Source organism: Alosa pseudoharengus, unplaced genomic scaffold (assembly GCF_046254945.1).
Source record: "Alosa pseudoharengus isolate Yale_2024_CS ecotype anadromous, Long Island Sound unplaced genomic scaffold, YU_APseudo_1.1 YU_APseudo_1.1_scf_3, whole genome shotgun sequence".
NCBI lineage: Eukaryota > Metazoa > Chordata > Actinopteri > Clupeiformes > Clupeidae > Alosa > Alosa pseudoharengus.
In genome coordinates, this window is record NW_027468718.1 from 11,024,433 (window position 1) to 11,096,521 (window position 72,089).

Sequence of the window (72,089 nt, forward strand, 5' to 3'; positions counted from 1 at the left end):
TGATCAACTACAATGTCTAAAGAACCAGAACTTCAGTGTAGTTTTTTGCTGGGTCCCAGGCCATGTTGGTCTGAGGGGAAATGAGAAAGCGGACAGTGCTGCTAAGCAAGTCCTCAATGAAGAAGTCACAGATGTCAAATCCGTGCCCCAGACCTTAAACCTATACTGAACTCTTACATCACAGATAAGTGGCAATCTGAATGGGATTAATGTACCAACATCAAGCAAGGAATGGGAATTTTGGCACGTTTTCATGATCCACTGGGTCGTTATGGGCCACACAAAATACGGTGTTGCTAAAATTACTCCTATTGTGGCCATTAGAGACATGCGTTCATGAGTATTCAGCTACATTTAATGAGTTAAGTAAAATACATTCACACACAAAAAAAAAACATCACTAATGTTGTGGACATTACTTTATTCTGAGATACATCAATAGGCTCAGAAAAACAATCCTAAACAGACATAAGGTCTTTATAGAGCAAATCCATATAGATTATTTGTCAAATAAACCAGTAAAACAGAATTAGGGGATGGAATATATAACATTCACACTCATAGCTCATATTTTTAAAATAAATCAGTGAAAAAGTATCCTGACAAACAAGCAGCATTTGAATTCCTTAGTCATATTTCATCATTTCAATTCTTCTAGGTTACCTGATAGCCCAGTTTGAGAGGTGCAAGACACGTGACATTATTAAGTGTGCTTGCAAAGCAGCACACTTATTGTTCTTCTTAAGTTTTCTTATTATTATTATTATTATTCCCGTCTCCCTTAAATTTTTTCTCCCTGTGCCTAGGCCCTTTGAGACAGAGACACCGTTCCAACTTTAAAACGTCCGGGCAGTACCGGTGTAACTTGCTCGAGAAGATGACGTCAAGTGGGCGTGTCGTTCGTCCGCCATATTGGATTGAATAGAAAGCGAAACTAAATTTTCACAGGTCACAAATTTGGTCCGAACGCCACGAAACTTGACGTACATCATCATTGGACCAAGCCTCACAAAAGTTACTAGAAGGATTTTTGATTTTCGAAAGCGTTTGCCCGTCACAGCCAAACGAAATCGGCGGCGAAGCTCCGAAACAGGAAGTCGTCCATATCACAGGAACACTGTCACATATCGATACCAAATTTTGTATATGAACTGGGGACTCCAGTGTGAGGGTGCATAAGCTAAAAAAAAAAAAGAAATATTCCAAAAGTTTCCATCATTTGGCAAACCACCCACAGGTATTTGGTAACTCTCCCCATTCACCTTTACACCACTCACCTTCTATCACAACACCTTCCAAGTATGCTCAACTAATGCCTCTGGGTATCCACAATGTCTCTAGGCAACCTTGCCCAATCATGAAATCCTTGCTCTGCCATGGGATAGTATGGACTTACGAACTGAAATAGCAAGGAGAACGGTAGCTATATATAGCTTACATAATAGAGTTGTTTTCACATTGACGGTATTCAAATTAAATTTTTCATTATTGTTACATATCATGATGGGAGAGTATTATTAAAAATGTTACAAGTATGCAAATGCATATGTTTACGGGCATTTAGGTTTTACTGTGTTGTTTTGTTGTAAAGACATGCAAGGCATTCTGGGCCATGTAGATGCTAATAGACAAACAGTGGTCGGCAGCGTTAACTTGATTTCCATACGTATTAATATGAATAGGTGTTTCTGTAAACCTAGGGACAATAAACAGCTATCTCTGTTACAAAAACGAGCTGGTAATCGCTCATTGAAGAGGGAACTATGATAAAAAGAATTTTTTCCTCAAAGCATGGATTTGACGACAGTACAAGCAGGAAATACCTTGAAAAGACTCTCCGTTTATTTGATGTTGCCATAGCAACGCAGCCTTCAGAGCAAAGATTCTAGAAGAGCTTCAGGGAGACACGTTTTGAGTTCGTGGCCATTGGCCAAGTACCTAAAATATCGGTTTCCATGTGTATGTGCTGGATGGCGTGCTTCATTTATGAAAGTAAGTGTTTTATAGAGTTACAGACATAATGAGTCATGTTGTAGTGGTCAACATAAATGTGCCCCTTCTGTTATTAGAATGCTAAGCGGAGATTTAAAATCATTCATTTCTTGTGTGGCTAGAAGCTAGCTAGCTATGTCAGGGAGGAGATGTTGCTGTAACGTTAACGTTATGAGATTTATGTTGCTTGATATGCTTGTACTCGTAACTTCGTCACTCGTAACTTTAGGACTCCTATTTTTTTTTACTAAGAGTAATTCAGGAAGCATTTTAGCCCTAAGTAGCGCCTGAGTCTGTGACGGCTTAAACGAGGACTCCTAATAAGACCGATTCACAAACAATGTTTTGTGGTGACATTTCACGTCGCGATGTTTTGAAATGCGTCTAACAATCACGAGGGAACAATTTTGCATTGTAGGCATAATAACTAAGGGATGCAGTAACACCACCAACAACAACCAAAACTAGCCTACTCATTGTTTACATGTACATTAAATGTAACGTTTCATTGTGAATCAAATTAAAATATTCTCTTCTTTGTAAACGTTGGCATAGGCATATGGTGACAGATTAATTGAATAATGCTGCTGTATGAATCAAGGTAAGCACGAATGAAGTGGCCACTTCTTAATGGGACTCACTGTATGGAAGTAGGCTAAGTAAAATAGAGATGTTTAAAATAAGATAAAGTTAGGATATGCCCGCTTGACAACGGCAGAGATAACTGTGGCCTTTGGCCATAGCAACCATCCATTTAGAACGACTGGCCTTCATAGCAACCAAGGATCTTAGCTGTGATTCATGTAGCTACAGTATGCATGCAATGTGATGCAAAGTATAGAAAGGTGATGAAATATACAGAGACAGGTCAAGAAATATAGTGCAATGTAGACAGTAGTATACAGTTGATTTACAGAAGGTGGTTTAGAGTAATATGAATTAAATATAAATATGTGCAGTGTATTAGCAGTTATCTCATACAATAAGTAGAATAATGCATGTAGATGTAGCAGTAACAGTATAATAGTAGAAATAATAATATAGATATAGGCAGTGTATTAACATAATATAATAAAACAGAATAATTATGGATATTCAATTTGACAAATATATAACAGAAATGTACATAACATACTATGTGCAGTGTGGAAACAGTGTCATTGTAGTGCAGAAACAACAACTTAAGAGTAGTAAGAATAAGTCTATGTGCAGGATGAATAGTATGAAGATCAGTAGAATAACTATGTATAAATGTAATTACAGTAGGCCTATGTACATTTGTAAATAAATAGAAAACTATGGGTGAGAGGGATAAATTCATTTTATTTAATCGTAAAAGTAAATTGCATTCAATTAAATTGCAATTAAAAATCTTTCCAGTAGGCTTTAATGTCACGCAAAAAGTACAACCAAAGCTGAGCTTGATCAACTACAATGTCTAAAGAACCAGAACTTCAGTGTAGTTTTTTGCTGGGTCCCAGGCCATGTTGGTCTGAGGGGAAATGAGAAAGCGGACAGTGCTGCTAAGCAAGTCCTCAATGAAGAAGTCACAGATGTCAAATCCGTGCCCCAGACCTTAAACCTATACTGAACTCTTACATCACAGATAAGTGGCAATCTGAATGGGATTAATGTACCAACATCAAGCAAGGAATGGGAATTTTGGCACGTTTTCATGATCCACTGGGTCGTTATGGGCCACACAAAATACGGTGTTGCTAAAATTACTCCTATTGTGGCCATTAGAGACATGCGTTCATGAGTATTCAGCTACATTTAATGAGTTAAGTAAAATACATTCACACACAAAAAAAAAACATCACTAATGTTGTGGACATTACTTTATTCTGAGATACATCAATAGGCTCAGAAAAACAATCCTAAACAGACATAAGGTCTTTATAGAGCAAATCCATATAGATTATTTGTCAAATAAACCAGTAAAACAGAATTAGGGGATGGAATATATAACATTCACACTCATAGCTCATATTTTTAAAATAAATCAGTGAAAAAGTATCCTGACAAACAAGCAGCATTTGAATTCCTTAGTCATATTTCATCATTTCAATTCTTCTAGGTTACCTGATAGCCCAGTTTGAGAGGTGCAAGACACGTGACATTATTAAGTGTGCTTGCAAAGCAGCACACTTATTGTTCTTCTTAAGTTTTCTTATTATTATTATTATTATTCCCGTCTCCCTTAAATTTTTTCTCCCTGTGCCTAGGCCCTTTGAGACAGAGACACCGTTCCAACTTTAAAACGTCCGGGCAGTACCGGTGTAACTTGCTCGAGAAGATGACGTCAAGTGGGCGTGTCGTTCGTCCGCCATATTGGATTGAATAGAAAGCGAAACTAAATTTTCACAGGTCACAAATTTGGTCCGAACGCCACGAAACTTGACGTACATCATCATTGGACCAAGCCTCACAAAAGTTACTAGAAGGATTTTTGATTTTCGAAAGCGTTTGCCCGTCACAGCCAAACGAAATCGGCGGCGAAGCTCCGAAACAGGAAGTCGTCCATATCACAGGAACACTGTCACATATCGATACCAAATTTTGTATATGAACTGGGGACTCCAGTGTGAGGGTGCATAAGCTAAAAAAAAAAAAGAAATATTCCAAAAGTTTACATCATTTGGCAAACCACCCACAGGTATTTGGTAACTCTCCCCATTCACCTTTACACCATTCACCTTCTATCACAACGCCTTCCGAGTATGCTCAACCAATGCCTCTGGGTATCCACAATGTCTCCGGGCAACCTTGCCCAACCATGAAATCCTTGCTCTGCCATGGGATAGTATGGACTTACGAACTGAAATAGCAAGGAGAACGGTAGCTATATATAGCTTACATAATAGAGTTGTTTTCACATTGACGGTATTCAAATTAAATTTTTCATTATTGTTACATATCATGATGGGAGAGTATTATTAAAAATGTTACAAGTATGCAAATGCATATGTTTACGGGCATTTAGGTTTTACTGTGTTGTTTTGTTGTAAAGACATGCAAGGCATTCTGGGCCATGTAATAGACAAACAGTGGTCGGCAGCGTTAACTTGATTTCCATACGTATTAATATGAATAGGTGTTTCTGTAAACCTAGGGACAATAAACAGCTATCTCTGTTACAAAAACGAGCTGGTAATCGCTCATTGAAGAGGGAACTATGATAAAAAGAATTTTTTCCTCAAAGCATGGATTTGACGACAGTACAAGCAGGAAATACCTTGAAAAGACTCTCCGTTTATTTGATGTTGCCATAGCAACGCAGCCTTCAGAGCAAAGATTCTAGAAGAGCTTCAGGGAGACACGTTTTGAGTTCGTGGCCAAGTACCTAAAATATCGGTTTCCATGTGTATGTGCTGGATGGCGTGCTTCCTTTATGAAAGTAAGTGTTTTATAGAGTTACAGACATAATGAGTCATGTTGTAGTGGTCAACATAAATGTGCCCCTTCTGTTATTAGAATGCTAAGCGGAGATTTAAAATCATTCATTTCTTGTGTGGCTAGAAGCTAGCTAGCTATGTCAGGGAGGAGATGTTGCTGTAACGTTAACGTTATGAGATTTATGTTGCTTGATATGCTTGTACTCGTAACTTCGTCACTCGTAACTTTAGGACTCCTATTTTTTTTTACTAAGAGTAATTCAGGAAGCATTTTAGCCCTAAGTAGCGCCTGAGTCTGTGACAGCTTAAGCGAGGACTCCTAATAAGACCGATTCACAAACAATGTTTTGTGGTGGCATTTCACGTCGCGATGTTTTGAAATGCGTCTAACAATCACGAGGGAACAATTTTGCATTGTAGGCATAATAACTAAGGGATGCAGTAACACCACCAACAACAACCAAAACTAGCCTACTCATTGTTTACATGTACATTAAATGTAACGTTTCATTGTGAATCAAATTAAAAGATTCTCCTCTTTGCAAACGTTGGCATAGGCATATGGTGACAGATTAATTTAATAATGCTGCTGTATGAATCACGGTAAGCACGAATGAAGTGGCCACTTCTTAATGGGACTCACTGTATGGAAGTAGGCTAAGTAAAATAGAGATGTTTAAAATAAGATAAAGTTAGGATATGCCCGCTTGACAACGGCAGAGATAACTGTGGCCTTTGGCCATAGCAACCATCCATTTAGAACGACTGGCCTTCATAGCAACCAAGGATCTTAGCTGTGATTCATGTAGCTACAGTATGCATGCAATGTGATGCAAAGTATAGAAAGGTGATGAAATATACAGAGACAGGTCAAGAAATATAGTGCAATGTAGACAGTAGTATACAGTTGATTTACAGAAGGTGGTTTAGAGTAATATGAATTAAATATAAATATGTGCAGTGTATTAGCAGTTATCTCATGCAATAAGTAGAATAATGCATGTAGATGTAGCAGTAACAGTATAATAGTAGAAATAATAATATAGATATAGGCAGTGTATTAACAGAATATAATAAAACAGAATAATTATGGATATTCAATTTGACAAATATATAACAGAAATGTACATAACATACAGCTATGTGCAGTGTGGAAACAGTGTCATTGTAGTGCAGAAACAACAACTTAAGAGTAGTAAGAATAAGTCTATGTGCAGGATGAATAGTATGAAGATCAGTAGAATAACTATGTATAAATGTAATTACAGTAGGCCTATGTACATTTGTAAATAAATAGAAAACTATGGGTGAGAGGGATAAATTAATTTTATTTAATCGTAAAAGTAAATTGCATTCAATTAAATTGCAATTAAAAATCTTTCCAGTAGGCTTTAATGTCACGCAAAAAGTACAACCAAAGCTGAGCTTGATCAACTACAACGTCTAAAAAACCAGAACTTCAGTGTAGTTTTTTGCTGGGTCCCAGGCCATGTTGGTCTGAGGGGAAATGAGAAAGCGGACAGTGCTGCTAAGCAAGTCCTCAATGAAGAAGTCACAGATGTCAAATCCGTGCCCCAGACCTTAAACCTATACTGAACTCTTACATCACAGATAAGTGGCAATCTGAATGGGATTAATGTACCAACATCAAGCAAGGAATGGGAATTTTGGCACGTTTTCATGATCCACTGGGTCGTTATGGGCCACACAAAATACGGTGTTGCTAAAATTACTCCTATTGTGGCTATTAGAGACATGCGTTCATGAGTATTCAGCTACATTCAATGAGTTAAGTAAAATACATTCACACACAAAAAAAAAACATCACTAATGTTGTGGACATTACTTTATTCTGAGATACATCAATAGGCTCTCAAAACAATCCCAAACAGACATAAGGTCTTTATAGAGCAAATCCATATAGATTATTTGTCAAATAAACCAGTAAAACAGAATTAGGGGATGGAATATATAACATTCACACTCATAGCTCATATTTCTAAAATAAATCAGTGAAAAAGTATCCTGACAAACAAGCAGCATTTTAATGCCTTAGTCATATTTCATAATTTCAAAATTTTCTCTAGGTTACCTGATAGCCCAGTTTGAGAGGTGCAAGACGCGTGACATTATTTATTTTTGCAGCCAATCACTGCTGTTGTTTTATTTTATTGATTTGATTTTAGTCATAGAAGCTAAATTCGAAGGCAGGCCACAGGTAAAAGCCAACGAACCGCATTCAAGGCAATAGTTGAATAGAGCTTTTGAGGTATTGCCACTGCTCCAACACTGAAAGGCACTGTTAGAATGCTTGGATCAAGCCAGGTTCAGCATAGCTATGTCACTGTCTGCTCACGTTGGTGACCGGACCAGGGCAAGCACACTTTCGCAGTTCCCGCCGGAAATGCAGTCTAGTTTATTTTTGTAGCCAATCACTGCTGTTGTTTTATTTTATTGATTTGATCTTAGTCATAGAAGCTAAATTCAAAGGCAGGCCACAGGTAAAATCCAACGAGCCGCATTCACCCCGCAAGTCAATAGTTGAATAGCCCTCTCCTAGAGCTTTTGCGGTATTGTCACTGCTCCAACACTGAAAAGCACTGTTAGAATGCTTGGATCAAGCCAGGTTCAGCATAGCGTATGCCACTGTCTGCTCATGTTGATGACCGGACCAGGGCAAGCACACTTTTGCAGTTCCCGCCGGAAATGCAGTCTAGTTATTATTATTCCCGTCTCCCTAATGTTTTTCCAGCTCCTGTGCCTAGGCCCTTTGAGACAGAGACACCGTTCCAACTTTAAAACGTCCGGGCAGTACCGGTGTAACTTGCTCGAGAAGATGACGTCAAGTGGGCGTGTCATTCGTCCGCCATATTGGATTGAATAGAAAGCGAAACTAAATTTTCACAGGTCACAAATTTGGTCCGAACGCCACGAAACTTGACATACATCATCATTGGACCAAGCCTCACAAAAGTTACTAGAAGGATTTTTGATTTTCGAAAGCGTTTGCCCGTCACAGCCAAACGAAATCGGCGGCGAAGCTCCGAAACAGGAAGTCGTCCATATCTCAGGAACACTGTCACATATCGATACCAAATTTTGTATATGAACTGGGGACTCCAGTGTGAGGGTGCATAAGCTAAAAAAAAAAAAAAAATATTCCAAAAGTTTCCATCATTTGGCAAACCACCCACAGGTATTTGGTAACTCTCCCCATTCACCTTTCCACCATTCACCTTCTATCACAACGCCTTCCGAGTATGCTCAATCAATGCCTCTGGGTATCCACAATGTCACCAGGCAACCTTGCCCAATCATGAAATCCTTGCTCTGCCATGGGATAGTATGGACTTACGAACTGAAATAGCAAGGAGAACGGTAGCTATATATAGCTTACATAATAGAGTTGTTTTCACATTGACGGTATTCAAATTACATTTTTCATTATTGTTACATATCATGATGGGAGAGTATTATTAAAAATGTTACAAGTATGCAAATGCATATGTTTACGGGCATTTAGGTTTTACTGTGTTGTTTTGTTGTAAAGACATGCAAGGCATTCTGGGCCATGTAATAGACAAACAGTGGTCGGCAGCGTTAACTTGATTTCCATACGTATTAATATGAATAGGTGTTTCTGTAAACCTAGGGACAATAAACAGCTATCTCTGTTACAAAAACGAGCTGGTAATCGCTCATTGAAGAGGGAACTATGATAAAAAGAATTTTTTCCTCAAAGCATGGATTTGACGACAGTACAAGCAGAAAATACCTTGAAAAGACTCTCCGTTTATTTGATGTTGCCATAGCAACGCAGCCTTCAGAGCAAAGATTCTAGAAGAGCTTCAGGGAGACACGTTTTGAGTTCGTGGCCAAGTACCTAAAATATCGGTTTCCATGTGTATGTGCTGGATGGCGTGCTTCATTTATGAAAGTAAGAGTTACAGACATAATGAGTCATGTTGTAGTGGTCAACATAAATGTGCCCCTTCTGTTATTAGAATGCTAAGCGGAGATTTAAAATCATTCATTTCTTGTGTGGCTAGAAGCTAGCTAGCTATGTCAGGGAGGAGATGTTGCTGTAACGTTAACGTTATGAGATTTATGTTGCTTGATATGCTTGTACTCGTAACTTCGTCACTCGTAACTTTAGGACTCCTATTTTTTTTTACTAAGAGTAATTCAGGAAGCATTTTAGCCCTAAGTAGCGCCTGAGTCTGTGACAGCTTAAGCGAGGACTCCTAATAAGACCGATTCACAAACAATGTTTTGTGGTGGCATTTCACGTCGCGATGTTTTGAAATGCGTCTAACAATCACGAGGGAACAATTTTGCATTGTAGGCATAATAACTAAGGGATGCAGTAACACCACCAACAACAACCAAAACTAGCCTACTCATTGTTTACATGTACATTAAATGTAACGTTTCATTGTGAATCAAATTAAAAGATTCTCCTCTTTGCAAACGTTGGCATAGGCATATGGTGACAGATTAATTTAATAATGCTGCTGTATGAATCACGGTAAGCACGAATGAAGTGGCCACTTCTTAATGGGACTCACTGTATGGAAGTAGGCTAAGTAAAATAGAGATGTTTAAAATAAGATAAAGTTAGGATATGCCCGCTTGACAACGGCAGAGATAACTGTGGCCTTTGGCCATAGCAACCATCCATTTAGAACGACTGGCCTTCATAGCAACCAAGGATCTTAGCTGTGATTCATGTAGCTACAGTATGCATGCAATGTGATGCAAAGTATAGAAAGGTGATGAAATATACAGAGACAGGTCAAGAAATATAGTGCAATGTAGACAGTAGTATACAGTTGATTTACAGAAGGTGGTTTAGAGTAATATGAATTAAATATAAATATGTGCAGTGTATTAGCAGTTATCTCATACAATAAGTAGAATAATGCATGTAGATGTAGCAGTAACAGTATAATAGTAGAAATAATAATATAGATTTAGGCAGTGTATTAACAGAATATAATAAAACAGAATAATTATGGATATTCAATTTGACAAATATATAACAGAAATGTACATAACATACAGCTATGTGCAGTGTGGAAACAGTGTCATTGTAGTGGAGAAACAACAACTTAAGAGTAGTAAGAATAAGTCTATGTGCAGGATGAATAGTATGAAGATCAGTAGAATAACTATGTATAAATGTAATTACAGTAGGCCTATGTACATTTGTAAATAAATAGAAAACTATGGGTGAGAGGGATAAATTAATTTTATTTAATCGTAAAAGTAAATTGCATTCAATTAAATTGCAATTAAAAATCTTTCCAGTAGGCTTTAATGTCACGCAAAAAGTACAACCAAAGCTGAGCTTGATCAACTACAACGTCTAAAGAACCAGAACTTCAGTGTAGTTTTTTGCTGGGTCCCAGGCCATGTTGGTCTGAGGGGAAATGAGAAAGCGGACAGTGCTGCTAAGCAAGTCCTCAATGAAGAAGTCACAGAAAGTCAAATCCCTGCCCCAGACCTTAAACCTATACTGAAGCAAGGAATGTGAATTTTGGCACATGTATTTTCATGATCCACTGGGTCGTTATGGGCCACACAAAATACGGTGTTGCTAAAATTACTCCTATTGTGGCTATTAGAGACATGCGTTCATGAGTATCCAGCTATATTCAATGAGTTAAGTAAAATACATTCACACACAAAAATAAAAAAACCCATCACTAATGTTGTGGACATTCCTTTATTCTGAGATACATCAATAGGCTCTCAAAACAATCCCAAACAGACATAAGGTCTTTATAGAGCAAATCCATATAGATTATTTGTCAAATAAACCAGTAAAACAGAATTAGGGGATGGAATATATAACATTCACACTCATAGCTCATATTTCTAAAATAAATCAGTGAAAAAGTATCCTGACAAACAAGCAGCATTTTAATGCCTTAGTCATATTTCATAATTTCAAAATTTTCTCTAGGTTACCTGATAGCCCAGTTTGAGAGGTGCAAGACGCGTGACATTATTTATTTTTGCAGCCAATCACTGCTGTTGTTTTATTTTATTGATTTGATTTTAGTCATAGAAGCTAAATTCGAAGGCAGGCCACAGGTAAAAGCCAACGAACCGCATTCACCCCGCAAGGCAATAGTTGAATAGAGCTTTTGAGGTATTGCCACTGCTCCAACACTGAAAGGCACTGTTAGAATGCTTGGATCAAGCCAGGTTCAGCATAGCGTATGTCACTGTCTGCTCACGTTGGTGAACGGACCAGGGCAAGCACACTTTCGCAGTTCCCGCCGGAAATGCAGTCTAGTTTTAATTTGTTTTTCTAATGACTGTATTTCTTGTCTGTATTGTTTATTTTTGTTACTAGAGTAGCTTATAATTTCTCCTCTTATGTAGACCTTGAAAGCTTCCCATCTAACACTAGCTGTAGTTTCATCCCTATTTAATTCAAAATACATGTGTATAGAATTTTCCATAAATTTGACAAAGTCTGGATCCTTCAACAAAAATGATTGTAGTCTCCATCTTTTTGGACAATACCCAATCTTTCCCAAAAGGACTTCCATAGACACTGCTGCATGATCACTAATTACAATGCTATTATACCAGCATTTTTTAACCTGAGGTTGTAACTCTATAGATATTAAAAAATAATCAATTTGTAAGTGAGTTTTATATGAGCTAGAGTAACATGAATATTCACGGTTGTTAGGATTACTAACCCTCCAGATGTCATATAATCTAAGGTCTTGTATATAATTATGTAATATATTTCTGGTTCTTGAATGGGTGCTGTCAGTTTGAGTAGATCTATCTAAAACTGGGTCTAGGGTACAGTTAAAATCTCTTCCTATGATGTATAGGCCCTCCAGAGTAGACACAGTTAAGAATAGATTTTCAAAAAAGGACGGGTCATCATCATTGGGAACATATATATTAATAAGGTTTAGTTTTTGTGACATGATACTGACTTGTACTATAATGTATCTCCCATTTGGATCTCTGATGAGTTTTGTTGTCTGGAATGGTATCGATTTGTGTATAAGAGTAATAACCCCTCTAGCCTGACTACTGAGTGAAGCATGAAATACCTGACCAGGCCATCTTTTGGTTAACCTTTGCATATCTGTTGCAGTCAGATGTGATTTTTGTATGAAAACAATCTTAGATTTTAGGTCTTTTATCCTGTTTAATACCTGTTTTAATTTACTTATTTTCCTCAATCCCCTTAGCCTGGGTTTTCCCATGCTGCCTTGCGCGCACGATTTAATTCGCGCTGCAAGGCAGCCTGGACACCATGGAGCAAATTTTCGCCTGAGATAGGGGACCAATCACAGAGCGGGGAGGGTGCAGCAAGACGATGACGACACACCGAAGCCGTTATGAGCTACGTACAGATGCATTTGATAGACATTCGTAGCGCCCAATAAACGGCTCTGGGCATTCGTAAACCATGTTTCAAATACGAGAAAATGAATGCCTAGTTTCCAGACCCCGTCTCATTTGAGATGAGGGTATGACGTTAGCCAGGCTACAATCCCCTAACATTCCAACTTGTTATGTTAGCTATTAAACTATTTTCCTGTTTAGTCTTTTCCATTTAAATATGTCTCCGACTGGGACACTAGTAATGGAAATAAAATAAAATAAGAAAAAAGGGAAACCCTATTAGAAAGATGCAAGTTTACACACACACTCAAACACTCACACACACCAAACACTGAACCCAGAATAAACAACCCCTCACTGAACATTGGCATTTCCATTGTGAAATGCCTACCCCTCCCACAGATTCAAAGTGGATTTTAAGAACGCTGATCTACAATTTGAAGATCAACTATCAGCGTGAACACACAGCCCTCCAACCATATATCCAAAAACCGTTACGTTTGCATAATGAACCCTTATAAAAAATGTCACTTATTTTAAAGACTTGCTTTCAACATGTAGTCTTATACTAAAAAGTTGAAATGAAATGAAATTAATTGTAGCCTTTGAACAACACAATAGCCTACAATATAGGCTAATAAGAGAAAAGGGAAAAAAAAGAAAAAATAATCTGCACTTTCAGTGTAGCCTTCTCACAGCCCTACATGCATTTGTCAGAAAGAAATTCTAAAACATCACCTGCTTTGATTTAGCTACATCTAAATGTCCACCTGTTTCCATCAGACTCGCCTGAAATGTCACTCACTCATTGGATCCTCTCCTGTTGCTGCTGCTGCTTGTGTTGGGATGGTTTTATAGAATTCTTCGGCTTCCTGTGGTGTCAAAAACACACGCACCTTCCCGTTGTAGAAGATCTTAAGTCTGCAGGGATTGTGCAAAAATCCACGGAAGGCTTTGATGTCGACAAACAACTGTATAATCGGGTGAAACCCCGGTAGGATGCATATCGTCTCCGCGGAGAGGTCTTGAGCAAATGAAATCTTGGCCCCATCGTGCTTGACTTCTTGTTTTCTTGTCATCCGGTATACAAGTTCCTTATCTTGGAAACTTTGGAAGCGAACCAGCACTGCTCTGTTTTGGTTTGGCTTCCTTGAGGCCAATGTGCGATGAACCTGCTCCAGTACGAATGTCTTTTCAGGTGGCAATTCCAACCATTTTGGCAGCATGTCCGTCATAAAGTTGAGGAGTGTTTGGTCTCCCTCTGCTCCTTCTTTTAAACCAAATATGCGCAGATTCTTTCTCCTTCCCCGGTTCTCTAGGTCATCAGTTTTTGCCTCAAGGAAAGTGATTCGCTTGGTAGCTGCTTCCAAAGCTGTCTCGACTTTTTCTAGCGCCCTCTCTGTCCGGTCAATGCGAGTTTTGGCTTCTTCGACACGTGCTGTATTAGTCAAAACGTCTTGTTTCATCTCTGTCACTTTCCCTTCCAGAGCAGTCAAAGCATTTGACATTCCGGCCAGTTTTGTGTCAATATTATCCAACTTTGTCCCAAAGTCCGACCGTAATTATTTTAGCTCACTTAGCACCTCCATACTAGCATCTGTTTCTGGCCCACTGGATGAACTTGGTTGAGAAATTTTACTTTGTCTGCGTCCACCGCCAAAAATATCACACTGCTTAACTGCCGTCGACTTTGACATACCTCACTGTGTCTTTATGAAGGGTTGTTGAAAGCTTGTAAGGGTATTTTTTAAAGAAATATAATTCACGGTTTCGGAGCTTCTCCTCTAAGATGCCATCTTGGTCACGTGACCTCCGGAACCTCTCCCCAGTTGTATTCCTACTTATATTCTGAGAGGGACTTGTAAACATTCATAGTCTGATTCATAAAACATCATCTGATCTACTTCTGATATATGGAATGATAAAAATGGATATCCAAATACCTTTAATGTAAACTTTTGACTAACATTTAAGCCTATGACCATTACGCCTATTAAGTCTATAACCATTCACAAATAGTTGTGACTGTACTCACACAACATAAATATGTTATAACCCTAACTTTATAAAGCTGTTTTCATTGCCATGGTCAAGAGGTCAAAACCTGAAACATCAAGTTGTAAAGGCTTATAAGGTAGTATCATAATACTTCATGAGTAAAGTCATTGATTTGTATAAATAGTTAATACATGGCTCTTCAGAGTGCTGCAGTAAGTTCCATTCACATGAATGGGCCTTCTCAATGTTCCGAGGTCTGTAAGGGATAATGTATTGTCCGCCGGTAATTATAGAAAATAAGTCCCGCCTGGGCTAACAGGACCCCGACGCACCAGCGACATGGATGGAGGGATGGATGATGGATAATGGAGGGCATTATGTGGGAACACACCAACACTCAGCATCACATGATATCTACAGTAGCTACATGGAAGGCCTGATGGATGGATGGATGGATGGATAGATGGCATTCCCAGTTCAGTGGGAACATCTACTCCACATCTCTATGATCCCCCTCTCACAAAGAAGCCACAGGGACACACCAACAACACAGACACAGACAATAAGAGAAAGATGGAGGAAGGGATTGACACACAGCATAGTTTGGTAGATTTGGTAGATTCCTGTGTCATTGCACTCCCCTTTGTAATCACACTCTCTACTAGAGATAATTTCATGTAAGTTACAGAAATAACTACAACTGCTGTCCACATTTATACAACAGTGTTGATTAAATTGTGTATGTGTCTGTCTACTGCATATATTTATAACTTCAGTTTAATAATTAACACAAAATGGTGTGATTATGCATGACATACAGACACATTGAGTGAACACTCATTAAATTGAAATATTTTTTGAGCGCAAACTAAATCTGAATATGTCCATGTATTCAGGCAGCCTATTTGTTTCATCAGGTAGGATAGTCATTTCTGCAGACCACACATTGAATGCCCTGTCTGCCTGCCTTCTTTTGAACCTGAATTTCCGGATCAAAGTATGTGTAGGGAATCTGTGTGTGTACTCCACTGATCTGGGGTCAGTCCCTGTGTCTGCAGCAGGTTCTGTTCACACCCACAACTCGAACTTTGAACTGAACTCCAGTTGGTGGCTGCAGATACCTGGGAACTGGTCTGGCAACTACGGCCGGCCAATCAGAATCCTTTTTTACCACAGTCCCTCCCTCTGGCTGACTCATGTAGGGGCAGGAAGTGAAGTTAAGTGACAGGTTGATTTTTTTCCCTCCACTAGACACCCTCATATGGGATACTTTTTCTAGAACCTTCTTCAACACAGTTTTTTAGAAGTAATGAGGGAAACAGTTTGTGAGGCTGAAAGTCACCTGGATAAAGTGTGAAAGAGAACTATCTGAGTCTTGGAGTGACATGTCTGCTAATGATGTACAGTAAGTCGCTTTGGATGAAAGTCCAAGTATAACCACATTGCCTACTTCCTATTGCATAGTTATACAGAACTTAAGAATAAGATCAGAAGAGATAAATAATTAATTCAAACCTTGTGTGTGCAATTAAAAAACTAACAAATACACAAACAAAAACTCTGGTTAGTGGCAGCAGAGATAGAATAACTCGTCAGGCAACTAAGGCTAACCAATCATAATCCTTCTTTCCCATATTCCCTCCCTCTGACTCACTGGCACAGGAGCAGGAAGTGAAGTTGTGCAACAAGTTGATTCTCTGTCATTCACTAGACGCTCTCCTGTGGGATACCTTTACTAGAACCCTCTCTTCACTCCTGGACAACTATTTAAGTTCAAACTGAAGGTGAGTCTGAAAGTCGTTTGGATGAAAGTGTGTTCAAAACAGAGAAGAATCTGAGTTTGTGACACGTCTGCTCTGACTGCTGAAAGTGAAAGTGAAGCTGGTGAACCAGACTGAGGACAACAAACAGGAGACTTTACTGCAGAGACAAAATGGCTTCTAAACTGGAGGAGGATCTCACCTGCCATGTGTGCTGTGACATCTACAAGAATCCTGTCATTTTAACATGTGCACACAGCATCTGTAAAGCCTGTCTGCAGCAGTTCTGGGAGAGTAAAGGATCCAGAGAATGTCCCTACTGCAGGAGAAAGTGCTCAAAAACGATTTACCCTCCTAACATGGCGTTAAGGAACCTGTGTGAGACCTTCTTACAGGAGGGAAGTCAGAGAGCTTCAGCAGGGTCTGAGGTGCTCTGTAGTCAGCACAGTGAGAAACTCAAGCTCTTCTGTCTGGATGATAAACAGCCTGTGTGTGTGGTGTGTCGAGACTCCAAAAAACACACTGGCCATAAGTTCCACCCTATTGATGAAGCAGCGCTTGACCGCAAGGTACGTTTTTTTTCCCTTTTCATTACGGTGATGTGATTGATCACCTGATCCACTTGGAGAGGAATACAAACTGTAACAGGAGGACTAGATGCTGCAGTCTGCAGTGAAGTCTGTTATTTATTCCAGGAGGAGCTCAAGGTCAAACTGCAGCCCTTACAGAAGAAACTGAAGACCTTTGAGGAGGCTAAAGTGACCTGTGATCAAACAGCAACACACATAAAGGTGAGTCCAGACACTATAATAATAGTGTATTTTATAGTGTAGTAATAGTGTATCAGTTATGCTAAGTTTTTTTTCCCCTTGAGTCTGAAATAGTGTCTTGAGTCTAAAAGGTTCTTGGTCTAGATACCAAAAGCAAGAAACACCACAGCACTGTATTCACCCTGAAGAGCCCAGTTCAGACCCATTTCAGGGTTGCCAACTCTCACGCATCTGGCGTGACACTCACGCTTTCAGCACCAATCTCACGCTCTCACGCACACTCAAGATATGTCACGCCAAATCCATTCTTTTTTTTTTGCAATCCGTTCATTTTTTGTTGATGACTAGACTAGACCACAGCATTGTTTCTAAATGACAGGATACGAGTTTAAGGCATACATATGTCTAGACCAACAGCAGGTAGGTCTAATATCCGCCTACAACGTTCTCAGCGCAGTTTTCTCTGATTGTTGATTCGCTGACTGTTTAATCCGGTCCGCGACACCTTCACGAAACACGCTGCTAGACATGAGGCAGACCGACATAGTGTGGCCGCCCATTCTTCTCTAGGAACTACTCGCGAAGTAGCCTCACACACATCACATGAAATAACTTTTTCTCATCTTTTATAAGGTAGGCCTATAGCCGCTATTTGCTGCGATAAATGGTTCGCTAGAAAATTAACTTTCAAGAAATAATCATATTAGGCTACTATCTGCGCTCATTTCAATTCATATAGGAGGAATATTTCACAAACCTTTCGTTCTACACATGACAAACCGTAAACCAGAATAAACAGCAGACCTTACCGAACACAAAGGTGTAATGCAATCCCCTGTAATAAGCCGTTCCAGAGTAATCCGGTTTTGAAATGGTAGCAAATTTCTATATTGTCTCCAATTTTGGGCTTTAAGTGTCTTAAAACTGAGCTGTGCTTAAATACCTACATATGTGTAAATATTAAAATCAGAGGATATACAGTTCATGGCTAAGAGTTTGTCGATGTAGCCATAATGATTTGCTTTCACAAAATGCATGCATGTATTTAAGTGTCTTAAAAAAGAGTGCTTATATTGGTCAATGCATAATTTCATAACAGGCCAAATAGAAAATAAATGTTAAATGTTACATTCATGATTATGAGTTCTGTCATAATCATATGAGTTCTGTCCAACATTGATGGTAGGTTTAGAAAAAAAGTCAGCACATTTGAATCATATTGCAATAATACCAATATAATTTTGGTCATGATTTTTCATCAAATGTTCATACTGTATCTCTAGTGGCTGGTAGACTTTGGAATCCACCAGCCACAATGGTAGGTGGAAAAAAATATTTTAGGCTATTTCCATCCCTGATACATATGTACACTCATACACACATTCATAAGTCTCAATCTGTCCATTTCTTTCCACAAAACTAGCCAGAAGTCATCATTTAAGGGGTTATTTTTCATTTTTTTCTACTGAGCTACTACCTTTTTCGGGTGGGCAGGGGGGCCCTTTTCATGTCTGTGCCCAGGGGCCCAGTGGCTCATAATCCTTGCATGCCACGGGGTTAAAACACTGGTCTTGTTTTCAAGTGCAATCAATAATTTAATTGTACATTTTGAAGAAACTTTTCCATTCTATTAGGTTTAAAAAAAAAAAAAAAAAAAAATCATAAATCAGGGATTATACTGTACATAGCAAAAAAGTCAGGGGACAGACATTTTTAAGGTTTAGGGAAAAATTTAACGCACACGCACTATGACTTCACAAAATCTCACTCCAGCCAAACACCCGAAGTTGGCAACCCTGCCCATTTATATGCCTGTTCCTTTACAAAGTTCTATCACTTCCTTCTAAAACTGATAGTTCCGGTCCTTGATTGTGATTGGCTGAATTGCGTTCGACGCCGTTGTAAACTCCAGCATAAACATAAACCTTGACCGCATTTCGTTCTATATTACTGCGCTACCGTAACTTGATAGTAGCTGCGTCTCGACGTTGCTTGCCAACCATTCAGATAGAGGAAATATATTTCTTGGCGGAAGAATGATTATCTAGGAATAACTTGTTATATTTCTAGTTGCTGTGCCTTTACTTTATGAAACTTTGCCAGGTATTTATAGTAACAGTTTTAGAAAAGCAATAAGCCACTCGTGTCCGTAGGTTACACTGATTCTACTGATTCTCTGCTAGCGCATCATGCCTAACAACGCCCCAGAGCTGTTGTAGAATCAGTGTAACCTACGGACTCTCGGGGCTTATTGCTTAATTTTATCATTAGAGCCTTGGTCCAAATAGGTAAAAGTGTGATGGTTTTATTCACAAGATGACTTAGGTCTCACTTTCCAGACCTACAGCCCATTAACAAACAACTGTGTGTTGGGAACTATTTGAGTTTTCATCGGTAGCCATTCCATATACCACATAAAAGCATTGCATAGTACACGGTGGGCTAAATTGCTATTAAATCCGCTTAGCATCGTGACCATGCTGCACAAATTTGTTCAAAACTGCTGCATTAAAGTCAACTCTGTTAAGGTCTTATCACAACATAGTAAGGCCTACATTGAGGAGACTAAACTAAGTTAAGTTATGCAATCAAGCAGTATCTCAAAGCTAACTTTAGAATACTGTTTGGATGTTGAGTTTAGCATGTTTACTTACAGCTGCTTGTCAGTTTCGTTACTCATGCAGGGCTCATTTTATTGACTCTGACATTGAATGTTTGCAAAATCCCGATGTAAATGGAATAGTGTTTTCCACTCAAAAGTGCTTGTCCCAAGGACAAGTACGAACGGTTATTTGAATTAACTATGTTATGAATTGCATCCACACATCAGCAGCCTTTTAACTGTGTTAGTGTTACAATTGCGAGGGTTCCGTCATGAACGTATATATACCTATACAATACTGAACTTTATTGAATGCTACAGTGGGCATTACTTTCAAATGGCCACTTCTGTCGCGCATTACGTGGTGTGAAGCTGCGTGAAACTTCAGTACCACTTTCAGCCACTGTGCGTCGCTCTGCCACTCTACATCGCTCTGTCAGTAGCCTGCCTGCCGCCCCTTCTGAAAAAACATAATTGTTGCCGAGAGGAATCCTAGCCTAAGAATTCAATAACAAAATAAATCATGCATAATTAAACATTACCTCAATTTAGGCTACTTGGGGATGGCTTAAGGCTTGGCTACACAGTGGTAACGAAAATCGAAATCTGCTTTTGATAGCCTACTGGTGCCGCTCCACAAAATGAACAAATATCTTAATTTGCTGTCTACGTTATTGTCAGTTTTGGGGGTAACGCAACTACGCAAATCAAAAGTGTCTTGTGCAAGAACTGTTCATGCAGACTACAACTGGCGCGGTGTAGCCTACACAACTTTGTTCAAAATGTATGCATTCAAGTTAACTTTGCAAAGTTAGTGTTATAGCCTACTTATCACAACGTTGTCAATCGCAAACGCTAATTAATTCTAACGTCTCTATACAGAACTACCTGCTTCATTTGCAGAGGACGAAGAGAAAGCACCTTTTTGATAATTGAGCCAGTAGAGAAATAACTGTTCAGAATTAATCTGTAGCCTTGGGTAGGCTTCTGCAGAAAACAATGTTGTTGGCGATTTAATACTATCTAGCGACATTTTTAACAGGCTACGCAATAGAGGCTTAAATTAATTTGCCCTACTTCTTGACTGCAATGTAGTCAATTGACTGCTTGACATTTTTCGGTACAATAAACAAATACATCTGCTTTATGCCGCAAAAATACATTCATATTTGGCTGACTTCTGCAGACGCGCAAAAAAACACTGCCACTTCCCTCCCCATATTCCACTGATCACACATCAGACATCAGGGGTGCGTTTCCCAAAAGCTACCTACGCTTAACCCAGATTCGAACTCTTGGACAGAGGACTGATAACTGCTGCGCAATGGCGGCTGTCATCAGCCGGCCTTAACGCACTGCGCCACAGAATTGACGGCGCATTTAAATGACACGTGTTAAACGTTAATTCAAAGCAGTGGTTAATTTACAAGGTCAGTCTATATGAACCAATGAATTAACTTGATGACCCTGAGAAAAACAGATTTCACGGATTAAACTAAGGTAGTCCATCATTAAGTCTCTGTTATGTACAGGTGTGCCCGTTCACGTGCTACTAAACGTCATTAACCACCTTAGTCCAGACTACCGAAGTTTGGAAACTATCATGGTCCAAACTTACAAAGTACTATGTAAGTACGACCGTTTTGGGAAACAGTCGTAACTTACATGTTGGTTAGTTGAACGATGCATCGTACCACGTTAGTAAAAAGCTAACCTCCGTAGTTGTACGGGAAACGCACCCCAGATCAGCTTGTAGACCATTAGCAATCTGTTTATTTTATTTTATGAAGTCTATACAGTAGATCACCTGCCACATTCTCACTTGCAATAGACAGATGCAATAGCCATTGGTCAAGTATTGAGTATAAAGCAATTAAGATAGTTGTTATGGCCAGTAGACCAGAGGTACTGGTTGGACCCCGAAGTAGGACACAAGCAAAAATCGTAACGGGTTAAACTGTGATTTAATGTTCAGTGGAAAACAAGAACCGCTTCAAGCAAACAGCAGGCAATGGCAGAGCACAATTGAAAGTCAATGAGGGAGCACAACACACAAGGTCCAGGGCAAACAATCAAAAAACAGTAATCCAAAATCGTGGTCAGAGATCAGTCCAAAGTTCAGTAACAAAGTTCAGTCAAAAAAGGTCAAAACGTAATTCCACAGGGAAAGAGTAGCAGAGCAGCAGTAACATTCAGATGACATAGCAAGATAACTCTGCACTGAAGGATTCTAAGAGCCCAGCCTAAATACTGTGCCTGATTAAGTAATCAGACACAGGTGTGCTGAGCAGCAGAGCAGGGAGACAGGAGATGCAGTAGGGCAGCAGCAAAACATGGCATGGAGTTGACCACCTGGGAATGGAGCACCTTAAAAGTGGCGCCAGCCAGGTAGGTACAGGAAAACCTGGCTCAGGATCTGGAAGGTCCTGGACGATTCGTGACAATAGTAGCCTATACAAAAAGTACTTCATACTATCATAAAAATTCGTTAAAACGAATAGCAATTTGCAACTTGACAAAACACTGGATTAAATTTCGTAGGCACAGGAGAAAACTTCCATTGGCCCGTGGGGAGATCACATGCCAGTTGCCTCTCCCTTCAGTGCTATGACTCTGTTGATGACTTTGTCCAAGCCTCAGGCCCCTCCTCCTCCTGGACAATAGGCCAGAGATGGAGAGGTGGAAAGGTGAGTTGTTGGGGGCAGGGCCGGATTAACAATTCATAGAAACACACACACACACACACACACACACACACACACCATGACACAGAGCATTTCCAATTCAAAAGGGAAAGCACTGCTCATTGCAAAATGCAGAATGCAGAACCTTTAAAGGTAAACAGGCCTAGTTTGAGAACCACTGGCTTAACAAGTTACCTGCAGTCCAGAACACACAGAATATTGCAGCAGAAAGTTGCCTTTATAATCAACTACTATTTGTTCCAACAGCATAACAAAGCCGTTATAAAAGTGACGAATGTTTAATTCGTCCTGCGTTTCTTATACGGCTGCAAACGGGATTCACTCGCAGTTAACCAAATATTTCTTTATTAGGGCAGGGCAGGCATATTTCTGGCTATTAAATTATTTCTAAACCAGTCTGCTAAAGTCTGTAGTGAAGTCTGTGTAGGGTTTTCCAGGCTCCATTTCTTTTTACAAGACACCCTGCTCACAAGAGACATCTGCCGGTTGTTTGGGTTGTTGCAGCGTTGTTGCAGCGTCACTGGAAAAATACAAATTAAAGTCGCGTGATGCCGCGTGATCCTGCGTGCAGACCGCGAGGGAAGCTGGCCAATTTGAAGTAATGCCCACTGTACCTCTGACTAAGAATGCATTACTTTGCACTTGTATAGTCTTTTATTTTGGAATTTTAAGAGCAATAAACATATATTGCAATGTTAAGGAATTCATGTTTTTTTCATTCAGATATGTAAATCAACATGTATAAATTGCTATTAGTCAATTAATGGGGAGATAATCGAGAATCGAATCGAAATCGTATCGGACTGAAAAAATGAATCGTTAGATTAATCGATACATCGAAAAAATAATCGCTACTGTAGATTAAACGTTTCAAAAATAATTCTTTATCCCAGCCCTGTTCCAGGATGGAACTCTACAACATTAACGCTGAACCAAAGTTGTCAAACAGCACCAAAACATGCATACTGTATATCTCCCTTATACTGGTGCTGATGATGGTCTGATGTGTTTAGGGGCCAGCTCCTTTAAAAATAAATTCTCCTCAGTGATGCTCTACATTTAACCTTTGTCACATTGCACTTAGACCTGCTTAAAAGCACTTCCTGTATTCCAGTCAGATGGAGATGGAGTTGTTGTGCTTGTTCTCTACGGCTGCTGCTGTCCTACTGTTGCTTGGGTTGCATTCTGCACAACAGAGAGTCACTTTGCTTTCAAGCGTCTGCTAAATAATTGACATGAATTGGTTTTATCCAGACTCAGCTCCAGCACACAGAGAAGCAGATCAAGGAGGAGTTTGAGAAGTTTCACCAGTTTCTACGAGATGAAGAGGCAGCCAGGATAGCTGCACTGAGGGAGGAAGAGGAGCAGAAGAGTCAGATGATGAAGAGGGAGATTGAGAAGATGAGCAAAGAGATCTCATCTCTTTCAATCACAATCAGAGCCATAGAAGAGCAGATGGGACCTGATGATGTGACTTTTCTACAGGTAAGAAGCATCCACTGTCAAGAGGTGTGATAGTGTTCTGTCATGTTTGTATCAGTGATCTTCATGAGTTGTTGCTGGTGTTGTGTGTGTCTGTGATAGATACCATGTGGGGAAATGTTCAGTCTGTAATGAAACAGAGATGGACATATCATGCGAAGGAAACAGACAAGCTGTGTGTGAGTGTGTGTGTGTGTGTGTGCATGTGTGTGTGTGCATGTGTGTATTAAGGGAAGGGGTGTGCTTTCCTGGAAAATTATTGGTTTCCAAAAAAGACAGAAATTGCATAAATGTTTACCATATTCTCTTATTTGTTACTTTCCAGAACTACAAGAGCACAGTGGAAAGGTGAGTGATCTGCCTCCTGTCTCTCTCTTTTCTGTGGTTCTGAACCCAAACCCACAGCAGCACTGACTCCTGAATGTTATTCCAGAGCCCAGTGTACACCAAACATGTGTGCACACACAGACACACACACATACACTTACACAGTTACACTCACAATCATACTCATACACACACACACACACACATACACACACACACACACTCTCTTACACATACAAGTACTCACACCACACACACACACACTTTCTCTCACACACACACACACACACACTCAGACACACTATTATTTAGTTGTTGTTGGTTTGTGTGTGTGTGTGTGTGTGTGTGTGTGTGTGTGTGTGTGTGTGTGTGTGTGTGTTCTCTTTTCACTCAGACCATTCTCGTTCCTCTCTGCAGCTCCTGTGACTCTGGATCCCAACACTGCAAACCCACAACTCATCCTGTCTGAGGATCTGACCAGTGTGAGACGTGGTGATGAAGAGCAGCATCTTCCTGATAACCCAGAGAGAGTTGATCACTATGCCAGTGTCCTGGGATCTGAGGGCTTTAACTCAGGGACTCACTGCTGGGATGTGGAGGTTGGAGAGAACACATGGTGGGATGTGGGTGTGAAGGCAGAGTCGGCCCAGAGGAAGGGACTATATGTTGGTGATGTGAGTGGAGAGTGTTGTGTGTGTTATAATGATGGTAAATATAGAGCATATGCTACACCACAGCCCTCCACTCTCCTCAAGGTGAAGCAGAAACTCCAGAGGATCAGAGTGCAGCTGGACTGGGACAAAGGAGAGCTGTCATTCTCTGACCCTGATAATAACACACACCTACACACTCTCACACACACTTTCACTGAGAATGTTTCCATACCTGGGTAATGGCTGTAAACTCTCTCCTCTGAGTATTGTAGCAGTGAAGGCCTCCGTGTCAGTAGAGCAGCCCAGTTAGAGCAGAAACTGTCTCTGTCTGAACAAGAGCCCACATGCAGAGATGGATGGAGACATGTGGGGTTCAGTCATGAGTCACTCACACAGTAACTGCAGTCAATCTGATATCTGACCTGTGAGGCATCGTCTTCTGGCTACTTTAATTTAGTTCAGAATTGTCTGATATGTTGAATATCCTCTAAAATTGCTGGTGTTTTGCCATTTATTACTCTATGACAGTGTTTCTATGTTGCAGATTTTTTGCATGCAGGCATTTTGATGATGGTTTTGCTGTGGTGTCCATTTATGTTTTTCTACACTGCTGCCACAAGCACATTAAAATATCACCACTGCAGTGAATCTAATATCTGTTATGTTCTGTGAGGCATCATCTTCTGGATACTTCTGGATCTCTGGATTGAATTTCTGATATTCTGTGTTTAGAATCCTCTGAAATTATTGCTGATTTTATATCATTTATTACACTATGATGGTTTGTTATCCAGGTCTGTTTCTACACTGCTGCCACAAACACATCAAAATATCAGTTCAATAAATGATGTGGACATTTCTGCTGGGTCTCCTTTTTAGAACTTATTTCATTTAGAGGGTCATTTGGGGGCCATTGTTGGAAGACAATGAATACTGTATACACATTGTCGCGGCGAACGCCCCTTCTCGTCGGTGGTCGGCGGAACTAATTATCACTCACATATGTGCACTCGAGCAGAATAAAGATGCGCACGTCTCCAATCCAAGTGGTATAGTTTGAACCAGCAAAGCGCTAATTCAGCGTGAGAAAGAAAATCGCTATTCTCATCGAGCTTTCCTGAAGCTGTGCAGGATCGGGTATCAATTCAAAGACTGAACAGACAGCCGGTAAGATTGCCACATTTATCAGACTTTGCTGCGAGTGACACTTGTTGATTGTTGCTAGCGGGAAGAAACTGTTTGCAAGCTGTAGTATCTGTTTGTTGTAAATATTCACGTGGTAGTTTACGGAATGTATTGCGCAGATATTGGTTGGTTAATTTTATTGTAGTTGTATGTAATTATAAGCTTAATGCAGTGATTTAATTCTGATATGCGTTCTGATACGTGGGATGTTGTTGTTGTTGTTGTTGTTGTTGTACTGGATTGGTGGCTTGTAAAGACATGGTTTAAAAGTGTGTATAGTCGTATTTGCATCTGTCTAAAATGGAAACTAAAAATATTTAATGGCTAAAATTGTAAATTGTAGTTCATGGGAGAGAATATGTACTGTAAATATCTGGGCTGCAAAAATTGAAGACAAATAAAAAAGGATAAAGATGGAACAGAGGCCTGGTTATTGAGTGAAACCCAGTTTAAAAGTTCAGCATTGGTACCGCCCTATCAAGTGAGGGTTAAGCACAGCCAAGAAGAGAAAACACTTGACACACATTGCAACAGTGATATTTGGCTATGTACATTAAAATAATTAATTTAGTTTTCTTTTTTGATTATTTGCAAATTGGGTATGTATGTATGTATCACCTGTTCTGTGCACATCTGTATATAATGTCATATGAGTTACATTTAGTGATGTTACTTCCCTAGAGGGAATGAAATATGAATACTGCCATCTATTGGTGATTATTGTGTAACTACACTCTTCTCTCACCTGTGAGGTTTCCAGTAGCAGAGCAGCAACACAGCACAGGTGCAGCTGGTTCTGCTGCTGTCTGATCTGAGGTCAGAAATGCTGGAGATTAAACAGCACTATAGAGACTGAGAGCACTGCAGTAAACACAAACTCCTGCACTACTGAACTCTGATCATCATGCACATGAAATAAAGAATCATATTAATCTGATGCACTGGCAGTGTTCGTGTCTCTGTCTCTGTCCTTCATAACCAGATGGAAGCTCTAATCTACACCAGGGAGCTTTGGGCTTTGCTGAGTTTGAACACGATGACAAGGATGAATAAACAGAGTCAGAACTGTGTGATTTCCACAGACAGATAAAACAGCTCTAATGATACTACAACCCACATCATTACAATTGCATTAATGAATCCATTATGGAAATATCAACAGGACACAATCATGATGTTATATTCATAACTGCTGAACAGGTAGCTAATAAAAAGTAAAAAGAGAAATGTAACTGAATAAGTACAGAGAACACACACAGACACTCTCACACACACACACACACACAGGAGCTGTGTGGTGATTCACTGCAGTGCATATTCACACACATCACCAGGAGCTGTGTGTGACTCTAGGCCAGGGGTGGGCAACTCATTTCCACAAGGGGCCACATGACAAACTGGCACTGTTGAGGAGGGCCGGACCTAAAATACCAAACTCAAGTCTGAACTCAATTCTGTTCAATTCTATTCTGTTCTTGTATAACATTAAGTCCAGTATTTAATCTTTCTCAAAAATGTTTTTTTGACATTGACATGTTTGTTTTTTCAGTTTTCAAAGACTGATTTAAAAAAAGTAATTAGACAGGTCATCTGCTGGAAACATTAGGCCTAATTTTTGGTCAAAGTTTTCTCCATGGATTCCTGGTCAGAACCACTATTGGAACAGATTAAAACTTGGGGCATGTTGAATTTTGTCCAAAAATCCAATATGGCCACCGTATTCCAAAATGGCACATTTTTACACACTTTTTGCTATGCTATGGGGACATTTCCGGTAAAAACAGTGTAATTTTAGCAAAAAACTGTTCTTTTCTATCAAATTTATATTTACAGAGGTTAACTGATGATTTTAAAACCCTAAGTATTTTTCTAACAATTTTAAATCATTAAAAAATAATAATTTTGCCAGATATTTGTCAGATATCAGATATCATCAAATTTCCTTCAAACATAAACCTCTTACAGGTTAAATACAGTTCAAATAAATTGGGTACCTTAACTTGAGCAGATTAAAACATATGGCATTTAGACATTTTCCCAAAAACTCAATATAAATTCTACACATCACTCAGTGTTCAGCTCATGTGTGTGTTCTTTCTCTCTGCAGCTCCTGTGACTCTGGATCCCAACACTGCACACCCGAGACTCATCCTGTCACATAACAAACTGGGCCAGCCGCCCAGTCGCCAGCGTACCCGTGACACCAAGACATACAAGACAGACAACAAACAAATTAATAAATAAAATAAAAAATAAAATTAGTACAATTTCCAACCGGCTGAAAAAGTCCAAGGGCAATGATGACTCGCGTGAAACTGCGCACAGCTGTGTCTCCATAACCGATGCAACGCCAACAAAGTTCTTTACAACTGACCAACCCAGTGAACTCACTGGCAGTCTGAAGATAACATTAACGTTAGGCCTTGTTAGTCTGGAGATCACTGGAAGCATAACAGTCAAGTCAATAGTCAAGACTGATTATTACATAAATCAAATAAAATGGCATGTATTGTCGTTGTAAGTGTCTGTCTTTATAACTAAATGAAAGGTGTAATTTAGAGCAGTAAGGTTTGGACTACTGAAGACAAATGTGATGTGACCCACTGAGCAAGTGCTTCAGTTTCCCACTGAGAAAAGACATGTCTTTTGCACGTCCAATTTTGGTCCCCTGAAGGTGCAGACTGTGACGCCAGATGACATATTTTTTCCGACGTCCAGTATTGACATCCACAGGACCTTTGTATAATGTCCAGAATTGGTCTTGGACCGTTGAATGCAATAAAGACATTATCTGCACGTGACACATTCATCAAACGCCTAATGTTTAGTGGGTCTGGTCAATGAGGCATTCTCTAGATGTTGTGTTAGAAGTCATTGGAAGCTTGTCTCTTGTGATTGTCTTGATTTCAATAAACATTAACACTAGTCCAGCAGAAAGAGACTTTAATAATTAGGCCTACTTGCCACACATGTAGGCTATCAGTGGTGGTGAATGATTTCATAAGGACATGTATTGGTCAAGAAATAGCTTCAACCATCTGAGCATTCTCACCAGGGCAACACAAGTCATCCACAAACAGAGCAACAAGTCAGGTGACTGTCCTTGGGCTAGCTGCAGTTTTCCTTCTGCACCACTACACAGAACCAGACTGGGCTGTAAGATGCATGTGGCTTCCTCAGCAGCGTCTAATGATTGGGAATGTTGACTGGAATGTCACAAAACCAGTATGTCACCTATTCAGTGCAATGGCCTGTCTTGATGAGGCAACATGTCTGGTGAGAAAACCATTGCACATGAACTCAGCATTTTGGCACCTCTCACTATCATGGCCCATCACTTAACTACACTATCACTTAACCCTGAACTACAAGGACAGACATGAGATGGCCATCACTTAACCCTGAACTACAAGGACAGAGATGACCGTATGTAAGAAATGTATTTCAATTAATCATAAAATGGCCCTAATATAGAAATCATGTTCATTTCAAATACTTATATCACTGACAACAGTAGTCCGGCCAGGATATTGTCATTTAAAAAGTGAAGTTGCAGCCCTCAACTGATGTTGATGTTGTGTTTTGTCATGTTGTGTTTTGGCCTGATGCGCCACCCTCCACCTATCTACTCAAGTCAGTAGTGTTTCGGCATCCGGGTTGGCAACCTCGAGTCAGGGGGGGGGGGGGGGGGAGGGGATACACCGCTCTACAGTAATTTGAAAGTGATTGCATGCACCAGTTTTGGCCACAATCTTACATATGGTTCCTTTAACCCTGAACTACAAAGACAGACATGAGATGGCCATCACTTAACCCTGAGCTACAAGGACAGCGATATGAGATGGCCATCACTGAACCCTGAACTACAAGGACAGACATGGCTTGGGTTCATCTGACTTTCAAACAGTCAGTCAAAAAACTCAGCTGTTTGTAGGTTCATGGCATGTGTGTGTGTGTGTGTGTGTGTGTGTGTGTGCCCATTTGAAGTTATAGGAAAGCTGTGTATTTATTAACATTTGACAGTTATGCTGTGTGACTGGAACATCCCTAATTTGCATATGTTTGGCAGTCACACAGTATCAGGATACATTTAATTTCAAATTCAATATGACAAATATGTCGTTCTGCAACCCTGTTGGTTCAGAGTGGATGTACAGTGGACTTTGCATTACACACCCATTTGTGAGACTATGCTAACCAATCAGAGTTATTCTGTACCATCACGGCTCCTCCCTCTGACTCATTTGTGCCTGTGGTCTGGCTTCTTCCTGGTGCAGGAAATGAAAGTTAAGCTGATCTCGTTTCACTGGAAATGAGTGCTAAGCTTGTTGTTTCCTCCCTTTTCTTGAAGCTGACAGTAGAGCACAGGTGAACACTTAGGCTCAATCAGGCTCCAGAGATGACCAATCCACCCCCCAGACTGGACATCTGAAAGACTGAAGGAAGAATTTTGCTAAAGGACTCTACTTTCCTTCAGGACATCATAGTTAGGTGATATCACAAGCTTTACAGTGAGTTTAGAAAATGGCCGCCAAGCGTTCTCTCCCAGAGGAGGATTTATCCTGTCCTGTGTGCTGTGACATCTTCAAGGATCCTGTCATCATGAAGTGTAGTCACAGTGTGTGTAAAGCTTGTCTGCAGCAGTTCTGGGATACCAAAGGACACCAAGAATGTCCTATATGCAGGAAAAGATTCACAAATTCAGATCCGCAACTTAACTTGAACCTAAAGAACTTGTGTGAGACCTATTTACAGCAGAGAAGTCAGAGAGCTTCAGCTTCAGCAGGGTCTGAGGTGCTCTGCAGTCTGCACAGTGAGAAACTCAAGCTCTTCTGTCTGGAGGATAAACAGCCTGTGTGTCTGGTGTGCAGAGACTCAAGGGAACATAAGAAACACAACTTCAGCCCTGTTGTTGAGGTAACACGTGATTATAAGGTAAGATGAGTTCCATGGTTTTATTTTATTATATTATTTAATCTTTTTATATTAGATTGCATGTCACTGGGGGTTTCATTCATGAAACCTTATATGAATAAGGCTTATAGAAGAAAGAAAATTAGTACTAAACAAAGAATTATGCCTCTCTGCACATTTGTCTGTTTCCAAATGGCACCCTGTGCTAAATCATACTATGAGGCAACATGAGCTATTCTGTCTGGGTGATACCTGGCCCAATTCATGAGATGATTAGATAGTTCAGGCTATAAAACACTAATCCTGTGTGAAGCACTGTAGTCTATGATAATGCATGTTTAATTAGGTACAAAAGAATCTAATGCTGCAGCATCTTTACCGGTTTTCTGTCAATCATATGCTGTGGAAGTGAGATGTTTTTAAGTACAGTAATCACATGCAGGCACATGTACATGCACTTATAATATCAATAATATAATATCATGAAAAAAATATCAGAGCTGAAACTATCAAAGTGTAAAGGGATATTCCACCATTTGGGGAATTACACTCATTTTCCACCTCTCCTTGAGTTAAACAATTGATTTTTACCTTTCTCTAAATAGTAAGCTGTCATTGTACTTTGTCTTCCATCATGACAATGTACTGAATTTGAATGCAATGTTTATTTGAGTTGTTGCAGCATAACTGTTGTATTCTTCTTGTTTCAGGAGGAACTGAGGACACAGTTGGCCAAGCTGAAGGAGAAGATGAAGAAACATAAAGAAACTAAACTAACCTGTGATGAAACAGCAAAACACATTAAGGTAAAGATAAGCCCTCACAGAGGGAATATTACAGTGGCAAATTTGATTTAACATAAACATGGTAATAATATTTAGCCTCGTGAGACCATCCTGATCTCGCAAGCTTCAGCTTTTCACTCGCATATCAGTCTGGCAACTTTCCGTTAAAGAGAATTTGGAGCAGTTCACTAAACGAACGTCCAATCAGCATTGGCTTTGAGGCGGGTTGAGGTGTGACACAATGAACAACATGACGGCATCCTCAGATGAGATGAGCATAGCTATCACGCAAGTTTTATTCAAATTAGAAAGTATTCCTGGGTAAGCTGTGAAGCTATGAGTCTCAGCCATGCAGCTGGGAGGAATGAACGACACAGACATCCTCCACGGCCGATTCCAGTTCATAATGAAGGAATATACTTTCTTCAGAAGTGTAGGGCCTACCGTGAAAACTTGATGGGAATTGTCGTTGATTAGGTTCATGTCACATACAAATGGTAAGTTAAAACATCTTAACATTAGTTACGTTACCTAACTTAATTGTATGTTAAACGAAGGCATTAGAAGAACACTTTGTTCATCTAATTGGTTGATTTGGCCCGTCGATAACCAACAAAGGTGGTGATAGACAGATCGTTTATCCAATCAGCTAACCAGTATTTCCGCCCCTTCCCAAAAATTCTTCAACGGAAAGTTCCTAGATGGATATGTGGAGCAAATCCATCTGGCGGAGTCAGGTTAAATAATATTGCTTGTGAAGCCTATTTGTTGAAAACAGAGACTGCTTGGTTGATGATTTTGTGTTCTCTGGTTTGGTTCGTTGTCTGTATTTGTTGGTAGAGGACCCACCCATCATGAGTGTGGAGAGGGGTGAGTCTGGGACACCAGACGCAACTGTTGAGCCTTCTGGAGGTGTTGTTGGCCTAATTTAGTTGAAACACCTATGAAGGAAGGTGTCTGCTTCATAACCCCAGTAAAATGCTCTTGAAGGCTGTTCTGTTGGTGATGTTTTTGTTAGTGATTTGTGATTTGTTAGTGATTTTGGTTTTGACGGCAAATACCAAAGGATTTGGTTGTTGGTTGGCCGCTGTGTGAAATCCCCTACCTATAGTAGCATGAGGAATTTAACATCTCTTCTACTCTATATATGTTTAATGTTTTAAGACTCAGGGCCAGCACACAGCGAAGCAGATCAACATGGAGTTTGAGAATCTTCACCAGTTTCTACGAGATGAAGAGGCAGCCAGGATAGCTGCACTGAGGGAGGAAGAGGAGCAGAAGAGTCAGATGATGAAGGAGAAGATTGAGAAGATGAGCAGAGAGATCTCATCTCTTTCAGACTCAATCAGAGCCATAGAAAAGCAAATAAATGCTGATGACATCACATTCCTGCAGGTAAAAACCCTCCCCTCACATCTGACACAAACACACACACACATGCAGCTGTACATTGTTCATGTTTCTCTAGATGATCTACAGTGGGTTTGGTGATCTTTGGTGAGTGTGATGTTGGTGTGGTGATCGTGGGAGAGTGTGGTGTTGGTGATCTTTGGTGAGTGTGATGTTGGTGTGGTGATCTTTGGTGAGTGTGATGTTGGTGTGGTGATCTTGGGAGAGTGTGGTGTTTGTGATCTTGGGAGGGTGTGGTATTGGTGATCTTTGGTGAGTGTGGTGTTGGTTTTGGTGTGGTGATTGTTGATTGGTGTGGTGTTGGTGTGGTGTTGGTAATCTTTGGAGAGTGTGGTGTTGCTGTTGTTTGCTAAAGATCATTGAGGAGTACAGTGTTGGTGTGGTGGTCTTTGGAGAGTGTGGTGGTGGTGTAGTTCGGTGATCTTTGGAGAGTGTGGTGACAGTGTGGAGTGGTGATCATTGACGTGGTGTTGGTGCATTTTGGTGATTGTTGATGAGTGTGGTGGTTGTGTGATGTTTTGGTACTACAAAGGGAGAACAGTTGTACTGTATGTGGAGAATAAATCCAAATCTGGCTAACAGATATGAAAGTTCTTGTGCGTTTCTCCAGCGTGTGTTGAGCATTCTGGTGCAAAACGGCTGCTGTGCATCACCCAGGTGTGAGCTACATGGTGGTTGTAGTTAAGTCCCCACTTCACTGTAAAGCACCTAGGAAAGGACTACATACATTTAACTAACTTGTTGTTGTGATCATGAGTGTGGGGTTGGTTGGGTGTGGATCTGTGAGGGTGTGCACTGTTAGACATTTCAGCAATTTCTACAGTACTTTACTTCATATCACACAGTAAAATACTTTAAATGATTATTAGAGTAAGTTACTGTAAATATGGTGATTTTGCGTTATGAGTGGGGTAAGTTACCAGGTTGTTTAAAATTGTGGTAAGTTACCCGTTTTTTTAAAATTACGATAGTGTACGTCACCTGTGACCCCACACAAGTCAGTTTGTTCCTCTACAACGGCTAGCTGCTACTGTTTCGCCACTGGACCTGAGAGAACTTGACAAAAAGGTAAATGCACCGTAACAAAACAGACACAACCCTGTTCATGGGTCTTCTTTTCGTCAATGTTTGGTAAAATAGCAGCTATCGATATAGTATGACACCGTCAACTTTCTGCCAACAGAGTGAACCGACATAATGCACACTGACATAAGTTTAACGTTGGTGTTGCATGTTAAGTGAGCCAGTAGCTAGCAGTAGTGGGCGGCTAGCTTGCAGGAGGGCAGGATCTCTGTAACATTAACAGTAATCTGTGTTCACATTAAAACCCTACACGTCTTTGCTTCGATCTGTCATCACCTATGGTTGTAGCATGTCCTAAAGGGGATGTAAAAAGCTTCACCTTCATCATAACTGTTAACGTTACTGAATATGTATCTAATACAATACTTTTTTTTCATCTTCTCTTGTCTACATTCTTCGAAAGGAGGGAAGTAAATGTATGAAACCAGGACAGGTGATGAAGAGCCATTGTGACTTTCTTCGTTTGTGTCAAGACTGACACTGTTGGCAGCACTCCGTTTATAACCAATGGAGTAATTTTTAAGGCCAAGGTGAAGTGAAATGTGTACTTTGGATGAAATAAACTTTTCAATATTTTGCAAAGTTTGGCTGTGTTAATTTGATCAGCAGTAGGTTACTTCTATATGATACATTTAAAAGGATAAATAAATACAATATTATAATTATACACACAATATGAATTATTAATAGTAATATTAATAATAGAATAGTGTCCAGTACAGTACTGTTTATCTGAAGGTTTACAGTACTGTTACTGTAATTGAGATACAGTAGTGGTACTGTAAATCTGAATTACAGTAACTTACTGGCAAAAGTGCTGCCAGTTAGTTACTGTAAAATACCACTGAAATGTCTAACAGTGTGGGTCTGTTGTCTACAGTATGTGATGTGATTCCAGAGAGAGGAAGCGCAGAGTGTTGCAATATACACGCTATGATGATGATGAACGTCACCTATTACCGCCCGTCACCTATTTCCTTAATATACAATTTTCTATACAAACCAAGACGGCGGATTCCTACAGAAACACAAGCACCCACACTCGTGACTCGAAGAGCTGTAAACAGTGTTGTAAGGCTGCGTGTACAAATCCGCTTGGAGCTCCAGTATAATTTTGATTTCGCGATGAGAATTCTCGGTCTAACCGTTGACGTGCCGTGTGAAAGGGCGGAAATAAGCACCCACCAGCCCAGCACTAAAGTCCGAGCGTGGCAACCAATCAAACAACCATATTTCTGGCAGTAAAAGCCCCGGTACGAACCAAACCAGATTTTGTTCAAATCTACACACCTATGGCTACTGAAAAATGCAAGGTTAATTTGTCATATGTTATTTAGAAGTATTAAAAAACATTGTTGTTTTAAAAATTTTGAATGAAAGGGGCAGTAATTTGTGCTTTTACGATGATGATGATGATGATGAGTCTATCGTCATGGTTAACTATGTGCTCACACTGTCATATTCAATATTTCCCACAGACACTTTACTTGGCCACTGGGGCATTGTAGTGGGGGGGAAGGGTGAACTGACCAAGCCAGGGCTGTGTGTGTGTGTGTGTGTGTGTGTGTGTGTGTGTGTGTGTGTGTGTGTGTCTGTGTTTGTGTGTGTGTTGATCATCATCATAATAACTTAAAAAAGACATTACAAACTCAATTCTGGTTAAATAAAGGTCTAATAAAATGAATACAAAATAACAGAAAAAACAGAACAGAAAAAAATAAGCACATTTTCTCTCCTTGGTCATTTCATAGAACTATATAAACTATAAACTGACCTAACCTTTCATCTGCAGGTCTTTTCATTATGTAGCTATGTATCAACTGGTCAGTCAGTAAGAAAACGCAAATACTTGTGTGTACGATATTTAGTTTAAAACACTCAACATTAATCATGAACCATTTTTATGAAGTATCAATGAGATGTTAGTGTCCACTGTACAAAAATACCTTTGTACCAATAATGTTTAACCTAATTTCTCTTTTGTTACTTTCCAGAACTACAAGAGCACAGTTGAAAGGTGAGTGATCTGCCTCCTGTCTCTCTCTTCTCTGTGGTTCTGAACCCAAACCCACAGCACCACTGACTCCTGAATGTTATTCCAGAGCCCAGTGCACACTGCAGGATCCAGAGAGGGTTTCAGGAGCTCTGATCAATGTGGCAAAGCACCTGGGCAACCTGAAGTTCAGAGTCTGGGAGAAGATGCAGGAGACTGTTCAGTACAGTGAGTAACCTACTGTTTTTAACACACATAATCAATCTTAGGAGGGTCCTTGGGGTCCTTCACTGATAGTATCCCTCTGCAAAACAGAGAAGATCCAACTTCCAGTAATCAGACACACACACACACACACACACACACACACCCAACACAAGCACACACACACACAAACACACACACACACACACACACACACACACACACACACACACACACACACACACACACACACATACACACCACACAAGCACACACACACAAAAACACATACACACACACACACACACATACACACACACACACACACACACACACACACACACACAGATTCAAACACCTCACACACGTGCGCGCGCATGCACACACACACACACACTCAAGCACACAGACACACAAGCACACAGACACACAAAGACACACACACACACAGGCACACACACACACACACAATGGTCAGTGATGATCCTCCCTTCCACTAACATCCCTCTCCTGTGAGTACACTCCTGTACAGCTGTGATCCTTCATCCTGATGACTAAAGAGCATTTCACTGTTACTACTTCTCCTGCCATTACACTTGCTAACACCACTATTAATAATGACCATCATTCACATCCTCATCACACATCACTCAGTGTTCAGCTCATGTGTGTGTTCTTTCTCTCTGCAGCTCCTGTGACTCTGGATCCCAACACTGCACACCCACGACTCATCCTGTCTGAGGATCTGACCAGTGTGAGATGTGGTGATGAGGAGCAGCAGCTTCCTGATAACCCAGAGAGAGTTGATCACTATGCCAGTGTCCTGGGCTCTGAGGGCTTTAACTCAGGGACTCACTGCTGGGATGTGGAGGTTGGAGAAAACACATATTGGGTTGTGGGTGTGATGGCAGTGTCTCTCCAGAGGAAGGGATACATATACTCCAGGAGTGGACTGTGGTGTGTGCGGTATACTGGTGCTGTATATACAGCACGTGCTCCTCCTCATGCCTCCACTCGTCTCACAGTGCAGCAGAAACTCCAGAGGATCAGAGTGCAGCTGGACTGGGACAGAGGAGAGCTGACATTCTCTGACCCTGATAATAACACACACACACACACTTTCGCACACACTTTCACTGAGAGTGTGTTTCCATACTTTTGGACTAACAGAAATGTCCCTCTGAGGATGTTACCAGTGAAGGCCTCAGTAAGAGTAGAGCAGCACAGTTTATAGAAGTTAAAATTTCTTATAACAGCAAAAACATGTGTTATTGTATTTCAAAGAAATAATACTAATGTGGACATCAAAAGTTAAAGTTGTGCTAATGCTCACCTCCAACCTCACCTCATTTAACTTGTCAGGTTCATCAGTACAATTTGGTAGTGTGTGGTAGTGCATGTGGTCAGAGAGTTGTGTTGTGAGGTTGTGTGTGTGTGTGTGTGTGTGTGTGTGTGTGTGTGTGTGTTCAGAGAATGGGAGGGAAACCTATAGGAGTGAAGATTATGAGAAAACAAAGCAATTTTATGAAAAGTAAAAATATGTCTCATTGTGTGGTGTTACGCCTGGATGTTAAAATGCCTAGGGGCATATGGCTGCGTAACTAGTTAACTTAAATAAAGGAGAACAGTAAACACAAACAAGGAAGTAAATGATTGAGATGACCGGTTTATTGATAAATCAAAATAAAAGTTCAAACAGACAATTACACTAAAAGTATGAAGACGGCTAGGCCTAAACCAAATAGTAACAAACAAACACATAAACATACAAACACTAACCTCCCCACTGGGAGTAGTTTTGCCAAACCCGGCACACCCTGGCCACACTAGGCCAGTATTTTGCTACATCGTAGCCACTCTCCCCACTGGGAGTAATTGCCGCACTCGGCACACACTACCACTGTAGTAATCTAAAAATGAGCTGGTCAAGATCACACAGCAGGACAACAGCTCAGGACAATACACAACATAAACCATAATACACAATACACACAGCCATCCACGGCCCTCACACAACCGTGGATGCTGGCGGCTCAAAGGCCCTGAACTAATGCCATCTTGGGTCTTTTAAGGGCTGTCCAATCAACCCCAATTAGGAACTCCCTTTCCAGCAATCAGCAGTAGGTGGGACCTAAACAAGGGCAAAGGCAAAGCACAAGACATACGGCCGAATCACACTAGGGCCGTAACAGTGGATATAAAATGTTAAAGGTACATTGCTGTATGTACTCTACTGTGTAGTAATTTAATTCCCATAATATACCACAGTAATATTGTGGGATTTAACAACAATAGATTGGTATGTAAATAAGGACAATAAAACATTAAACGCATTAACCAGTTCATGTATTTGATTATCATGTGTGTAATATTTTACCATTTGTTTTTCAATCATTCAAGCACCATTTTGTGTGAGAAGTTCTAGATTGTGTTTACTGTTATCTGTATTTCACTGTTGCCACCAGCACATCACACACTTCAGTGAACCATAACAGAATATCTGAGAGGGATTTCTGGTAGGCTGTCCATAGACAGAATGCATCAACTTTACCACAACCCTTTTAAAATGACAGTGATTTCACATCATTTTGATAGTTTCACTTATTTTATCATCCTTTTAACTATGATTTTATTAGCAAGCCAGGCTGGGGAAATGTGTTCCAAACCACATGGCCAATACTGACACCTAGTCGCCCTTTACGTGTAATTACACTGCAGACTCAGGATCTCATAGAGCAGGGATTTCCAACCTGGTGGTTTGTGAAAGTGTTGCTGATGGTCCTGACCCTGCATGTACTGTAGCTCTTATGAGGAGGTCACTGTTTCCTATTCAGTGCTGGTCCTCAGGATGCTTCCTTAGTCCCATATAGAACAGGGATTCTTAGTTCCTGTTCTGGGTCCCAACTCCACCATGTTGAAGGGTTTGGAGTCTTTAAACTGCAGATCAGGGAGTGTTGATTATCCTGAGGTAAATGTACCTCAAGGGGTTTGGACCAGCATATACTGTTGTGTGTGTGTGTGTGTGTGTGTGTGTGTTTGAAGCGTTTAGAAGAGTTTAAACATTACATAGTATAACAGGATTATTTAATAAAGCCCTGAGGACATACATGCTTAACTCCCTGCTGGGTTGGCAGTGCAGGACACCCTTTAGAGAGACCTGCTATTGATTAGGGCCTACTGCTGAGCCTTTGGGCCTTTTCCCCTCATGGTGAAGTTACTGTTCTTTAACAGTAGATGGCGCTGTGTGTCCATGCCCTGCTCATATGTGACCAAACAGCAGCACATATTATGGTCAGACATGTATAATATAACACATGTTTTTTAATGTCTGTACGATCTGTGCACATCTGTTCATGATCTAAATTAATCAATATTTTTTAACATATTGTTTTATTTAGACACACAGAGAGGCAGATTAGGCAGTGTGTCTGTGCAGTTACATATTTTAAGAATTATCCACACACACTTAAAGGTAACGTGGGTAAATGAATGCATTGCACACTTAAAGGTAACGTGGGTAACTTCATGCACACTTAAAGGTACCGTGGGTAACTTCATGCACACTTAAAGATAACGTGGGTAACTTCATGCACACTTAAAGGTAAGGCTAACTTTTGGAGGCAACAGATATATCACTGTGCAAATTACCAATCAGAAATCAATGGTTGGGGGAGTGATTCCACTTAAATAAATAGTTCCTTCAAACCCCTCATAGATATTTAGCCAGCCTCTATTCTGATCATGGCCACAGCTCTCTTTACCAATTTGTTGCCACTCTGTATACAATGACGCATCAGAGAGAAGCATGCCGCAGGTCAGAAGGGAGCCTGATCTCTAAGGAGAAAGATGCAGTAAACATCAGCCAATCACCATCAGGATAGAGGACGGCTAAATACAGTATCTCTGAAGAAATAAGCCCGTTGATACATCTGTAGTGAGAGAGGGCAGCGATTTTATGCCAGGGTTTTGGGATGTCAAGTGACAGTAGATTTGAGGTTGGGGGGAGCTACTGTAGGTCATGTTACCTGAAGACTTTGGAGTGTGGATGAAATAAACTGATCTAAAGGAGAGTAGGAGAATAACTTTGTATTTGGCATTCTGTCAGTGGTACATGTATGTGTGTGTGTGTGTGTGTGTTCCAAAATTACCTTATTATATTGGAGTGTGTATTTGGCATTCTGTCAGCAGTGTGTGTGCAGCACTCTCTCCTCTGAGGATGTTACCAGTGAAGGCCTCAGTAAGAGTAGAGCAGCACAGTTAGAGCTGATACTGACTCTGAACCAGGGATGACATACTGAGAGGGAAACACCTCATGAAAATGAACAATGGATTAACCATGTTGTTGTGGGTAACCATGATAACCATGCCATGATAACCATGGTTTATCACTATAGTTGATAAAAAAGCATTATATCCCATGTGAAGATTGAACTCACAACCTTCTGATTATGAGACTGATGCAGTGCCAAGGCTAGCGCTCATGTATTGAGGTTCATGACCAAAAAGTGTCCAAAAACTCTCCCCAAAGTGCCTGTTCGAATCCCACCTTGCACGTTCATATTTGCATTGAAATTCCGCTACAGATGTCTATCATTGTATGGAATGATGCTGACGTGTCACACATGCGACGGTATGAATGCTAACTAAGAGAAATGAGGATGATACACACGTTTATTTTTCACTTAATGTCACGTGTCATTTGCTCCGATCATCCCATTGCACATGCATGCGATTGAATGAATGTATTGTTTTTAATTCAAATCGTTTAAAAGGATAAATACAATCTGCTCGCTAGCTGGGAGGGCCAGGATTGTTTAAAATTGCTCTCTTCTTAACAGTTAGCTGCAATGTAGTATTATGCATAGTAATCTTCTTTTGTTGTACTGCAAAACTTGAAATAAAAGCCTGAAAATTAAAGTTTGTTTTGTCTACTTTTTTGTTTTTGGTTTGCATACTTTCTTATTTATTTAGATAGCCTAATTCTCATATGGGTATGCAAAATTCAGTGTTAAATGTTAAATTTCATATTTCCCATCTTTGCTGAGGTCAAATTTTGTGTGTAAGGAATTAAAGGCCTGTCTGATAAAGACGCCTGTTGCACATATAATCAGGGTCAGTTAGATGATTTAGGAAAATAAAAGCCCTGGCTTTTTATGGCCTTTGAAGTTTCACAAATACCCTTTCTGCAGTAAATGGTTCACCAATGGCTCCAGACTTGTGATGAATTATGAAAGAGGAGTCCTTATCGATTACTTTGCCATAATGTCAGACAAAAAAACAGTTTAATATTTAATTACACAGAGGGAGGAATTAATACCAAAATAATGTATTTATTTAAATAACTACAACAGTGCTAAAGCATCATTTGTCACTTTGCTCCTCTTCCCTGTCCCCTCTCCACTTAAGAAAATGAACCATAGTTTTTTTATTTTTTTGGGTAACCATAAAAACCATAGTTAATCCATGGTTAATTTCCGTAAGGGCCCCAGCATCCCTTTGCCCCGCCCCCTCTGCTCCATGTTTTCCCATATCCACTGGCTGCCAGGCGTTCCCGCCATTCAGTCAAGGACTCGGTGGCTGTCTCCCCACAGTATCAGTTCCCGCAGTACTGCTGGTGCGCTGGCAGCTTGCGGTCCTTTAAGCAGCTTCTACACATCACCACATCATTGTTTTTAGTGCACTTTCTAACTCGTTCACCCGCCTCTCCCCTCTCCATCCTCCTCTTTCTGTTCCTCTGTGTATATGAACATCTAAAACGGCTGTTGAAGGCACAAGACCTTGTGTCCCGGTGGCTGAAGGATGCTGCAGGGAGGTGAGTGTGGAGGTGGCTGAAGGGCTCTGCAGGGAGGGGAGTGTTGCGCTGGTCGCCGGATGCTGAAGCCAAGTGGGTGTTGCGGCAGGTTGTTCTGTCTCTTTGGCAAAAATGTCAGCCGTCTTTTCAGCCTGGCTGTGCCTACTGTATTGGTTGGCAGGGGAAAGACATGTGTGTTGTCCACCACAACCAGGACGGACAGAGCCTCTTTCTGGGGTGTAGACTGCTGCTGCACAGGTCCTGCGATTGGGACCGGACAGGCTTGTTGCAGCACCTCAGTCTCCTGACTCAGGCTACGCTTTTTGCACCTGAATAAAATTAAGAAATAATAATAAATAAAAATAATACCTAGGTTATACAGATATTTATTGATTTACTCACCATTGTGCCAGCGTTGCGGTGTTCATCTCCTGCAGCTGGATGGTGGTGTCGGCCATCACACGTGCGTTGTTGACAACACATTGAGGTAAATTGTTGCACGCGTGGATGACTTGGGTCCACCGGCTCTGGCTGTCCTCGGGGCTCTTCTTTCGGCCAGTGATGGCCATGCAGAGCTGGATGAAGATGGCCTCCACCAGCCGCTTGCAGTCTGGCCACTGGGCCGGACCGTGTGACCCGATGAAACACCTGGACAATTAAGGCAGTCCAAAACATGGTAACTATAGCTTTGGTCACACATTGTAAACAAAAACAAACAAATAAACGTACCGTCTGGTGGACTCCACCCCTGGTGCCACAATATTTGTTCTGGTCCTAAACTGACCCGTGTTCAGGGTCTGCTGGTGACGAGGAGGGTATGTTGTCCTGCCCTTGTCAAAGTCTGACAAGCCCTGCCAGAGGGCGATGATGTGCTGTGCCGTGCCTCCTCCTGTGTCAGGGCAAGGTTGTGGCTTTTGAGGGCCACAAGGCAGCGTGCCAAGTCCTGGACTGCTGCATAGCCGGGGATGTTGTCCAGTCCAACAGAGCTCTAGATGAATAAAATGGAACATAGTGACAAAGCACAATATGTTGGGATTGATTCTTTAAAATCAGTTGCAAAAAAAAGTTCAAACTTACATCAGACAGAGACACAGGATTAGGAGCTACAGCAGACGGACCTATGGGAGGTGGAGGGGCTGTGGCAAGCACACCTGTGGCAGCTGGGGACTGGGCAGTGGAGGGCACTGCAGTGGCAGGGGACCGGCTAGTGGTGCGGCAGGTGCTACAACAGCAGAACCCACACCGAGTGAACTCCTCTGCCTCAGGCTCAACATAGCCCTCATCCTCGGCCACAGACACTTCCTCTGTCTCCAATGCAGCCAGTGTGCGTTTGTAGTCCTCCAGTGCACTGCCAGTCTGGTGATACAAATACTCCACCCCAACAAGCTCACCTCCAAATCACAAACCCATAAAACAAACAAATCAAACTAAATGTAGCAGTAGATATAAAACATTTTAATTCAAATGAGATTTTTAAGACACAAAGGAAGTGTAGCAGTGTATTTCCGTGGAGGTGTGTATGTCAGGACCCTCCTTCCTATGACCTCCTCTTCGAGCTGGTTGACCGCATGTCGTAGAAGGCCACTGTAAGAGTGGGTCTCCACTCTCCCCTCTGCAGTCATGCTCCTGTCCTCATTCCACCTGGCAAGGCCATCCACCAGATAGGCCTGGAGGAACGTTGCACTGGCCAGAGTTCCTAAAGATAGAAATAGTTGTTTTATTCAATTCTGCTTTAATTCTCTAACCTGGCCCTAGCCAGATGAATGTCGTTCCGCTTAGCTCCGCCTAGCTTCACTCACATCCATCTGGAACCTCTTCCATTGAGAGTGATTTCTCCAACCAACTTTATGGTTTAGCCAATCAGGACGCAGGGCGGGAGTTTCATAGATGTGACATAGCGTAGAAGCGACTGTGAGACTGTTATCAGCGTCACGGGTTGGCTTCGATGAGAGTGGTTGAAGTAGCACGTCAATAGATGACGGACAAGTGGCTTATTCAATCATATGCAAGCATTTTTTGATTAGGTCCAGCCTTCTGAAGCAACACTTCAATGGATCGGTTCCAGATGGATGAGTGGAGCTAGGCGGAGCGAAATTCATCTGGCTAGGGCCAGGTTATTAATTCTCTACATCAATTTTTGAATTTCCCCTGGGGATCAATAAAGTATCTATCTATCTATCTATCTATCTATCTATCTATCTATCTATCTATCCAGAGATGTTGACCCCCTGGTGCATCTGTAGGTCAGCAGAGTGTGCCCCCCTTTCTGCAGGGTCCCCGTCTGCATATGCAGCTGCACGCCAGCGGGGTCCTGGAGGCAGCAGAGGTGTTTTTTCTGCACCTTCCAGACCTCCGCCATCCTCTCACTGTGGATGAGGGGCACTCCAAGAGTGCTGCCCCCCCTCTCTCCCCGTCGTAGGACACCAAGAGCTGGGTGATGAGAGCCTCCATCTCTTCTCTGCTCCTGGTGGTCCGCCTGTAGTGCAGCGCCATCTCTGCCCTGGAGAGGAGTCGCATGACATCAGCAGGGGTGGAGGGGTGGATGTGCCTCTCTGCCAGCTCAGCGCGCTTATAGCCGCCGTCAGGGCACGCACGTCGTCCTCACCCCAGATGAAAATACACTGGCTCAGTTGGTCCAAGAAGCCAGCGTAAGAGAGAGTGGGAGTCTGTGATGCACCCAACGGCAATCCTCCGCATGCAGTGCCATAATGTCCAGCCGTATCAGCATGCGGTCCCCACGTCCTGAACAGCCTGGGCAGATGTGTGGATCCGCAGCAGTCCCCTGTCCACATGAAGCTCCTCAGGAGGCAGCACCCCAGCGTCCCTGTAGCGGCTGACGAGGCCAACAATCAGTGGCCCGAGGCCATAGCCCTCACTGGCCGTCAGCACGGACATGATCACCTGCCCGTGCTCATTGCCAACGTTGGTGGCCCATGATGCTGTGGAGCGGTGTGCCAGCTTCTTCACAATCTTTTTTGGTTGAATCCATTTTCAGGACTCGCCCAAAAAGGGAGGTGATGCTCTTGATCTCCTCCAGCCTGCCCAGCACGTCCTGGCTGTCTTGTTTATGCACTAGGCTAACATGGCACTTACAATACAGTAAAAAAAAACGTAAACAAACTTACCAACAGTCGAAATCTCCCTCCGCAGAAACAAAACTTCAAAATACTCGCTGAGGTAAATAACCATAGCGTACCTGTGCAGACCTGTGCTGTACAGATCCAATTTGGAGCTCGCGCCGCTACAGGGGGTGAGGGCGGGACGTACCCCATGGAAACGGTTCTCTGATTGGCTCATGCTTGACCAGGCTCTTGGATATGCGGACCGCTCAGGGACCTGATGTTGCCAGGCTGACACCGGGTAACTTTCCAGGGGGAAACGCGGCTCCTCATTGGCCATTTTCGCTGGCCGTTGCTTGGCCGTACGCGCCAACAAGGCTTCAGCTGCAGATGTCATTACGGAGAGCTCATTTTCAACTTGACAGTGTTTCTACTTTGGTATTTAAGTCAACTCAATAACTTGTGGGCTGAACTTAAAATTGTAAAAGCAGTTAGGGATTATGAGTAAGTGTTACTTTCTTGCTTATAATGTTTATTTTTTCTCATTACTCATTGTGGCTTTTTGGGATGTGTATGACATATAACAATATGTATTATAAATGTACAGATCATGTCAAGTATCAGGTCAAGTATCCAGTTTACTATCTGCAGAAGGATATTATCCAACAGACAGCTCCCCCTGGTGGCAGAATATGATACATCAGTTGTCAGAGAGAGATAGAGAGATAAATAGATAGATAGATAGATAGATAGATAGATAGATAGATACTTTATTATGGAATGTTTTTTGTGCCAAAATTAATTAAATAAATGAAATATGAAATAAATAATTAAACGTTGAAATAAATAAATGAAATATGAAATAAATAAATAAAAGATGAAATAAATAAATAAATAGTTAAATAAATAGAAAATACATAAATAAATAAAAGATTCAATGTAAAAACCATATATACATTGACATTGACATTTACATTCCATATGCACGGTCTTGCAATGCAACATGAAATAAATAAATACGTCAGTCACCCATCAAGGCGGGACCTAGCCGCTGATTGGTTGCTGCCTGAAAATAAAAAATCAAACTTGGTGAGCATGACGGGCTGATCGGAAAAGTCATTGATAGAAGCTAAAAGCTAGTGCTACTGCTAACAGCCATAACCTAGGCGTTTTCATTCAGAAAGATTGTGTGTTCTATGTTGCTAACTCTTGACTGTGAGTTATCAGGACGTAAAAGCATAGTGCTGTCGAAAATTCTTGTCGGCTGCTGAGTTATCCTCATATTGAGAACTAAAAAGTCTCTGGAAAGTTGTGGACACTGCTTGGGCAATGTAGCAAGCTGGCACTGTCTGACACTCACATAATAAGAGTTCATGACGTGGGCATCTCAAGCTTTATTGTTCATGTATCATATAACAAATGAGGTGAATTCAGCTCAAGTGAAGTTAACTGGGACGTCTGGGCACCCTACTATAATAGAAGCAATAGCAAAGTCGTTTGCCATAGATAGAAGTTCGCTTTCTAGATGTAGAAGCTAGATAACTAGCTAACGCTTGTGCTAACTGTTAGCGCTAGCTCTAGATGTGCATAGCATGTCTATCAACCCGACACAGCAAACAGAAAACAGCCATCAAATTACAGAACGTTTTCATGCCTGATATCTTCCCAAAAGTATGAATTTAGAATGAAATCCTTGTTGTATGTTTCATGAGTTATGATACAAGTCTGAGCTAAGTTCTTAGTCCAGTGTGGTTCACAGGTAGCAAGCCAGTCCAGTTGGACTCAAGAGCTGGATCACTTTGTGTTATTTCAGGCAGCAACCAATCAGCGGCAAGGTCCCGGCTAGGTCCAGCCTTGATGGGTGACTGACGTATTTATTTATTTCATGGCACATTGCAAGACCGTGCATATGGAATGTAAATGTCAATGTCAATGTATATATGGTTTTTACATGTAATCTTTTATTTATTTATTTATTTCGCATTTTATTTATTTATTTAACTTTTTATTTATTTATTTAATCTTTTATTTATTTATTTCAGCTTTTAATTATTTATTTCATATTTCATTTATTGATTTCATATTTCATTTATTTATTTAATTTTGTCACAAAAAACATTCCATACTTTATTGATCCCCAAGGGGAAATTCAAGATTTACATACGGAAAGTCATGTTAAAAAAACATGACAAAATTTGTTTTTTTTTGAAGACCAAACAAAAATTACATTACTTTGGAATTAATGTAAATTGAATTGTGTGTTTTTCAAAACCAAATCAGTGATGTATTGACATGTAAAATATGTATTCATCGAGCATATTGTGTTTCTACACAACCCTGCTGATGTGTACTGTGAGCACTGAAGCACTGAGAGCCAGCTGTAGGAACAGTTCCATGTGTGCTTGGTGCCTGTTCAGGACTCTGTGCAGGAGAACATTCTCATATCAGTCTCTTGACTCCCTGCTGGGTTGGCAGTGCAGGACACCCATTAGAGAGAGCTGCTTTTGATTAGGGCCTACTGCTGATGAGCCATAGGGCCTTTTCCCTCCTTTTAAGACCAGGCCAGGCCAGACCAGTGTGTGCGTGTGTGTGTGTGTGTATGTATGTGTGTGTGTGTGTGTGTGTGTGTTAGTGTGTGTCAGAACAAGCCTTCATGCAGGCCCAGAGTAGACACAAGTAAAACCCCACAATGCACCACACACACCGGTGTAGGTTTCTGACATACTACTCGTGTTGGTGTGTGTGTGTGCGTGTGTTTTCAAAATACTCCACCATTGTTTGCTCCCTCTCAGTAACTCAGAGATGTTAGCATGTTAGCATTTTATAGTCAACATTAGATATTGTGGCATTGGCCTCTGTCCCATCTGTCAGGTCTCCTGTCATATGAGTAGAACATTAACCCAAACATGATGGTCAAAGTCTGTGTGGTGGAGGCTGTTTCTCATCATCCAATGATCCTGGGTCAGCATGTGTCTGTCTTATCAGTCACAGAACACAGGTACATCCAGGTACTTCAACCTGAACATGAGAGCATTTCAAGCTGTAGCTAGACTGACCAATCAGAGTCCTCTTTCCCCAGAGACCTTTGCTCTGACTGAATAAGGAAGCAGGTGAGACAGTGCTGTTTGTTCTCCCGTAAATAAGAAATACCTCTCTGGGGCTTGTGAAAGTCTCAGTATGAATACTGCCATCTAAAGGTGGTTATTGTTTAACTACGCTCTCCTCTCACCTGTGAGGTTTCCAGTAGCAGAGCAGCAACACAGCACAGCCTCAGTATGAATACTGCCATCTAGTGGTGGTTATTGTGTAACTACACTCTTCTCACCTGTGAGGTTTCCAGTAGCAGAGCAGCAACACAGCACAGTCTCAATATTAATACTGCCATCTAGTGGTGTTTATTGTGTAACTACACTCTCCTCTCACCTGTGAGGTTCCCAGTAGCAGAGCAGCAACACAGCACAGCCTCAGTATGAATACTGCCATCTAGTGGTGGTTATTGTGTAACTACATGCTCCTCACCTGTGAGGTTTCCAGTAGCAGAGCAGCAACACAGCACAGCCTCAGTATGAATACTGCCATCTAGTGGTGGTTATTGTGTAACTACACTCTCTTCTCTCACCTGTGAGGTTTCCAGTAGCAGAGCAGCAACACAGCACAGCCTCAGTATGAATACTGCCATCTAGTGGTGATTATTGTGTAACTACACTCTCCTCTCACCTGTGAGGTTTCCAGTAGCAGAGCAGCAACACAGCACAGGTGCAGCTGGTTCTGCTGCTGCTGTCTGATCTGAGGTCAGAAATGCTGGAGATTAAACAGCACTATAGAGACTGAGAGCACTGCAGTAAACACAAACTCCTGCACTACTGAACTCTGATCATCATGCACATGAAATAAAGAATCATATTAATCTGATGCACTGGCAGTGTTGGTGTCTCTGTCTCTGTCCTTCAGAACCAGATGGAAGGTCTAATCTACACCAGGGAGCTTTGGGCTTTGCTGAGTTTGAACACGATGACAAGGATGAATAAACAGAGTCAGAACTGTGTGATTTCCACAGACAGATAAAACAGCTCTAATGATACTACAACCCACATCATTACAACTGCATTAATGAATCCCTTATGGAAATATCAACAGGACTCAATAATGATGTTCATATTCATAACTTTTTATACCCAACCTGCTGAACAGGTAGCTAATAAAAAGTAAAAAGAGAAATGTAACTGAATAAGTACAGAGAACACACACTCACACACACACACACACACAGACACTCACACACACACACACACACACAGGAGCTGTGTGGTGATTCACTGCAGTGCATATTCACACACATCACCAGGAGCTGTGTGTGACTCTAGGCCAGGGGTGGGCAACTCATTTCCACAAGGGGCCACATGACAAACTGGCACTGTTGAGGAGGGCCGGACCTAAAATACCAAACTCAAGTCTGAACTCAATTCTGTTCAATTTTATTCTGTTCTTGTATAACATTAAGTAAATCATATGGTTTTGATTACTATCGTAAGAACAGATGAAAATGTGAGGGAGACAAAGGAAAAACAGCAATATTTAATATTAAGTCCAGTATTTAATCTTTCTCAAAAATGTTTTTTTGACATTGACATGTTTGTTTTTTCAGTTTTCAAAGACTGATTTAAAAAAAGTAATTAGACAGGTCATCTGCTGGAAACATTAGGCCTAATTTTTGGTCAAAGTTTTCTCCATGGATTCCTGGTCAGAACCACTATTGGAACAGATTAAAACTTGGGGCATGTTGAATTTTGTCCAAAAATCCAATATGGCCACCGTATTCCAAAATGGCACATTTTTACACACTTTTTGCTATGCTATGGGGACATTTCCGGTAAAAACAGTGTAATTTTAGCAAAAAACTGTTCTTTTCTATCAAATTTATATTTACAGAGGTTAACTGATGATTTTAAAACCCTAAGTATTTTTCTAACAATTTTAAATCATTAAAAAATAATATTCCTTCAAATTTCCTTAAATTTCCTTCAAACATAAACCTCTTACAGGTTAAATACAGTTCAAATAAATTGGGTACCTTAACTTGAGCAGATTAAAACATATGGCATTTAGACATTTTCCCAAAAACTCAATATAAATTCTACACATCACTCAGTGTTCAGCTCATGTGTGTGTTCTTTCTCTCTGCAGCTCCTGTGACTCTGGATCCCAACACTGCACACCCGAGACTCATCCTGTCACATAACAAACTGGGCCAGCCGCCCAGTCGCCAGCGTACCCGTGACACCAAGACATACAAGACAGACAACAAACAAATTAATAAATAAAATAAAAAATAAAATTAGTCCAATTTCCAACCGGCTGAAAATGTCCAAGGGCAATGATGACTCGCGTGAAACTGCGCACAGCTGTGTCTCCATAACCGATGCAACGCCAACAAAGTTCTTTACAACTGACCAACCCAGTGAACTCACTGGCAGTCTGAAGATAACATTAACGTCAGGCCTTGTTAGTCTGGAGATCACTGGAAGCATAACAGTCAAGTCAATAGTCAAGACTGATTATTACATAAATCAAATAAAATGGCATGTATTGTCGTTGTAAGTGTCTGTCTTTATAACTAAATGAAAGGTGTAATTTAGAGCAGTAAGGTTTGGACTACTGAAGACAAATGTGATGTGACCCACTGAGCAAGTGCTTCAGTTTCCCACTGAGAAAAGACATGTCTTTTGCACGTCCAATTTTGGTCCCCTGAAGGTGTAGACTGTGACGCCAGATGACATATTTTTTCCGACGTCCAGTATTGACATCCACAGGACCTTTGTATAATGTCCAGAATTGGTCTTGGACCGTTGAATGCAATAAAGACATTATCTGCACGTGACACATTCATCAAACGCCTAATGTTTAGTGGGTCTGGTCAATGAGGCATTCTCTAGATGTTGTGTTAGAAGTCATTGGAAGCTTGTCTCTTGTGATTGTCTTGATTTCAATAAACATTAACACTAGTCCAGCAGAAAGAGACTTTAATAATTAGGCCTACTTGCCACACATGTAGGCTATCAGTGGTGGTGAATGATTTCATAAGGACATATATTGGTCAAGAAATAGCTTCAACCATCTGAGCATTCTCACCAGGGCAACACAAGTCATCCACAAACAGAGCAACAAGTCAGGTGACTGTCCTTGGGCTAGCTGCAGTTTTCCTTCTGCACCACTACACAGAACCAGACTGGGCTGTAAGATGCATGTGGCTTCCTCAGCAGCGTCTAATGATTGGGAATGTTGACTGGAATGTCACAAAACCAGTATGTCACCTATTCAGTGCAATGGCCTGTCTTGATGAGGCAACATGTCTGGTGAGAAAACCATTGCACATGAACTCAGCATTTTGGCACCTCTCACTATCATGGCCCATCACTTAACTACACTATCACTTAACCCTGAACTACAAGGACAGACATGAGATGGCCATCTCTTAACCCTGAACTACAAGGACAGAGATGACCGTATGTAAGAAATGTATTTCAATTAATCATAAAATGGCCCTAATATAGAAATCATGTTCATTTCAAATACTTATATCACTGACAACAGTAGTCCGGCCAGGATATTGTCATTTAAAAAGTAAAGTTGCAGCCCTCAACTGATGTTGATGTTGTGTTTTGTCATGTTGTGTTTTGGCCTGATGCGCCACCCTCCACCTATCTACTCAAGTCAGTAGTGTTTCGGCATCCGGGTTAGCAACCTCGAGTCAGGGGGGGGGGGGGGGGGGGGATACACCGCTCTACAGTAATTTGAAAGTGATTGCATGCACCAGTTTTGGCCACAATCTTACATATGGTTCCTTTAACCCTGAACTACAAAGACAGACATGAGATGGCCATCACTTAACCCTGAGCTACAAGGACAGCGATATGAGATGGCCATCACTGAACCCTGAACTACAAGGACAGACATGGCATGGGTTCATCTGACTTTCAAACAGTCAGTCAAAAAACTCAGCTGTTTGTAGGTTCATGGCATGTGTGTGTGTGTGTGTGTGTGTGTGCCCATTTGAAGTTATAGGAAAGCTGTGTATTTATTAACATTTGACAGTTATGCTGTGTGACTTGAACATCCCTAATTTGCATATGTTTGGCAGTCACACAGTATCAGGATACATTTAATTTCAAATTCAATATGACAAATATGTCGTTCTGCAACCCTGTTGGTTCAGAGTGGATGTACAGTGGACTTTGCATTACACACCCATTTGTGAGACTATGCTAACCAATCAGAGTTATTCTGTACCATCACGGCTCCTCCCTCTGACTCATTTGTGCCTGTGGTCTGGCTTCTTCCTGGTGCAGGAAATGAAAGTTAAGCTGATCTCGTTTCACTGGAAATGAGTGCTAAGCTTGTTGTTTCCTCCCTTTTCCTGAAGCTGACAGTAGAGCACAGGTGAACACTTAGGCTCAATCAGGCTCCAGAGATGACCAATCCACCCCCCAGACTGGACATCTGAAAGACTGAAGGAAGAATTTTGCTAAAGGACTCTACTTTCCTTCAGGACATCATAGTTAGGTGATATCACAAGCTTTACAGTGAGTTTAGAAAATGGCTGCCAAGCGTTCTCTCCCAGAGGAGGATTTATCCTGTCCTGTGTGCTGTGACATCTTCAAGGATCCTGTCATCATGAAGTGTAGTCACAGTGTGTGTAAAGCTTGTCTGCAGTGGTTATGGGATACCAAAGGACACCAAGAATGTCCTATATGCAGGAAAAGATTCACAAATTCAGATCCACAACTTAACTTGAACCTAAAGAACTTGTGTGAGACCTATTTACAGCAGAGAAGTCAGAGAGCTTCAGCTTCAGCAGGGTCTGAGGTGCTCTGCAGTCTGCACAGTGAGAAACTCAAGCTCTTCTGTCTGGAGGATAAACAGCCTGTGTGTCTGGTGTGTAGAGACTCAAGGGAACATAAGAATCACAACTTCAGCCCTGTTGTTGAGGTAACACGTGATTATAAGGTAAGATGAGTTCCATGGTTTTATTTTATTATATTATTTAATCTTTTTATATTAGATTGCATGTCACTGGGGGTTTCATTCATGAAACCTTATATGAATAAGGCTTATAGAAGAAAGACAATTAGTACTAAACAAAGAATTATCCCTCTCTGCACATTTGTCTGTTTCCAAATGGCACCCTGTGCTAAATCATACTATGAGGCAACATGAGCTATTCTGTCTGGGTGATACCTGGCCCAATTCATGAGATGATTAGATAGTTCAGGCTATAAAACACTAATCCTGTGTGAAGCACTGTAGTCTATGATAATGCATGTTTTAATTAGGTACAAAAGAATCTAATGCTGCAGCATCTTTACCGGTTTTCTGTCAATCATATGCTGTGGAAGTGAGATGTTTTTAAGTACAGTAATCACATGCAGGCACATGTACATGCACTTATAATATCAATAATATAATATCATGAAAAAAATATCAGAGCTGAAACTATCAAAGTGTAAAGGGATATTCCACCATTTGGGGAATTAAACTCATTTTCCACCTCTCCTTGAGTTAAACAATTGATTTTTACCTTTCTCTAAATACTAAGCTGTCATTGTACTTTGTCTTCCATCATGACAATGTACTGAGTTTGAATGCAATGTTTATTTGAGTTGTTGCAGCATAACTGTTGTATTCTTCTTGTTTCAGGAGGAACTGAGGACACAGTTGGCCAAGCTGAAGGAGAAGATGAAGAAACATAAAGAAACTAAACTAACCTGTGATGAAACAGCAAAACACATTAAGGTAAAGATAAGCCCTCACAGAGGGAATATTACAGTGGCAAATTTGATTTAACATAAACATGGTAATAATATTTAGCCTCGTGAGACCATCCTGATCTCGCAAGCTTCAGCTTTTCACTCGCATATCAGTCTGGCAACTTTCCGTTAAAGAGAATTTGGAGCAGTTCACTAAACGAACGTCCAATCAGCGTTGGCTTTGAGGCGGGTTGAGGTGTGACACAATGAACAACATGACAGCATCCTCAGATGAGATGAGCATAGCTATCGCGCAAGTTTTATTCAAATTAGAAAGTATTCCTGGGTAAGCTGTGAAGCTATGAGTCTCAGCCATGCAGCTGGGAGGAATGAACGACACAGACATCCTCCACGGCCGATTCCAGTTCATAATGAAGGAATATACTTTCTTCAGAAGTGTAGGGCCTACCGTGAAAACTTGATGGGAATTGTCGTTGATTAGGTTCATGTCACATACAAATGGTAAGTTAAAACATCTTAACATTAGTTACGTTACCTAACTTAATTGTATGTTAAACGAAGGCATTAGAAGAACACTTTGTTCATCTAATTGGTTGATTTGGCCCGTCGATAACCAACAAAGGTGGTGATAGACAGATCGTTTATCCAATCAGCTAACCAGTATTTCCGCCCCTTCCCAAAAATTCTTCAACGGAAAGTTCCTAGATGGATATGTGGAGCAAATCCATCTGGCGGAGTCAGGTTAAATAATATTGCTTGTGAAGCCTATTTGTTGAACACAGAGACTGCTTGGTTGATGATTTTGTGTTCTCTGGTTTGGTTCATTGTCTGTATTTGTTGGTAGAGGACCCACCCATCATGAGTGTGGAGAGGGGTGAGTCTGGGACACCAGACGCAACTGTTGAGCCTTCTGGAGGTGTTGTTGGCCTAATTTAGTTGAAACACCTATGAAGTAAGGTGTCTGCTTCATAACCCCAGTAAAATGCTCTTGAAGGCTGTTCTGTTGGTGATGTTTTTGTTAGTGATTTGTGATTTGTTAGTGATTTTGGTTTTGACGGCAAATACCAAAGGATTTGGTTGTTGGTTGGCCGCTGTGTGAAATCCCCTACCTATAGTAGCATGAGGAATTTAACATCTCTTCTACTCTATATATGTTTAATGTTTTAAGACTCAGGGCCAGCACACAGCGAAGCAGATCAACATGGAGTTTGAGAATCTTCACCAGTTTCTACGAGATGAAGAGGCAGCCAGGATAGCTGCACTGAGGGAGGAAGAGGAGCAGAAGAGTCAGATGATGAAGGAGAAGATTGAGAAGATGAGCAGAGAGATCTCATCTCTTTCAGACTCAATCAGAGCCATAGAAAAGCAAATAAATGCTGATGACATCACATTCCTGCAGGTAAAAACCCTCCCCTCACATCTGACACACACACACACACACACACACGCAGCTGTACATTGTTCATGTTTCTCTAGATGATCTACAGTGGGTTTGGTGATCTTTGGTGAGTGTGATGTTGGTGTGGTGATCGTGGGAGAGTGTGGTGTTAGTGATCTTTGGTGAGTGTGATGTTGGTGTGGTGATCTTTGGTGAGTGTGATGTTGGTGTGGTGATCTTGGGAGAGTGTGGTGTTTGTGATCTTGGGAGGGTGTGGTATTGGTGATCTTTGGTGAGTGTGGTGTTGGTTTTGGTGTGGTGATTGTTGATTGGTGTGGTGTTGGTGTGGTGTTGGTAATCTTTGGAGAGTGTGGTGTTGCTGTTGTTTGCTAAAGATCATTGAGGAGTACAGTGTTGGTGTGGTGGTCTTTGGAGAGTGTGGTGGTGGTGTAGTTCGGTGATCTTTGGAGAGTGTGGTGACAGTGTGGAGTGGTGATCATTGACGTGGTGTTGGTGCATTTTGGTGATTGTTGATGAGTGTGGTGGTTGTGTGATGTTTTGGTACTACAAAGGGAGAACAGTTGTACTGTATGTGGAGAATAAATCCAAATCTGGCTAACAGATATGAAAGTTCTTGTGCGTTTCTCCAGCGTGTGTTGAGCATTCTGGTGCAAAACGGCTGCTGTGCATCACCCAGGTGTGAGCTATGGTGGTTGTAGTTAAGTCCCCACTTCACTGTAAAGCACCTAGGAAAGGACTACATACATTTAACTAACTTGTTGTTGTGATCATGAGTGTGGGGTTGGTTGGGTGTGGATCTGTGAGGGTGTGGGTCTGTTGTCTACAGTATGTGATGTGATTCCAGAGAGAGGAAGCGCAGAGTGTTGCAATATACACGCTATGATGATGATGAACGTCACCTATTACCGCCCGTCACCTATTTCCTTAATATTAATTTCTATACAAACCAAGACGGCGGATTCCTACAGAAACACAAGCACCCACACTCGTGACTCGAAGTGCTGTAAACAGTGTTGTAAGGCTGCGTGTACAAATCCGCTTGGAGCTCCAGTATAATTTTGATTTCGCGATGAGAATTCTCGGTCTAACCGTTGACGTGCCGTGTGAAAGGGCGGAAATAAGCACCCACCAGCCCAGCACTAAAGTCCGAGCGTGGCAACCAATCAAACAACCATATTTCTGGCAGTAAAAGCCCCGGTACGAACCAAACCAGATTTTGTTCAAATCTACACACCTATGGCTACTGAAAAATGCAAGGTTAATTTGTCATATGTTATTTAGAAGTATTAAAAAACATTGTTGTTTTAAAAATTTCGAATGAAAGGGGCAGTAATTTGTGCTTTTACGATGATGATGATGATGATGATGATGATGATGATGAGTCTATCGTCATGGTTAACTATGTGCTCACACTGTCATATTCAATATTTCCCACAGACACTTTACTTGGCCACTGGGGCATTGTAGTGGGGGGGGAGGGTGAACTGACCAAGCCAGGGCTGTGTGTGTGTGTGTGTGTGTGTGTGTGTGTGTGTGTGTGTCTGTGTTTGTGTGTGTGTTGATCATCATCATAATAACTTAAAAAAGACATTACAAACTCAATTCTGGTTAAATAAAGGTCTAATAAAATGAATACAAAATAACAGAAAAAACAGAACAGAAAAAAATAAGCACATTTTCTCTCCTTGGTCATTTCATAGAACTATATAAACTATAAACTGACCTAACCTTTCATCTGCAGGTCTTTTCATTATGTAGCTATGTATCAACTGGTCAGTCAGTAAGAAAACGCAAATACTTGTGTGTACGATATTTAGTTTAAAACACTCAACATTAATCATGAACCATTTTTATGAAGTATCAATGAGATGTTAGTGTCCACTGTACAAAAATACCTTTGTACCAATAATGTTTAACCTAATTTCTCTTTTGTTACTTTCCAGAACTACAAGAGCACAGTTGAAAGGTGAGTGATCTGCCTCCTGTCTCTCTCTTCTCTGTGGTTCTGAACCCAAACCCACAGCACCACTGACTCCTGAATGTTATTCCAGAGCCCAGTGCACACTGCAGGATCCAGAGAGGGTTTCAGGAGCTCTGATCAATGTGGCAAAGCACCTGGGCAACCTGAAGTTCAGAGTCTGGGAGAAGATGCAGGAGACTGTTCAGTACAGTGAGTAACCTACTGTTTTTAACACACATAATCAATCTTAGGAGGGTCCTTGGGGTCCTTCACTGATAGTATCCCTCTGCAAAACAGAGAAGATCCAACTTCCAGTAATCAGACACACACACACACACACACACACACACACCCAACACAAGCACACACACACACAAACACACACACACACACACACACACACACACACACACACACACACACACACACACACACACACATACACACCACACAAGCACACACACACAAAAACACATACACACACACACACACACATACACACACACACACAGATTCAAACACCGCACACACGTGCGCGCGCATGCACACACACACACACACTCAAGCACACAGACACACAAGCACACAGACACACAAAGACACACACACACACAGGCACACACACACACACACAATGGTCAGTGATGATCCTCCCTTCCACTAACATCCCTCTCCTGTGAGTACACTCCTGTACAGCTGTGATCCTTCATCCTGATGACTAAAGAGCATTTCACTGTTACTACTTCTCCTGCCATTACACTTGCTAACACCACTATTAATAATGACCATCATTCACATCCTCATCACACATCACTCAGTGTTCAGCTCATGTGTGTGTTCTTTCTCTCTGCAGCTCCTGTGACTCTGGATCCCAACACTGCACACCCACGACTCATCCTGTCTGAGGATCTGACCAGTGTGAGATGTGGTGATGAGGAGCAGCAGCTTCCTGATAACCCAGAGAGAGTTGATCACCATGCCAGTGTCCTGGGCTCTGAGGGCTTTAACTCAGGGACTCACTGCTGGGATGTGGAGGTTGGAGAAAACACATATTGGGTTGTGGGTGTGATGGCAGTGTCTCTCCAGAGGAAGGGATACATATACTCCAGGAGTGGACTGTGGTGTGTGCGGTATACTGGTGCTGTATATACAGCACGTGCTCCTCCTCATGCCTCCACTCGTCTCACAGTGCAGCAGAAACTCCAGAGGATCAGAGTGCAGCTGGACTGGGACAGAGGAGAGCTGTCATTCTCTGACCCTGATAATAACACACACACACACACTTTCACACACACTTTCACTGAGAGTGTGTTTCCATACTTTTGGACTAACAGAAATGTCCCTCTGAGGATGTTACCAGTGAAGGCCTCAGTAAGAGTAGAGCAGCACAGTTTATAGAAGTTAAAATTTCTTATAACAGCAAAAACATGTGTTATTGTATTTCAAAGAAATAATACTAATGTGGACATCAAAAGTTAAAGTTGTGCTAATGCTCACCTCCAACCTCACCTCATTTAACTTGTCAGGTTCATCAGTACAATTTGGTAGTGTGTGGTAGTGCATGTGGTCAGAGAGTTGTGTTGTGAGGTTGTGTGTGTGTGTGTGTGTGTGTGTGTGTGTGTGTGTGTGTTCAGAGAATGGGAGGGAAACCTATAGGAGTGAAGATTATGAGAAAACAAAGCAATTTTATGAAAAGTAAAAATATGTCTCATTGTGTGGTGTTACGCCTGGATGTTAAAATGCCTAGGGGCATATGGCTGCGTAACTAGTTAACTTAAATAAAGGAGAACAGTAAACACAAACAAGGAAGTAAATGATTGAGATGACCGGTTTATTGATAAATCAAAATAAAAGTTCAAACAGACAATTACACTAAAAGTATGAAGACGGCTAGGCCTAAACCAAATAGTAACAAACAAACACATAAACATACAAACACTAACCTCCCCACTGGGAGTAGTTTTGCCAAACCCGGCACACCCTGGCCACACTAGGCCAGTATTTTGCTACATCGTAGCCACTCTCCCCACTGGGAGTAATTGCCGCACTCGGCACACACTACCACTGTAGTAATCTAAAAATGAGCTGGTCAAGATCACACAGCAGGACAACAGCTCAGGACAATACACAACATAAACCATAATACACAATACACACAGCCATCCACGGCCCTCACACAACCGTGGATGCTGGCGGCTCAAAGGCCCTGAACTAATGCCATCTTGGGTCTTTTAAGGGCTGTCCAATCAACCCCAATTAGGAACTCCCTTTCCAGCAATCAGCAGTAGGTGGGACCTAAACAAGGGCAAAGGCAAAGCACAAGACATACGGCCGAATCACACTAGGGCCGTAACAGTGGATATAAAATGTTAAAGGTACATTGCTGTATGTACTCTACTGTGTAGTAATTTAATTCCCATAATATACCACAGTAATATTGTGGGATTTAACAACAATAGATTGGTATGTAAATAAGGACAATAAAACATTAAACGCATTAACCAGTTCATGTATTTGATTATCATGTGTGTAATATTTTACCATTTGTTTTTCAATCATTCAAGCACCATTTTGTGTGAGAAGTTCTAGATTGTGTTTACTGTTATCTGTATTTCACTGTTGCCACCAGCACATCACACACTTCAGTGAACCATAACAGAATATCTGAGAGGGATTTCTGGTAGGCTGTCCATAGACAGAATGCATCAACTTTACCACAACCCTTTTAAAATGACAGTGATTTCACATCATTTTGATAGTTTCACTTATTTTATCATCCTTTTAACTATGATTTTATTAGCAAGCCAGGCTGGGGAAATGTGTTCCAAACCACATGGCCAATACTGACACCTAGTCGCCCTTTACGTGTAATTACACTGCAGACTCAGGATCTCATAGAGCAGGGATTTCCAACCTGGTGGTTTGTGAAAGTGTTGCTGATGGTCCTGACCCTGCATGTACTGTAGCTCTTATGAGGAGGTCACTGTTTCCTATTCAGTGCTGGTCCTCAGGATGCTTCCTTAGTCCCATATAGAACAGGGATTCTTAGTTCCTGTTCTGGGTCCCAACTCCACCATGTTGAAGGGTTTGGAGTCTTTAAACTGCAGATCAGGGAGTGTTGATTATCCTGAGGTAAATGTACCTCAAGGGGTTTGGACCAGCATATACTGTTGTGTGTGTGTGTGTGTGTGTGTGTGTGTGTTTGAAGCGTTTAGAAGAGTTTAAACATTACATAGTATAACAGGATTATTTAATAAAGCCCTGAGGACATACATGCTTAACTCCCTGCTGGGTTGGCAGTGCAGGACACCCTTTAGAGAGACCTGCTATTGATTAGGGCCTACTGCTGAGCCTTTGGGCCTTTTCCCCTCATGGTGAAGTTACTGTTCTTTAACAGTAGATGGCGCTGTGTGTCCATGCCCTGCTCATATGTGACCAAACAGCGGCACATATTATGGTCAGACATGTATAATATAACACATGTTTTTTAATGTCTGTACGATCTGTGCACATCTGTTCATGATCTAAATTAATCAATATTTTTTAACATATTGTTTTATTTAGACACACAGAGAGGCAGATTAGGCAGTGTGTCTGTGCAGTTACATATTTTAAGAATTATCCACACACACTTAAAGGTAACGTGGGTAAATGAATGCATTGCACACTTAAAGGTAACGTGGGTAACTTCATGCACACTTAAAGGTACCGTGGGTAACTTCATGCACACTTAAAGATAACGTGGGTAACTTCATGCACACTTAAAGGTAAGGCTAACTTTTGGAGGCAACAGATATATCACTGTGCAAATTACCAATCAGAAATCAATGGTTGGGGGAGTGATTCCACTTAAATAAATAGTTCCTTCAAACCCCTCATAGATATTTAGCCAGCCTCTATTCTGATCATGGCCACAGCTCTCTTTACCAATTTGTTGCCACTCTGTATACAATGACGCATCAGAGAGAAGCATGCCGCAGGTCAGAAGGGAGCCTGATCTCTAAGGAGAAAGATGCAGTAAACATCAGCCAATCACCATCAGGATAGAGGACGGCTAAATACAGTATCTCTGAAGAAATAAGCCCGTTGATACATCTGTAGTGAGAGAGGGCAGCGATTTTATGCCAGGGTTTTGGGATGTCAAGTGACAGTAGATTTGAGGTTGGGGGGAGCTACTGTAGGTCATGTTACCTGAAGACTTTGGAGTGTGGATGAAATAAACTGATCTAAAGGAGAGTAGGAGAATAACTTTGTATTTGGCATTCTGTCAGTGGTACATGTATGTGTGTGTGTGTGTGTGTGTTCCAAAATTACCTTATTATATTGGAGTGTGTATTTGGCATTCTGTCAGCAGTGTGTGTGCAGCACTCTCTCCTCTGAGGATGTTACCAGTGAAGGCCTCAGTAAGAGTAGAGCAGCACAGTTAGAGCTGATACTGACTCTGAACCAGGGATGACATACTGAGAGGGAAACACCTCATGAAAATGAACAATGGATTAACCATGTTGTTGTGGGTAACCATGATAACCATGCCATGATAACCATGGTTTATCACTATAGTTGATAAAAAAGCATTATATCCCATGTGAAGATTGAACTCACAACCTTCTGATTATGAGACTGATGCAGTGCCAAGGCTAGCGCTCATGTATTGAGGTTCATGACCAAAAAGTGTCCAAAAACTCTCCCCAAAGTGCCTGTTCGAATCCCACCTTGCACGTTCATATTTGCATTGAAATTCCGCTACAGATGTCTATCATTGTATGGAATGATGCTGACGTGTCACACATGCGACGGTATGAATGCTAACTAAGAGAAATGAGGATGATACACACGTTTATTTTTCACTTAATGTCACGTGTCATTTGCTCCGATCATCCCATTGCACATGCATGCGATTGAATGAATGTATTGTTTTTAATTCAAATCGTTTAAAAGGATAAATACAATCTGCTCGCTAGCTGGGAGGGCCAGGATTGTTTAAAATTGCTCTCTTCTTAACAGTTAGCTGCAATGTAGTATTATGCATAGTAATCTTCTTTTGTTGTACTGCAAAACTTGAAATAAAAGCCTGAAAATTAAAGTTTGTTTTGTCTACTTTTTTGTTTTTGGTTTGCATACTTTCTTATTTATTTAGATAGCCTAATTCTCATATGGGTATGCAAAATTCAGTGTTAAATGTTAAATTTCATATTTCCCATCTTTGCTGAGGTCAAATTTTGTGTGTAAGGAATTAAAGGCCTGTCTGATAAAGACGCCTGTCGCACATATAATCAGGGTCAGTTAGATGATTTAGGAAAATAAAAGCCCTGGCTTTTTATGGCCTTTGAAGTTTCACAAATACCCTTTCTGCAGTAAATGGTTCACCAATGGCTCCAGACTTGTGATGAATTATGAAAGAGGAGTCCTTATCGATTACTTTGCCATAATGTCAGACAAAAAAACAGTTTAAAATTTAATTACACAGAGGGAGGAATTAATACCAAAATAATGTATTTATTTAAATAACTACAACAGTGCTAAAGCATCATTTGTCACTTTGCTCCTCTTCCCTGTCCCCTCTCTACTTACGAAAATGAACCATAGTTTTTATATTTTTTTGGGTAACCCAAAAAGTTAAAAAGTTAATCCATGGTTAATTTCCGTAAGGGCCCCCACATCCCTTTGCCCCTCCCCCGTCTGCTCCATGTTTTCCCATATCCACTGGCTGCCAGGCGTTCCCGCCATTCAGTCAAGGACTCGGTGGCTGTCTCCCCACAGTACCAGTTCCCGCAGTACTGCTGGTGTGCTGGCAGCTTGCGGTCCTTTAAGCAGCTTCTACACATCACCACATCATTGTTTTTAGTGCACTTTCTAACTCGTTCACCCGCCTCTCCCCTCTCCATCCTCCTCTTTCTGTTCCTCTGTGTATATGAACATCTAAAACGGCTGTTGAAGGCACAAGACCTTGTGTCCCGGTGGCTGAAGGGAGGTGGCTGCAGGGAGGTGAGTGTGGAGGTGGCTGAAGGGCTCTGCAGGGAGGTGAGGGTGGAGGTGGCTGAAGGGCTCTGCAGGGAGGTGAGGGTGGAGGTGGCTGAAGGGCTCTGCAGGGAGGTGAGTGTTGCGCTGGTCGCCGGATGCTGAAGCCAAGTGGGTGTTGCGGCAGGTTGGTCTGTCTCTTTGGCAAAAATGTCAGCCGTCTTTTCAGCCTGGCTGTGCCTACTGTATTGGTTGGCATGGGAAAGACATGTGGGTTGTCCACCACAACCAGGACGGACAGAGCCTCTTTCTGGGGTGTAGACTGCTGCTGCACAGGTCCTGCGATTGGGACCGGACAGGCTTGTTGCAGCACCTCAGTCTCCTGACTCCGGCTATGCTTGTTGCACCTGAATAAAATTAAGAAATAATAATAAATAAAAATAATACCTAGGTTGTACAGATATTTATTGATTTACTCACCATTGTGCCAGCGTTGTGGTGTTCATCTCGGGCAGCTGGATGGTGGTGTCGGCCATCACACGTGCGTTGTTGACAACACATTGAGGTAAATTGCTGCACGCGTGGATGACATGGGTCCACAGGCTCTGGCTGCCCTTGGGGCTCTTCTTTCGGCCAGTGATGGCCATGCAGAGCTGGATGGAGATGGCCTCCACCAGCCGCTTGCAGTCTGGCCACTGGGCCGGACCGTGTGACCCGATGAAACACCTGGACAATTAAGGCAGTGCAAAACATGGTAACTATAGCTATGGTCACACAGATTGTAAACAAAAACAAACAAATAAACAAACACAAAAATGTAATGAACGTACCGTCTGGTGGACTCCACCCCTGGTGCCACAATATTTGTTCTGGTCCTAAACTGACCTGTGTTCAGGGTCTGCTGGTGACGAGGAGGGTATGCTGTCCTGCCCTTGTCGAAGTGTGACAAGCCCTGCCAGAGGGCGATGATGTGCCGTGCCGTGCCTCCTCCTGTGTCAGGGCAAGGTTGTGGCTTTTGAGGGCCACAAGGCAGCGTGCCAAGTCCTGGACTGCTGCATAGCCGGGGATGTTGTCCAGTCCAACAGAGCTCTAGATGAATAAAATAGAACATAGTGACAGACTTGTAGCAAAGCACAATATGTCAGGATTGATTCTTTAAAATCAGTCGCAAAAAAAAGTTAAAACTTACATCAGACGGAGACACAGGATCAGGAGCTACAGCAGACGGACCTGTGGCAGGTGGAGGGGCTGTGGCAAGCACACCTGTGGCAGCTGGGGACTGGGCAGTGGAGGGCACTGCAGTGGCAGGGGACCGGCTAGTGGGTGGAGTGACAGGTGCTGGGGACCAGCCTGGGGATGGCGCAGCAGACGCAGGGGACTGTCTAATGGGTGGCAGACGCTGGGGACCGACTGGTGGGTGGTGTGGCAGACGCTGGGGACCGGCTGGTGGGTGGTGTGGCAGACGCTACATCAGCAGAACCCACACCAAGTGAAGCAGCCATGGCAGTAGTGAGTGGGGGAGGTTCCAGGATGGGGACAGTAAAGTCCTCTAACTCCCCTGCCTCAGGCTCAACATAGCCCTCATCCTCGGCCACAAACACCTCCTCTGTCTCCAATGCAGCCAGTGTGTGTTTGTAGTCCTCCAGTGCACGGCCAGTCAGGTGATACAAACACTCCACCCCAACAAGCTCACCTGGAAATCACAAACCCATAAAACAAACACATCAAACTAAATGTAGCAGTTGACATAAAACATTTTAATTCAAATGAGATTTTTAAGACACAAAGGAGGTGTAGCAGTGTATTTCCGTGGAGGTGTGTATGTCAGGACCCTCCTTCCTATGACCACCTCTTCGAGCTGGTTGACCGCATGCCGTAGAAGGCCACTGTAGGAGTGGGGCTCCACTCTCCCCTCTGCAGCCATACCCCTGTCCTCGTTCCACCTGGCAAGGCCATCCACCAGATAGGCCTGGAGGAACGTGGCACTGGCCAGAGTTCCTAAAGATAGAAATAGTTGTTTTATTCAATTCTGCTTTAATTCTCTACATCAATCTACATGTTTTTGTGCTAAAGTTGAGATGAGTTTTCACCTGGGATGAACCGGTTCATGTGGAGATGGAAACTCTCCAGAGATGTTGACCCCCTGGTGCATCTGTAGGTGGGCAGAGTGTGCCCCCCTTTCTGCAGGGTCCCCGTCTGCATATACAGCTGCACGCCAGGGGGGTCCTGGAGGCAGCAGAGGTGTTTTTTCTGCACCTTCCAGATCTCCGCCATCCTCTCACTGTGGATGAGGGGCACTCCAAGAGTGCTGCCCCCCCTCTCTCCCCGTCGTAGGACACCAAGAGCTGGGTGATGAGAGCCTCCATCTCTTCTCTGCTCCTGGTGGTCCGCCTGCAGTGCAGCGCCATCTCTGCCCTGGAGAGGAGTCGCATGACATCAGCAGGGGTGGAGGGGTGGATGTGCCTCGCTGCCAGCTCAGCGCGCTTATAGCCGCCGTCAGGGCACGCACGTCGTCCTCATCCCAGATGAAAATACACTGGCTCAGTTGGTCCAAGAAGCCAGCGTAAGAGAGAGTGGGAGTCTGTGGTGCACCCAACAGCAATCCTCCGCATGCAGTGCCATAATTATGTCCAGGCGTATCAGCATGCGGTCCCACGTCCTGAACAGCCTGGGCAGATGTGTGGATCCGCAGCAGTCCCCTGTCCACATAAAGCTCCTCAGGAGGCAGCACCCCAGCGTCCCTGTAGCGGCTGACGAGGCCACCAATCAGTGGCCCGAGGCCATAGCCCTCACTGGCCGTCAGCACGGACATGATCACCTGCCCGTGCTCAGTGCCAACGTTGGTGGCCCATGATGCTGTGGAGCGGTGTGTCAGCTTCTTCACAATCTTTTTTGGTTGAGTCCATTTTCAGGACTCGGCCAAAAAGGGAGGTGATGCTCTTGATCTCCTCCAGCCTGCCCAGCACGTCCTGGCTGTCTTGTTTATGCACTAAGCTAACATGACACTTACAATACAGTAAAAAAAAACGTAAACAAATTTATCAACAAAGTCAAAATCTCCCTCCACAGAAACGAATCTTCAAAATACTCGCTGAGGTAAATAACCATAGCGTACCTGTGCAGACCTGTGCTGTACAGATCCAATTTGGAGCTCGCGCCGCTACAGGGGGCGAGGGCGGGACGTACCCCATGGCAACGGTTCTCTGATTGGCTCATGCTTGACCAGGCTCTTGGATATGCGGACCGCTCAGGGACTGGCTGTTGCCAGGCTGTCACCGGCTGACACCGGGTAACTTTCCAGGGGGAAACGCGGCTCCTCATTGGCCATTTCCAGGGATTTATTCCAGCTGTCATTCGCTGGCCGTTGCTTGGCCGTACGCGCCAACAAGGCTTCAGCTGCAGATGTCATTACGGAGAGCTCATTTTCAACTTGACAGTGTTTCTACTTTGGTATTTAAGTCAACTCAATAACTTGTGGGCTGAACTTAAAATTGTAAAAGCAGTTAGGGATTATGAGTAAGTGTTACTTTCTTGCTTATAATGTTTATTTTTTCTCATTACTCATTGTGGCTTTTTGGGATGTGTATGACATATAACAATATGTATTATAAATGTACAGATCATGTCAAGTATCAGGTCAAGTATCCAGTTTACTATCTGCAGAAGGATATTATCCAACAGACAGCTCCCCCTGGTGGCAGAATATGATACATCAGTTGTCAGAGAGAGATAGAGAGATAAATAGATAGATAGATAGATAGATAGATAGATAGATAGATAGATAGATAGATAGATAGATAGATAGATACTTTATTGATCCCCAAGGGGAAATTCAAGATTCATTGAAAAAATTCATTGTCATGGAGAGCATTTAGATTTACATACGGAAAGTCATGTTAAAAAAAACATGACAAAATTTGTTTTTTGTTGAAGACCAAACAAAAATTACATTACTTTGGAATTAATGTAAATTGAATTGTGTGTTTTTCAAAACCAAATCAGTGATGTATTGACATGTAAAATATGTATTCATTGAGCATATTGTGTTTGTACACAACCCTGCTGATGTGTACTGTGAGCACTGAGACACTGAGAGCCGGCTATAGGAACAGTCCCATGTGTGCTTGGTGCCTGTTCAGGACTCTGTGCAGGAGAACATTCTCATATCAGCCTCTTAACTCCCTGCTGGGTTGGCAGTGCAGGATGCCCATTAGAGAGAGCTGCTTTTGATTAGGGCCTACTGCTGATGAGCCATAGGGCCTTTTCCCTCCTTTTAAGACCAGGCCAGGCCAGACCAGTGTGTGTGTGTGTGTGTGTGTGTGTATGTATTTGTGTGTGTGTGTGTGTGTGTGTTAGTGTGTGTCAGAACAAGCCTTCATGCAGGCCCAGAGAAGACACAAGTAAAACCCCCACAATGCACCACACACACTGGTGTAGGTTTCTGACATACTACTCGTGTTGGTGTGTGTGTGTGCGTGTGTTTTCAAAATACTCCACCATTGTTTGCTCCCTCTCAGTAACTCAGAGATGTTAGCATGTTAGCATTTTATAGTCAACATTAGATATTGTGGCATTGGCCTCTGTCCCACCTGTCAGGTCTCCTGTCATATGAGTAGAACATTAACCCAAACATGATGGTCAAAGTCTGTGTGGTGGAGGCTGTTTCTCATCATCCAATGATCCAGGGTCAGCACGTGTCTGTCTTATCAGTCACAGAACACAGGTACATCCAGGTACTTCAACCTGAACATGAGATCATTTCAAGCTGTAGCTAGATTGACCAATCAGAGTCCTCTTTCCCCAGAGACCTTTGCTCTGACTGAATAAGGAAGCAGGTGAGACAGTGCTGTTTGTTCTCCCGTAAATAAGAAAATACCTCTCTGGGGCTTGTGAAAGTCTCAGTATGAATACTGCCATCTAGTGGTGGTTATTGTGTAACTACACTCTCCTCTCTCACCTGTGAGGTTTCCAGTAGCAGAGCAGCAACACAGCACAGCCTCAGTATGAATACTGCCATCTAGTGGTGATTATTGTGTAACTACACTCTCCTCTCAGCTGTGAGGTTTCCAGTAGCAGAGCAGCAACACAGCACAGTCTCAGTATGAATGCTGCCATCTAGTGGTGGTTATTGTGTAACTACACTCTCCTCTCACCTGTGAGGTTCCCAGTAGCAGAGCAGCAACACAGCACAGGTGCAGCTGGTTCTGCTGCTGCTGTCTGATCTGAGGTCAGAAATGCTGGAGATTAAACAGCACTATAGAGACTGAGAGCACTGCAGTAAACACAAACTCCTGCACTACTGAACTCTGATCATCATGCACGCACATGAAATAAATAATCATATTAATCTGATGCATTGGCAGTGTTAGTGTCTCTGTCTCTGTCCTTCATAACCAGATGGAAGGTCTAATCTACACCAGGGAGCTTTGGGCTTTGCTGAGTTTGAACACGATGAGAAGGAGGAATAAACAGAGTCAGAACTGTGTGATTTCCACAGACCGATAAAACAGCTGTAATGATACTACAACCCACATCATTACAATTGCATTAATGAATCCCTTATGGAAATATCAACAGGACTCAATAATGACACTACAACCCACATCATTACAATTGCATTAATAAATTACTTTTTATACCCAACCTGCTGAACAGGTAGCTAATAAAATGTAAAAAGAGAAATGTAACTGAATAGGTACAGAGAACACACACACACACACACACACACACTCACACACACACACTCACACACACACACACACACACACACACACACACACACAGGAGCTATGTGGTGACTCAGTGCAGTGCATATTCACACACATCACCAGGAGCTGTGTGTGACTAGGCCGTTCAGGACAGATTTCTGTTGAAGATGGGGTGACCTTAATGCAAATACACACATTCAAAATACTGAACATGACAGTTGAGAGAACCAGCTGTTCTTACCTGGAGTCAGTAATTCTTATCTGGGGTCAGTAATTCTTATCTGGGGTCAGTAATTCTTAACTGGGGTCAGTGGTTATTACCTGTGGTCAGTGGGTGTTTCAGGACTCTGTTGCTGTTCAGGACAGATTTGTGGAGAATCAAGGCTGATTCCAGATCATCATAATTACTCTATTCTGTAAATCAACAGAACACAATTCTGATTCCTTATTCAGAACGTTTCATACCCAACCTGCTGAACAGGTAGCGGGAGAGACAGGCAGAGAAGCCCAGGCAGGTAACAGGCTGAGCAGAGGCATAACTGGCAGAGGAGCACACACACACACACACACACACACACACACACACACACACACAGGAGCCGTGTGGAGACCGACTTCACTACATGTTCATGTTCACACAAATAGCTGTGTGGAGAATAAAAGCTGTTCAGAACAGATTTCTGTTGAAGATGGGGTGACCTTAATCCAAATACACACATTCAAAATACAGATATTAAGAATTCAAAAAAATGACAGTTGAGAGAACCAGCTGTTCTTACCTGGGGTCAGCTGTTCTTACCTGGAGTGGGTCAGTGGTTCTTACCTGGGGTCAGCTGTTCTTACCTGGGGTGGGTAAGTGGTTCTTAACTGGGGTCAGTAATTCACACCTGGGGTCAGTGGGTGTTTCAGGACTTCATCATCAGATGACCTGACTGAGGTTGGTGAGGCCCCAGCCTGTGCCCATCACATGTGTTGGATCTGTCAGTGTGAGCAGTGACCAGTGTCCATACTGCACTGTGTCCAGGTGACCAGTGTCCATACTGCACTGTGTCCAGGTGAGCAGTGACCAGTGTCCATACTGCGCTGTGTCCAGGTGAGCAGTGACCATACTGCACTGTGTCCAGGTGAGCAGTGACCATACTGCACTGTGTCCAGGTAGCGCTGCCCTTCTTCACCCTCGTCTCTCCCCTGCTGACCCCCAGCTGCCTCTGTGTGTGTCCAGCTGGATGACCTTTGACCTGCAGGCTCCTGTGATGAACAGCATGCTGTGGGCCCTGCAGAGGGACTGGACAGTCAAAACTCTGCAGCTGACCTCTACAGACCCACAACTGCAGACACTGATACACTGCCAGATTGAGTGAATATTTACAGTATATTACTCTAATATGTATTGGTTAATTAAAAAACAGAAGCAGTGGTTTTGTAGGAGTCTAATAAACCATAAGTCTGTAAACTTTAGCACTGTGTGTTCAGGCTTGTAAATGACTTATTCACTGATAGACAGCAGAACAGGGTCATTCTGTGCCAAATCAACAGATGCCTCCTGCCTGACCATCTTGGATTTGCTTCATACTTTATGTCAATAATGCTATAATACCCAACAACTACTGTGCAAAAGTTTAAGCTTGTATCTACTTTATTTTCTGAGATATGGAGGCTTAAAAAACAGGGTCATTACTCTGCCATATAGTGTACGGGGATAGGGTAGTGTGTGTGTGTGTGTGTGGGGGGGGGGGGGGGTAGTTTTATCATGCTTTCACTGCAGTTAAATCCTAACATTACCATGTTCCAAAATTGAAATGGACCCCAACACATAGCGCCCCCTAGTGGCCCCTATCTTGACTTCAAATTTGGCCACCAAAATATGCCCTTTTTTCCTACATTTATAATGCTATGCTGCTTTTAACACATAATATGACATCTATAGCCATCTTTCAGCATTATGAAATATATAATGAGACAATCATGCATAAATAATGGCAGACATGTTGGATTTTAAAGAAGTAGCCATACATTCTGACAAACATTCTGAGTCAAAAACTGGGGTGCGTTTAGGCTATGTGTGAAGTTTTGACTGTGTGACTAAACCCTGCACTTGCCTGGACTCAATCCTTCTAATTTGCCCCCTTGAGGCTGGCATGCTAGCAAGGAGACTAAAACCCATGGATGCTAGCGTCTCTTTAAGAAACATGCTTTTTTTTGGGAAATTAGCTATTTTGTCTTCTATCCTAGAGTTAGATAAATTAGTACATACACCCAGTCATAGTTAGATAAATTAGTATAACCAGTCCAACACATCCTACTGTTAGCCTAATTCAATTGAGGTGGGTGGGGCCAATTAGCATATGCTAATTTAAGGATTATAGTGATTGTAGTTTAACATTTTGCATCCCATAAAATTATTATGCCTGTCAATGAAGCTAATTTAAATATGTAATACCTTATGAGTTTAGCTCCCTCCTGACACATTAGGGCTCATGCTAGTCAGTGAACCAGCACTTTTAGGACACTGGCTAGTGCGTTCAGCGCCCAGTCCTTGGGTGTGCTTTGTGGTGGAAACACCAAAAGCTCAATACAGGTAAAGTTGAGGTTGTTCTGATATAGTTAAGTCCAAGACTTGCTTGAAAACCACTTTCTCCAAAAATTATGACAAGAAAGGAAGAAGGGAGATAGGGCTGTAAAAACAGGAATGGTGGCAAATGATACTTTTTCCATCTTTATCCTCCGTGACTGATTTTTCAGTAGTTTCACATTTGGCTAGGGTCAGTGTCACTACTGGTAGCATAAGTCAGTACCTGGAAC

The 72,089-nt window shown here is 41.8% G+C and overlaps 3 protein-coding genes across 3 annotated transcripts; all 3 read left to right on the forward strand.

Moving 5' to 3' along the window:
* The first annotated feature begins 16,022 nt into the window (after positions 1-16,022).
* On the forward strand, positions 16,023-28,527 carry LOC143099830 (zinc-binding protein A33-like). The gene is made up of 6 exons (XM_076262745.1): positions 16,023-16,179; positions 16,437-17,103; positions 17,230-17,325; positions 23,866-24,096; positions 24,419-24,441; positions 24,815-28,527. Exons 2-6 carry the CDS (start codon positions 16,708-16,710, stop codon positions 25,311-25,313), a joined length of 1,245 nt encoding a protein of 414 aa, XP_076118860.1. The 5' UTR covers positions 16,023-16,179; positions 16,437-16,707; the 3' UTR covers positions 25,314-28,527.
* Positions 28,528-30,562: 2,035 nt separating this feature from the next.
* Positions 30,563-38,948, forward strand: LOC143100185 (zinc-binding protein A33-like). Its single transcript, XM_076263156.1, has 6 exons — positions 30,563-31,193; positions 31,883-31,978; positions 33,122-33,352; positions 36,445-36,467; positions 36,553-36,671; positions 37,337-38,948. Exons 1-6 carry the CDS (start codon positions 30,783-30,785, stop codon positions 37,879-37,881), a joined length of 1,425 nt encoding a protein of 474 aa, XP_076119271.1. The 5' UTR covers positions 30,563-30,782; the 3' UTR covers positions 37,882-38,948.
* Positions 38,949-52,834: 13,886 nt separating this feature from the next.
* LOC143100195 (zinc-binding protein A33-like) lies at positions 52,835-60,089 on the forward strand. The gene is made up of 6 exons (XM_076263165.1): positions 52,835-53,501; positions 54,192-54,287; positions 55,431-55,661; positions 57,605-57,627; positions 57,713-57,831; positions 58,475-60,089. Exons 1-6 carry the CDS (start codon positions 53,091-53,093, stop codon positions 59,017-59,019), a joined length of 1,425 nt encoding a protein of 474 aa, XP_076119280.1. The 5' UTR covers positions 52,835-53,090; the 3' UTR covers positions 59,020-60,089.
* Positions 60,090-72,089: the final 12,000 nt, after the last annotated feature.

Coding starts and splice junctions, on each gene's coding strand:
- LOC143100185 (XM_076263156.1), top strand. CDS start 30,783: ATGGCCGCCAAGCGTTCTCTCCCAGAGGAGGATTTATCCTGTCCTGTG. Junction 31,194..31,882: donor AGGTAACACGTGATTATAAG/GTAAGATGAGTT, acceptor TTCTTGTTTCAG/GAGGAACTGAGGACACAGTT. Junction 33,353..36,444: donor ATGACATCACATTCCTGCAG/GTAAAAACCCTC, acceptor GTTACTTTCCAG/AACTACAAGAGCACAGTTGA.
- LOC143100195 (XM_076263165.1), top strand. CDS start 53,091: ATGGCTGCCAAGCGTTCTCTCCCAGAGGAGGATTTATCCTGTCCTGTG. Junction 53,502..54,191: donor AGGTAACACGTGATTATAAG/GTAAGATGAGTT, acceptor TTCTTGTTTCAG/GAGGAACTGAGGACACAGTT. Junction 55,662..57,604: donor ATGACATCACATTCCTGCAG/GTAAAAACCCTC, acceptor GTTACTTTCCAG/AACTACAAGAGCACAGTTGA.
- LOC143099830 (XM_076262745.1), top strand. CDS start 16,708: ATGGCTTCTAAACTGGAGGAGGATCTCACCTGCCATGTGTGCTGTGAC. Junction 24,097..24,418: donor ATGATGTGACTTTTCTACAG/GTAAGAAGCATC, acceptor GTTACTTTCCAG/AACTACAAGAGCACAGTGGA. Junction 24,442..24,814: donor TACAAGAGCACAGTGGAAAG/GTGAGTGATCTG, acceptor CTTTTCACTCAG/ACCATTCTCGTTCCTCTCTG.